Source organism: Saccoglossus kowalevskii, chromosome 15, assembly GCF_978046115.1.
Source record: "Saccoglossus kowalevskii chromosome 15, keSacKowa6.1, whole genome shotgun sequence".
Lineage (NCBI taxonomy): Eukaryota > Metazoa > Hemichordata > Enteropneusta > Harrimaniidae > Saccoglossus > Saccoglossus kowalevskii.
The window spans coordinates 27702627-27774715 of NC_140655.1; the positions used below are offsets into that span (position 1 = coordinate 27702627).

General features: G+C 37.6%; 4 protein-coding genes and 1 non-coding gene across 7 annotated transcripts; 3 read left to right on the plus strand and 2 right to left on the minus strand.

Moving 5' to 3' along the window:
• Positions 1-1973: 1973 nt before the first annotated feature.
• LOC100366542 (cationic amino acid transporter 4-like) lies at positions 1974-9772 on the plus strand. The gene is made up of 4 exons (XM_002730705.4): positions 1974-2286; positions 4825-6500; positions 6870-6978; positions 7466-9772. Exons 2-4 carry the CDS (start codon positions 4872-4874, stop codon positions 7687-7689), a joined length of 1962 nt encoding a protein of 653 aa, XP_002730751.2. The 5' UTR covers positions 1974-2286; positions 4825-4871; the 3' UTR covers positions 7690-9772.
• An 8966-nt stretch (positions 9773-18738) lies between these two features.
• On the minus strand, positions 18739-42460 carry LOC102803551 (high affinity cationic amino acid transporter 1-like). Of its 2 annotated transcripts, none has more exons than XM_085490658.1 (4): positions 42114-42460; positions 24928-25373; positions 20536-21766; positions 18739-20403 (listed from the first exon to the last, which is right to left on the minus strand). In XM_085490658.1, exons 2-4 carry the CDS (start codon positions 25252-25254, stop codon positions 20159-20161), a joined length of 1803 nt encoding a protein of 600 aa, XP_085346784.1. In that variant the 5' UTR covers positions 25255-25373; positions 42114-42460; the 3' UTR covers positions 18739-20158. The 2 variants fall into 2 exon arrangements, with proteins under 2 accessions (XP_085346784.1, XP_006811558.2); XM_006811495.3 differs by lacking the exon at positions 42114-42460 and adding an exon at positions 33535-34051.
• TRNAR-UCU (transfer RNA arginine (anticodon UCU)) lies at positions 22889-22973 on the minus strand. Its single transcript is given in 2 exon segments — positions 22889-22924; positions 22937-22973. It is a non-coding gene; the product is annotated as a tRNA-Arg (tRNA).
• Positions 41297-47857, plus strand: LOC100366845 (matrix metalloproteinase-19-like). Its single transcript, XM_002730707.4, has 8 exons — positions 41297-41367; positions 42425-42531; positions 43216-43474; positions 43617-43838; positions 44312-44557; positions 45081-45173; positions 45727-45900; positions 46803-47857. Exons 2-8 carry the CDS (start codon positions 42448-42450, stop codon positions 47171-47173), a joined length of 1449 nt encoding a protein of 482 aa, XP_002730753.2. The 5' UTR covers positions 41297-41367; positions 42425-42447; the 3' UTR covers positions 47174-47857.
• A 1835-nt stretch (positions 47858-49692) lies between these two features.
• Positions 49693-68293, plus strand: LOC100367154 (N-acetylated-alpha-linked acidic dipeptidase 2-like). 2 transcript variants are annotated; one of them, XM_002730709.4, is made up of 19 exons: positions 49693-49995; positions 53306-53409; positions 56019-56181; positions 56989-57126; positions 57280-57405; positions 58169-58349; positions 58629-58719; positions 59846-59941; positions 60909-61000; positions 61918-62037; positions 62818-62900; positions 63135-63198; positions 63309-63376; positions 63859-63947; positions 64689-64779; positions 65306-65564; positions 66874-66955; positions 67109-67201; positions 67500-68293. In XM_002730709.4, exons 1-19 carry the CDS (start codon positions 49858-49860, stop codon positions 67711-67713), a joined length of 2292 nt encoding a protein of 763 aa, XP_002730755.2. In that variant the 5' UTR covers positions 49693-49857; the 3' UTR covers positions 67714-68293. The 2 variants fall into 2 exon arrangements, with proteins under 2 accessions (XP_002730755.2, XP_085346783.1); XM_085490657.1 differs by having other exon boundaries at positions 67109-67208; positions 67500-67596.
• The last annotated feature ends 3796 nt before the right edge of the window (positions 68294-72089 follow it).

Consider the following 72089-nt stretch of genomic DNA (forward strand, 5'->3'; position numbering starts at 1 on the left):
TATCTTACGTTAGTTCTGATCAATAGGATTTAGTGAATGTAGACTTATTTTAACTTATTTTATTATTTTCATTAATCAAAATTATAATTCAACTCGTCAATTTACTTTGTCAGAAAAAGAAATACATAACAAAACAATCTGATCATATGTGTTTCTGTCATGTAACCTGGAACACACCCTTTTTAGGCCCAATTGATTTGAAGTTTGAAAAATAGTTTCAATATAGCAATAAAATAGTGGTACTCTTTGATATATCTGATATGTGATTATAAGTCATAAATCAATTATAATAAATTTTGAAATTGCTCATTTTAGCATTAGTGATCATGATCACACTCGATAAGTCACTTAATAAATATATATATTGCGTATACATTAATGGTACGAATTTGATTAAATTCTTATTCATGTAGTATAAATCTACAATCTTAAAATTCAAAGACAGATTTGATTGGTGTGAACCCGGGATAATGTTTGGTTTTCACACTGTTTTTATAAATATAACAAATTTGGATATATTTGACCGATTTCAGAAACTTTCTGGCTAATTTTTGGCTTGCAAAAGGTCGTTATAAAAGTGACATCACATCTACCTTGAATCAAATAAAAATATATTTGGAGCTATTTTTATCTAGTAACAAATGTGCTGAATTTTTATCAATTTCGTAATTTTTACACCAATTTTTTAGGCTTACCATGCAAAATCAAAGAAGGCATCAACCCCTAGCCCTAAATAACTTCTTACTGCGATATGATTCCGTCATACACAATATATTGAATTATCTATTTATTTATTATAATAAATCACATGTTGTTCACAAGGGATGAAATTATGTATTTAATGAATATCAGAGTATGATTTATAGCCCTGATTTGGGTGAAATTGACACTAAACGAACAAATATCTGACAGTGGTTCGTGATACGTGCCCCAGATGTCACTCCTGGACTTCGCCGGTTGATTATCCAGCTAATGAATGAACAGGCATTGTGGGCCAGTTAATGATTGACACAAAAAACTGCGTGACATCGAGGTATTTAGAACAATTAAAGGCAGTGTGGTTCTAGGGGTTGCTGCTGCTCGGGATTTTATCAACAAACGTGTCTACCACATTTGTGGTGACTCGAGCAGATCCAAATACTACCATGTCAAACTAGGAAGGAAGCCTGGTTCTACGGTTGTGAAAGTAGAGTTTGATGCTTCAATTCGTGAACTTCAGACGCTGACTACGTAACATACATTGGGAAAGACCAAGACTGCTTCGATTTGGCGCACATCTGGAAGGCGTGCGAAAGCTATGCTTAGCACTAAGCCGTTACAGGGGCGAGTGATACTGCCGGAGACGGGAACCATACCAACTATAAATCTTGTTGTACCTAATAAACTATGGCTGCATTTAATTCATATGTGGCCTCGTATGTGTAAGATTCACCAATGTACATTCTTGTTTCTAATTATATATGCATGGAATGGTATTGCACTATACTGAGGACCATTGGTCTAAATTATCTCTGTGTTACACGAATTGTGTAACTTTAAATCGGTTAAACTCACACATGTGCTGCTAAAATATTTAATATTATTGGGTATTCGAGGTTAATGTTTTACCTGACCCTGTGCTCGATTCGTCCAGATCGGTATACATTACCAGTTACAATTTATACTCGGGTTCTGTCGTGGATACTGGCACGATAGGTAATTATATGTGATACTATTTTGAGCAATCTACTATGCTAATAAAATAACTAACTTGAATTTAAATGTGATCGTCAATTTGTTGGCGAATAGAAAGAGGTCATTCATTATTTGTTTAAAATATGCCCTTTAAATGCACTGATAATACAATCCGACACTTGAATGCTAAAAATAGAATAATCTCGTCATGCTTGGAGCTACATATATATATCTATGCAACTGATATCTCGTCTGAATTGGCCAGCACTCGGTCGTTACACTACCATATATAAGTATTCACGACTGGGTTGCTCGTACAGATTTATGTGTGTTCGGCACAATTAATTGTGTGTGAAAACAACCGATTTAGATAGGACTCACAAACAACGACTCTGATTGGATAATATATTCAATACGTCATACTTTGACGTACCAAAACTGTGATCTCAGTAGTGTTGCCTGTCGTCACGGGTATGGGGAAATGTTTGTGATTGACGGACTCAGGCTATTTTTTTTGTCAGGAATCACAGGAATGGTGTGTTGTTAGATTCACGTGTTCTATTTATCAGAGTCCCGGGAAATTCAAGAAAATTTCCATATTGAATAGCACATGTAAGTAGCTATATATCATGAATTCAAATAGATTGTAGGTGTTGTACATTTAGTTCAGTTAATCATTTAAGTCTATAATGGAACGATGGCATTTTAATTGTACATTCGATAAAATTAATTCTGAGTTGTTTTCAGTTAGATAATGGGATGCCAACATTTCAACATGTCTTGATGTATCACTAGTGCATCTGAATAGAAGTATACGTATTTTTACAGCTCTCTTAGATAGCAATTTCTGTGTATAATTTAGTCCATATGGATGTTATTTTATGGCGTATTTTATGCGGTTCCCAGAGATACGGGGGCGAAATATAGAGGGATTATGGTAATCCCCCTTTCGTACGTCCATTTATTGTGAAACGCAATACCTTGCTATTTTGAGAGAAGTCACCACTCGCCACTCGCCACTCTCACTATGTTTTGGTAGAAGGGTGTTACTTATAAATGCGTGTGTGGACAAATTTATTCTAACTATTTGATAGAATATTGAACGTTCACTAATGTTATACGTATTTATAACGTGACCTCGTCAAGGTATTTTTGCAGTGACCCGTAGCATCCCAATCCGACCATAAGCCGAAAAATACATATTTCCTTTCTCTCAAAACAAGGCGTTGTGCGCATGCTCTATCTCTGGGGAATTGAATATATAATTCGACTCACCGTTCAGGTAAATCTGAGAAGAATGCATGTGTCTGCTCGTGCGATGCGAACCGATTGTATATACCACCTAATGTTGTCACAATGCTCGTATTGTAAATCAGTTATTTCAGTTTAGAGGTTGAACCAATTGATAACTTGGAGCGTGATAAATGATTCTGAAAGGGATATGTTTTGGTTGATGTTGTGGCTGATAGAGATAGGTAATCCTCTCAAATGTCGAAATACCGATTTTTTACAGGGAAACATATTACAGTTATCGTCGAATGTGTTTAGCACATTCTTAAACGAAAAAATACTCAAAAAAATACATTCGTGTTTGTCGAATTCCATGCCATGTTTTGACGTCACTATCATGCTATGTTTTTTGTAGTTCTGTTTCTACGTTTGATTTCACGCATAAAACAGGATCTCATGAATTGATATTGGCAGACACGAAATTACCGATGGGTCAATCAAATCTGTTTTAAATAGAACGTTGGACATGTATGTGATGGAAAACGTACTGCGCTAAAGAGCGTGTTTTATTGATGTTTACGCTAAAATTGAATATAGAAGAATGGCATAATAAAACGTGGAATATTGTTATGGAATCGAGGGAGGAACAGAATTAAGTTTAGCAAGGTTGTGGTCAAGGCATTTCAAAAAACAGAATTGTTTATTCCATACTATAAGCCACTGGACCAAACGTACAATAGTAGTATCATTGATTATACAATAGTTGAGGGGGCACACTATATACAGGATAAAATAATTAATATACCCTAGGAATCGTGTCTCGTTTCTTAGACGCGAGATAAACACATTCAGCTGTATTCCGTACAATGGTAACTTTGATACAACCAATGAGCTCGATAAATTCACCGCAAATACAGCCTAGTATATACTGGACATGTAATTCATGGATAGTGAGGCCAATGTTTTCGTCCTCCATGGTTTTATCTGCACAAAATGGTCTACTTCGAGTTGAGACTGTATTTTCTGTTTCATTTTTTAAATCATGAGACGGTAATGGACGTCTGGTCGGGACTGGTCAATTCCATGTAAAAATTATCTTTACGTCTCAAATAATTCTCTCGCTAACAATTAGTTTAACTCTTTTATATTGGTCAAGTTTCGGATACATGTTAATTTATCCATGCCAACATTGGAATTCCATGTAACACGATCTTTGAATGTCGATTCGCAACCAATCTATCCACATCAAAAGAAAAGAAAATAATATTAATTTTAAATTACGTGCCCATCATGGTCTATTATTGTTTGCTTCGCGAGGTTGAAATTTGTAGCACTCAAAAACGTAGAGATTCCTAAATAATATTTGGTAATTTCTCAAAGCTATGTGACTTTAAACTCGGCTGACCTTCTCTTTAACAACAAGGTGTATAACGTTTCATCTTTGTTACATTATTACATTAGCTTTCTATAGTTGGAATATCAAAATCATTTAAGAGAAACAGACCGACCAGCACCCGGGACCAGCACGACTCATGGATGACTCAACTATATGCATAGCGGTCATCTTGGATACGTGTGCTAATCCGGATACGCATCTGATCGTTATTTCTGCCATGTTTACTCACATGACGCAATTTTAGCGGATGGTTTACGAAACTTTGTTCCACTTACCTCAAAATACCCGTCAAGATATGATTATTTTCGTCGACCAGATTGTTAAAGATACGAAACTTTATTCAGATTTATTTATTTTGTGAAATTAGTATCAATCTGACCTCAGTACTGTGGTATACATCGCTTTCAGACAACACATTACAGACAACTTATTATTTATTTATTTATTTATTTATTTATTTATTTATTTATTTATTTATTTATTTATTTATTTATTTATTTATTTATTTATTTATTTATTTATAGACGTTGTGTACTTTATCTAAGCTAGGGAAAAGCATACTTCATTCATCATGACAATCATATCAGATTTCTTCAGTAAATTAAATCGTGTCAAGCAGTTCGATCCAGATACGTATCAGTCGAAGATGAAGAAATGTCTGTCTACGTTAGATCTTACACTGCTTGGTGTAGGAGCGATGGTTGGGGCGGGGCTGTATATTCTTACTGGAATAGTGGCGAAGGATATGGCGGGTCCGTCAGTCCTCATCTCTTTCGTGATTGCCGGCCTCATTTCGTTCATCACGGCACTTTGCTATGCTGAGTTCGGCGCCAGGGTGCACAGGACAGGTTCAGCATATGTCTACACTTACGTCACTATGGGAGAATTCTGGGCTTTCCTGGTTGGCTGGAGTATAATTTTATCATTTGTTGTGGTTGGTGCAACGGCTGCGCGCGCGTGGAGCGGCTACTTTGATGAACTGATTGGATTTAAGATTCGTAACTACACACTGGAACACATCACCCATGGACCCTGGGAAAACCCACCGCTAGCCCAATACCCGGACTTCTTCTCTTTGGTAATCATTTTCATACTGGCTATATTCGTCACTCTGGGAGCAAGCGTTTCATCTAAACTCAATGCTGTTTTAGCTGTACTAAACATAATCATAGTATTTTTCTTTATATGCGTGGGCCTCAACTATGCAGACATCGACAACTGGCAGGGTGATGGCGGATTTGCTCCGTACGGGTTTTCGGGAGTACTGACTGGGGCCGCTGCAAGTTTTATGGCGTTTACAGGGTTTGATATCATTGCAACATCATCAGAAGAAGCCAAGACTCCCGCTATAAGTATCCCAATTGCAATAAGTGTTTCTATACTCGTGGCTTTTGTGGAATACTTTGCCGTGTCTGTAACACTAACTCTAATGATCCCACACGAGCTCATCGAAACTGAGGCGCCGCTAACCGACGCGTTGTCGCACAACGGAGTCAAATGGGCACAACTAGTTGTTGGTATTGGCGCTCTCTTCGGTGTTACAACGCCGCTATTGGCTCAACTCGTCGCACTTCCACGTGTCATCTACGCAATGGCAGACGACGGTCTTCTCTTTTCGCCGTTGGCGAAAATCCACCCCCGCACACAAGTACCAGTAATGGCAACTGGGGTGTTTGTAGTCCTGGTCTCGCTGCTGGCCGTTTTCTTCGACTTAGAGGACCTAATCGAGTTCTTAGTCATCAGTGCTTTAGCTGCCTACATCATAGTCGCTGGCAGCGTGTTGGTTTTACGCTATCGACCATGCCACCATACAAACCCCGACGAGATTCCGAGAGATCATGACAGAGAAGGGTCGATTTCCGGTCATGGAGATAAAATGGTCAGAGAGATGAACAGGCAGAAACTCGATGAACTCAAATCCAAGAAAGCTCCCTTGGAAGATGTTGGCAAATTGAAAAAAGGATTTAAGATGTTCTCATTTCTGTCAAATTATCCTCCTGGTGTTGTTCCTGAGTACACAATTTTGGCAATGGTTATCTTCATGATGATGCTATCTGCATTCATCTGTTACGGCTCAGATGCCCTGAGTAAAGGTATGCCGTGGGTCATTTTCAGTATCATCATCACTGGTGTTGCAGTTATTGTGCTGTTCTTCATATTGTGCATACACGAGCAAAACGAATATATTCACACATTTACGGTAAGTAGAAACTGTCCTCGATTGGAGTTTTTTTTTCATAGTTGTGCCGCCAAATTGGATGACCCTTTATTGGTCAGAATGTATGTGAATGAGGCTAATATTTCAGTTGCTGGAAGACTGTGAAGAAAATTATTAATTTAGGTTTAGTATAGAATGGGGTCAACATTTGAAAATAACCATTTGAATTCAGCAATAGCGTCAAGCACCAACAATCACTATTTCAGATGAGAAAATGTGCCATGCCATTCAAAATCATATGACAAAATAGAAAGGAGGAATAGGACTCGAGTTTATTGCGTTGTATCACTTTAAAGCTAATTCATTGTATGGCTTATATAAACCTAACCAATATGCACTGGATGTTTCCAGGTTCCATTTGTTCCGTTCTTGCCGAGTTTTAGTATATTCTGCAATGCTTTCCTTATGATGAAACTGTCCCCGATTACGTGGATACAGTTCGCTGTCTGGTTGATCCTGGGTATGTACAACACGCCTGTTTATATTCAATCTGCGGTAAAATCTGTTCTTTTGTCATGTATAATATTCTATTTCAATATAATTTCGCCTAATATCAAATCAAAAGACTGCGTTTCAATTAGACAAGCTAGGCTGTTCTAATAATTGTATACATCAGACATACGCAATACCATACACCATTACTGTAAATCACGCCCCCTAGTGGTGAAACGCTTCTGTGGCGTCATAATGACGTATGTGGGTGTATGCAATGTCGTTCAAATCAACCACTCTGTTTGGTTGGGTAGTCGTTCGTCAATTAGTAAGAAGCAAAATTTCTCCAAAACATCATCTTCACTGATGGACGACTGCAGATGAAAACAATATCAACGATTTGAACGTCATTCCTGTCACCTATTTACGTCATAGAAGTATTTCGTCGCCAGGGGGCGCGATTTATAGGCAAGGTATATTGTTGATTTTATAATTAAACTTATTTTCCATATCAGGCATGATAGTATACTTTGCTTATGGTATACGGCACAGCAAGGAGAACATACGAGTCGAGGAGAAACCCCCAGTGACAGACTTTATTCTACCACCCGACACTCCTGTAATCAACGACGCATTGCTAGAACAGCAACCTCAGCCGCCGTACGATGACCCGCCTGAATACGATGATGCAGTTGGTGAACCGAGTGATCAACAACCACTGCTCGAAAAAGAACAGTAGTTGCGGGTATCAATATCGATGCACAATCCTGATATAAAAAACAGGTTAGCTTACCATGGGTAGTATATAGCTTCGTTAGAATGATTGACCTTGGCATAAGTTTCCAAGACCACGATTAATTACATTGTTCCCAATGTTAGTTTGTTGAAGTCTTATATAAAAAGCGTTTTTGTTTCTAATATTTGGGAGAATATTGTGAGAGTAATTGGCGTAGTAATTCTGAGAAAATGTTGTTCGACTAGAAAAGTTTCGATGCAGTGTGAATCGGCCTTATTAAATAAAAAATAAATTACTGGAATGCACACACTCCAAACGGGTATAATTTTAAAAAATAAGCCTTTAATTTCATATAGTTGTTATTTTCTTACATATATGCAAATTAGCTGTCTGACTTACAGGCAATGTCATTCACTACTGAAGTCATTCACTATTGAACCTTTAAAATGCTCATCAACTGATTTTCGACCAGAGAAAAGAACATTTTACATATGTATTAGCAAGGTGATATGTTCGTGGACATGTGACAACATAGAAAGTCGCATTAAACAGTGAGTTAATCCAAACACAGAGAAACTGTGAAATACGTTGTTAAGCTCGAACACAATTATGATAGTCACGAAAAGCTAAAAAAACACTCAAACTTCATCATTTAGCATTGAGATACTATAGCATTGAATTGTGTGTATTATATGTATTATAAATTATGTTGAAGAATGGTGGATGAAAGGCGATGTCGAAGTGGCTTGGTCACTCGTCATGTTTCGGAGTTTATACGCAGTTACTGTAAATGTATTTACTATTCACTGTGTTCTATCTATTGTGAACACTATATTGTAAATGTGTGTAACATATCTGTGAACATATAGCCTCACTACTGCATGTGTACAGAACGGTGTTGGTTGGTGCCGTGAGTAATTGTTATGGGTTGTGTACAGTATGGCACTCCATGGGTACATAGGTTGTTTGTTCAGGGGTATTACCACGCTGGACATTGTCTGTAACCCAACCTATCGTATAGTACGTAATTAGACCGTGAATGGAGTATTCAGTTGCATCCGCGGCCGGTTATTTCAGCGAGCAACCGTAGACACGTTTGATCTGCGTAATCGTGGATTTAGAAGCAGTGAACTCGGTGACATAAGAGAGTGGAACTCTGTTTGAAGATCAAAAGTCTCGTGTTCCACGAGATCTCGGTTGCCATTTGCGTGTAGATGTAGTAGTCCAATGGGTATTTGACCAGAACAGTGTAGATATAATCTAATTGTATAGTATCATTTTTAAGTTGATGTAATGTATTTTTTCCACTCTGGTGCGCATGCGTGCGTTTTTCACATATTAGATTAGCTAATGAAGTTTCAGTAAGGTAAACACACGTGGCTTTCTTGTGTCGATATATACTGAACTAAATAGACTTTCGATTGTATAATATGTATATAAAAACACATACTTCTGAAAACTAGTCAGGAGTCTTATTTATTTATTCATTTACTACATAATGTATTACTATAACATGGAATGTAACGGTACTGTTTTTAATAGTCTCCAACTCGCCTGGCACAATTTTCTGATTCGCTGCATGTGAACGTTCAATAAAATTTATCGGTTCTTCTGTTTCTAAATGGTGTAAAAACTTAATTTCAGTTATGTAGATGAGATTTCATGTGGAAGTTAAACACTCACCACAGGAATTACAAAAAAAATACTATCGATAAAGATATAAAGTAAATTCTAAGTTATGGTACAGGTACGGCCATTTTGGTTTTTTGAATTTTCGGACGCACGGTATAAGTTCTACAACGTATTTGCACTTTAAAGAAATGTTTTTGTGTGTGCGTGTTTGTGTGTGTGTGACGTAATCAATGCTACATATGTGCTCCACGTTGGTGTTCAGTTTGGTTTGCGTAATTATATACACCCAGTTTAGTTCATTTTATGTGATTGTAATCCATTGGCTGATTGCATGTTTACTCTGCCACGCCTTAGTTTTATTAGGGATTATGTATGAATTTGTAAGAGAACGGGACAGCGAGGTGTTATCTCAGCTGAGCGTTTGGGTGAATAAAACTGGACTTTGTGTAATGAACTTATGTGTATTCTTTTGGGTTGAACCTGGTAACTCTACAGTGTAATAGTTATCAGCCAAGCGAGGCGAAGTTCCATGCACAATACGCGAGTACGTAGCACATGGTTTTTAATGCTTGAACATTTTGTGGTGTTGATTTCAGAACGGGTATATTAGTGCAAAAACATTGTGTTTTTTCAATTATATATAATCGCGCAATTCCGTTTCTAAATAAAATTTTCAAAGAAGAATTAAAGACATATTAAAATTTAATTAGTCTTTCAAAATTGAAGCTTACTTACAGAAAAAACATTAGATTTTACACCAGTAGTTTTAAGTCTAACTTATCACATCTACCACAAGTTAAATTCAAATCTGTTTTTTTTTTGAGATATGCAGTATAATGTGCATGTAATTCATTTTTAAACAAATCACGTCAGTGGATGACTCGAGAGCAACCATGAACACAATTTAAATGAAATGTGATGATTATGCATATTTTGTAAATTCAGCAATTAGTGCAATGCTTTAAGTTTCATTATAATGTGATGATTAATTCTTAAAAATTCATGGAAAGCCGTTGAAGTAAATTATCTTGCAAATTAGTTAATTATTATGGATGTATATAAACCAAAAACCAAAAACTAACGTACGAAGATTTATTTTAATAAGATGATAAGAACTTGTCATGAGATATTGGTGGAAAAGCTGAAAACTGACTAATGCAAATCAGATAAATAATATGCACAAATTTCAATGAAAACCTTCTGCGCAATGTCACATGTCAATGTCACCATCCTTGTACCAAGTGTCATTGAAATGTGATTAAAACTTGAGAAATTATGAATTATTCTGCAACCTAGGATAATTAATATTCAAAGATTCAAATCAAAGCTTAACAGGTCTGTGCATTCAAAAGGCTTATAATTGTCTGATTATTCTGCAAACTATATCATTATTATACACAGATGCCAATCAAAAACTAATCAGGTATGCACACTATTGCAGAGCAATCATGTGTTAAGTTTTATTGAAATGTGAGGGTTAGTAACTTGATGAATCATTATGCAAATTAGGTGATTCACACAGGTTTGTATTCAAAACTAATTAGGTCTTATGGCATATATGGGCCACGTTTTATTGAAATGTAATGATTAGTACTTGAAATATCGGTGGAAAAGCAAAATGCATATATGCACGGATATTAACCCAAAACTTATGTCCTATGACATATATGTACCAAGTTTCATTGAAGTGTCAGTGAAAAAGCTGAAAATGTACTAATCTTTTTGCAAATTATGTAATTAATATGCCTGGATTTTTACCCAAAACTAATCATATATTCGCATTGAGCCAGAGTACCTATGTATCAAGATTCATCACAATCTCATTAGTGGTTCTTTAGCTATTTGTGTCATTGAACATTTAAACTTAATTAGGTAGCTAATTATCATGCAGATAAGGTGATTTATACCACTTTTGGTCACGTGCATCATTGTTCTCGCCAACGATTTATTCTTGCAAACAGGGTGAATTTATATGCAAATTGTAAAAAGCAACGCATTCGCAAATATGCAAAGTGTAAACGGTCACACTTTCATTCATATGCAAAGTGTAAATGCTACACTTTGTTACAAAAGTGTGGCGTTTACAATTAACATATCAATGGAAGTGTAATCGTTTACAATTTCTCATGCAAATTTGAAGTGGCACAATCTCACGCACAACCGAAACAGTCACTAAAAATCTCTTGCAATTTAATCGTTTTATGCATGGGGATGCGTGGTATAAGCCGTTAATCACAACTCGTTGTCGTGCGTTTACAACTATAAAGGCCACAGTTTTACAAGATGCTGACAAAAAATGTGGCCTTTATAGTTATAAACGCACTCCAACTCGTGCGATTAACTATACTAATATGTATGCTAATATGTGTGTAAACCAAAACTTAGTCAAGTCTGTGCATTAGCCCAGAGCATCTATGCATCAAATTTCATCAAAAAACAACATAAGGTTCATATGAAAATACACATACTGACGCACTGACTGCAAAGACTCCCGCTGTGTGCTTTGCACGGGTGCGAGTTAAATTTAATTTAATTTTAAGATAATTAAAATCGATGGCATTTCCAAAGCCAATATCTTTTTACCCATGAAATCTCCAATAACGCGGGGTAAGCTTGCGACTAGAGACCTCAAACTTGTATATTCAACTTCAGTATCAGTCGTTATAACCGGTCCTATATACCGATATTTGTCGATCGACGGCGTGTACATCTTCAGTATTAGTCTATATGACTGAGAATTTATACTGTGTTTATTTCGGCATTAGTCACGGTCTATATATCTAGCCTGATGGCCCCATATACTGGCATTTGTCGAACGACGTTTAACTAATGAAGTCGATGTATATTCTTTCAGTTTTTCATTTTTAGTGTGTTGATCATTATTCGACCTTTTTTCGATATTTCATCTTTATAAACACATTTGGATGCGATTTTTCTAAAAACAGAACCTTGTTTTATGGTGTGCCGTAAGGGTCAAAATTGGAAAACACATAAATAAATAAAAGAATGAATAAAAAATAGATAAATAAATAAAAGAATAAAAGAATAAATAAAAAAATAGATAAATAAATAAATAAATAGAATAAAAAATAAATAAATAAATAAATAAATAAATAAATAAATAAATAAATAAATAAATAAATAAATAAATAAATAAATAAAAATATATAAAAGAATAGGAAAATAGAATCATCTTATTTAAATAAGTATTTAGAAAAAGCTGTTTAAAAGTTAATCGCCGTTGCCGCGCAACGGAGTTAAAAAGTAAATCGCTTTTGCGTGGCAACGGAGCTAAAACTTTGACCCCAACACAGGGCTTGTTACAGTAACTGACGGCGAATCCCCAAGTGCGAGCATGACACTCCTCAACACCTATGTCGTCACAGCTAACGATTATCCGAATTTACAGAGTTTAACAAGCTGGATAAAGTATATTGTTCACACATTAAAACCACAACCACGATTAAATCATGCAATTATTTTCTGGGTTGGGAAAATGCACGTCATCAACCATTCTTCGTGCTCTTATAGGGGCTTCGCTGTCAGTTAACAATCCACTATATGTCAACCAGAATTGTCGGCGCCTTCGGGCTCTCATGACGCGGGCAGGTCTTTGACAAAATCGACACACGACTTAGTCGGTGGGCCCTCGGATATTTTTTTTATCGCTGAATTAATTTTACAGCAGTAACTTGAAAACTAAAGTGAAGTCTCAATGAGATTTAAGTTGCTGACTACCAGTATAATGCTTCACAAACCTTGCCCCCAAAACAGTGAAGCTTTATGAATTTCCAGTAATCGTATATTAAATGCCAGACTATGATTCGACAACATAGTTTTTTAATGGTTAAATATGTTTATAAACTAAGGTGAATTTTCTGCCTATCGCTGTATATTACTACAAGAGATAAATAAACTTTGCAATAGCATACTGTACTTTATTTTAACAGTACACCATTCAGCAAAAGGTGAGTTGATAATATAATACCGCTATGAATAAGTGATATCCGGTGAAAACTTTTTTATGACCAAATAACCAACTAAGCGTCAAAACGATAAAACAAAATTTGCTTACAAATAATATGCTAATTTTTGCTAATCAGACACCATATACATATAATGTGAGATTTGGCGTAATATCTAGCAACGAATAGTAAAAGCGTTATAATACTACCAAAATGGCGGCCATTCACTAAAACATAGTTGACCAGGAGTACAATGTATTGCAAAATGAATGTATTCTGGGTATTTTTAGTAGACTTTTACTTTAATTTAAAAAGAGCCAAAAATATGCACCGTAAATTTTGTCTCACTTTTTGCATGTTGAAATAAATAAATAAAAATAAATAAATAAATAAATAAATAACAGATAATAACATTTACATGAGAGCTTGATTTTGTCGTCAATTCTGGTTCCTATGGTAGATTTTGTTCGTAATGGCTTCACATAGCAACAGCAGATCCTAGCCTCGGAATAGAATCCTTTCTAAGAAATTTCAGCGAATATCCATATATAGGTGGTCTGAGTTCAACAATCGTGTTGGTATTTAGGCCACACGTACGCAAAACTGTGAATCACATACTAGTAGCATGTCTTAGCTTCGGTAATTCAGAATATAATGTATTAATGAGATACTCTTGATCACCGCTTTTGTTTTCTACTCTAAACCAGCAAGTTTCAATCAGTTCTTATCCTCAGTACTTGGCGTCTTTCACAAAACTTATGTGTCCGTGTGTTTGGGACTTGTTTTTAGGTTTTGGGCGACTTTTTTCCAGAACGCTGACCCCTTAAATTAGGGAATGATTCACCGAGGGCTTCCTTATCAACTGAAAAACAATTGTGTGTCAATTTTTTCAAAGACCTGCCCGCGTCGTGAGAGCCCGAAGGCGATGACAAAATTGGCGGGGATATTTGTAACTGGGAATGACTTGTTGTCACACGCAACGTAATATTACCGTAATTGGTATAGTACAGGTGTGATGGTTCAAATATCAAAATGGCAACAGTAACAGAAAGACTTCCCTGGCGGCGATGATACAATACCGGAGCCAACAGATGAGGTTTCAACTGGTACTGGTATCATTATACTCTGCAAACATCAAGTACAATAACGCGATAAAACTCCACTACTCCAATAACTAGATACTTAAACTCCAATACAATTCAACGAGATCTCCGATCTGAACTCAGTGCTGAACAACTCCCCTATATATACCCGCACTGTCTATAAATAGACCATTACATCAGCATACATAATGAGTCTGGAACTTACTACCAATTTCTAGAATGTTCCATTACTTTCTATTGCCTCCTACAGTGTTCTATTACCTATTCAACCAGTTTCTAAACAAAATCTAGAATACTCCACCCAGACACAGCACGGCTCCAGAACACTCTCAGTGACACGGAAGTGGCACACAAGTCGTATGCGACACTTGTCTTTGGCCAATAATTTCGCCATGTCATCAGAGGCTCGGTGAAGTGTTTCAGTCACAGTTACCAAACAAGATCAACGATGATCCGACTTTTCCCGATACCTTGTTTTCCATACGCGGGGTTGAAGGTCGGGTGAAAGTTTTAGCTCCGTTGCAACTCAACGGCGGTTTACTTTTTAGTTCCGTTGCGCGGAAACGGTGGTGTACTTTTTAACAGCTTTTAAAATACCTATTTAAAAAAGCTGATTTTATTTTTCTATTCTTTTATTTTTCTATTCTTTCTTTTATTTTTTTAATTATTGTTCTATGTTTTTATTTATCCTACGTTTTTATTTATTGTTTATTTATTTATTTATCTATATATTTCAATTGTTGCCCTAATGGCACACCATACTTGTTTGACCAGCAAACATAACGACATTCGTTCGGTGAAATACTGAAAAACCATATTGAGCACTCGCCTCGGATTTACACGTACGAATGAATAATGACGTTTGAATCCAAGGCTGTATTTGTATTTTACAATAAACCATGCTCTAACGCTCGTAGCGATAGTCATTGCGCCCTCGACGATGAATTCCAGGGACCAAACTGCAAATGAAAAAAAAAATTATGTATTTTATACATGCCATATCATAGCTATATCGACAAACCCACGTTGTTGTTGTTTTAAGATTTGATAAAAATGGAAAATCATATTTGTTAAGCTCCGTGATCAGAGTTCAGATTTTGATCAGATCTTGTCCATTGCCTTCCAAATTATTAACTCGTTTTATTAAAGGCTATGTCCGATTTTATAACACCATGAACAAACAAGTCAATCACTACTGAACCTTCGAACAGTACACAAGCCCCATAATTCCCCTCAACTGACTTTCCACCAAATTACTTGTCCACATGTCTCTTTGATAGTATTAGTATATTCCAATTCGTGTATGCTGCCCTCAACGATATTAATGGTTTCAAATTTAAATCACAGCAGCGTGATGGCGCTGTCTAGATTTTCGTGTCTGTGATTTTAACGTGCATGATTGTGATGGTGATTTAAACATTTTAAATTTATGATAAATCATGCGAATTGGTCTACATGTGTTCGTTCATATGGCACACTTTAAGGTAGTTTGCTACCATTAATAAAATACCCAGAAATCCTTGAAATCCAGCAAGAGTTGGGTTACTGTAATGTTCAAAATAGAACATATGATACCGAAAAAACTGAACCAAAATGCGTTCTTTGAATACTTTTAAAATATTTACTGTGATATTTTTTTAATGTTGTAATGTTAGCGAACTACCTTACGCCCACGTGTGTCGATCATTAACATTGTTCATTGTAAATTTTGGCATGCGTGACTGCAATTTTAGCATGCTCAGTTGTGATTTTAACGTGCTCGGTTGTATTTTTTTTAGTAGAAAGTTGAGGAAAGCTGCTGGCACTGATGAATGTATAAATTGGTCACCGAAGCCTGGTAATTAATTGATATAACTAGACGTGTGATGAAGGGCCGTTGTCCGAAACATCTGGTTATATTGAATTACCAATGAATACTTTGTTGTCATTTTACCTTACTGAATTGCAATTTTAACCATCGTTCAATCGCACGGTTCCGTCACGGTAGCCGTCCGTCCGATTACCCCCAGCCACAAACCCGCAGGCGGTAAGTCTATTCATAAGCGGATATGTTGAAGATGCAATATGGACGAGAACATGTAATTGACTCTCATGTGCGAAGCACATAATGGGAGTCTTTGCAGTTAGTGTGTCTGTGTGTGGGTGTGTGCGTGTGTGTATGTGTGTATGTGTGTCCGACTGTTCCACTGCTATCTCAAGAACCACTCATTGAATTTTGATGAAACTTGGTACATAGATGCTCTGAACATATGCGCAGATTTGATTAGTTTTTGGTAAAAATCCGTGCATATTAATTACCTAATTTGCATGATAATTAGCTGATTTTTAGCTGTTCCATGATTGTTCCACTGATATCTAAACAACCACTCATTGGATTTTGATGAAACTTTGTACATACATGCTCTGAACTAATGCTAGGTTTTGATTAGTTTTTGGTAATAATCCGTGGATACTAATTACCTAATTTGCATAATGATTAGTCAATTTTCGGTTTTTCCACTGATATCTCAAGTACTAATCATCACATTTCAATGAAACTTGGTACATAGATGACATATGACACTGCACAGACCTGATAGTTTTTATGGTAATATCAGTACATATTAATTACCTAATTTGCATAATTAATTAATTTTCAGCATTTGATATAAGTATTAATCATCACATTTCAATGAAAATTGGTACATAGATGTCATATGACACTGCACAGACCTGATAGTTTTTATGGTAATATCAGTACATATTAATTACCTAATTTGCATAATTAATTAATTTTCAGCATTTGATATAAGTAGTGAGCATTACATTTCAATGAAACTTGGTACTTACATACTCAAGGACTATGCAGAGATTGATTGTTTCCGATAAATATTTGTGCATATTAATCACCTAATTTGCATAATGATTAGTCAATTTTCGGTTTTTCCACTGACATCTCAAGTACTAATCATCACATTTCAATGAAACTTGGTACATAGATGTCATATGACACTGCACAGACCTGATAGTTTTTATGGTAATATCAGTACATATTAATTACCTAATTTGCATAATTAATTAATTTTCAGCATTTGATATAAGTTGTGAGCATTACATTTCAATGAAACTTGGTACTTACATACTCAAGGACTATGCAGAGATTGATCGTTTCCGATAAATATCAGTACATATTAATCACCTAATTTGCATAATTAGTTAATTTTCAGCTTTTCCACGGGTATCTCAAGTACTAATCATCGCATTTCAATGAAACTTGGTACATAGATCCTTTAGGACTATGCAAAGACCTGATTAGTTTTAGGGCAAATAATTGTGCATATTAATAAATAATTTGCATAATTAATTTTCAGCTTTTCTACTGATATTAAAGTACTAATCATCACATTTCAATGAATCTAGAATTATGCAGACCCAATGAATTTCTGGTAAATATTTGTGCATATTAATCACCTAAATTGCATAATTAACCAACTTTCACACTGATATCTCAGGTACTAAACATCACATATCAATGAATGTACATGGATGCTGTAGGACAATAGACAGACCTGGATAATTGTGGGTTAAAATCTGTACATATTAATTACCTAATTTGCATAATTAACCAATTTTAAGCTTTCACACTGATATCTAAAGTACTAATTATTCCATTTCAATGAAACTTAGTACAAAGATGCTCTAGGACAATGTACAAACCTAATTAGTTTGGGGTAAAAATCTGTTCATATTAATTCCCTAATAAGCATAATAATTCATAATTTTTTGGTTCTAATCACATTTCAATTAAACTTGGAAACATAGATTTTCTGTTACATTGCGCAGACCTCATTAGTTTTACACTCAAATCTGTTCATATTAATTTTCTGATTTGCATAATTAGTTTTCAGCTAAGTAATTTCGAATTATATTTAATGTGTCTCCAATACTCTCAGCACATGGGAGTTCTTTCTAAGCTTTCTTTCATTTTCAGTGTTGTTTTTAGATATTGTATTTTCAAGAATACATTGGACTTCCGTGAAACCGCTGTTCGTGTAGCACACATCCGAGTTTTCGTTCGAAGAAACTATGAAAAATTCGAATGCGCATGCGCACCAGGTACGTACAACAGCAATCATCGCACATGTGTATTATTGGTTTTGATTTTTCAGATTTCAGGGGGCTTGGTTGTTCAGTCGGATGGAATATTACCAGCACAGTTGCGATTTTAAGGAGAAGTTTAATTTTAACCCTCGGAATGCTGTTTATCCGAGTCCGTTATTGAAAAACTTGCAGATAAACGGCTTTACCCCAAGCGGTTAGTGCTTATCCGCCTTGCGAGCTTAAATTTAAAGAAAGACAAATCACACAATATACACAGTTTTCGATCCGAACGTAATATATTTCAATAATCCTGGCACAAAAAAATAATCAAATAGAACATCATGCTTTACTGAGATACACAGTAATAAATAATGTAAAACATGACAGTAGAAAAAAGGAATGAAAAATGCTGCTGCGTGCACTGGAGTTCATAAATTTTACACAATATTTAACCAGTATCAAAATAAATTAAGTTAATACCATGACTTACAATATTGTTTGGCATATTCTCTGTTACACTGAAAATGAAAGGATTCATGATTCATGAATGGCACTACTTTACAAATTGCAGCGCGAAAAAAATAATGATAATATCTTACACATTATTGCACAAACTGAAGGCGGCCAGCTATTCTGTTATTGCGACACCAGGCCTTGACAAACTGTTACTGTTACCGTGTTTATTTAGTAGTTTATTTTTGCATTTATTATAAGTAAGTCCCAAATGTCACATCATTCTGCATTGTACAGAAATGCCATCAGCAGTATTACCGCTCCTTCAATGTAAACACACCATTTGATTAATTTATTAGTACCAGACTTCGGGTTAATTTAGCTGTCGCGATCTACATATTCATATTTCGACTACCTATCGCTCTGTGCAAGTATGCGCACAATAAATAGTATATTATTATTGTAATAATACAAAAAAATAAGAACGATATTTGAGTTGTCGCCAGAATGTACACGTCATATTGCAATTTGATTATCACAAAATCAAAACACTTCATTAAAATAAAAAAACATGCTAGCTACTGTGAGATTAAGAAATTGCCAGTGAACTTGAACGAAACTTTAGTGCGAGTGCGCGACACAAACCTAAGCTGACAATGTCAATTGCGGATTAGTCAAACAAAATCTAACGCTTATTAAGGCAAGTAGGAGTTATGATAGACCATTTGCGAATTTCGGTGTCACGTGATATACTTGTCCGAGTACATCACAACCTCTGCCATTTTGTTCACCCTAGAGTATAGCTCGTCGTGTTGACAGCTACAATATTCCTCTAAATGTGTATCTACCTCGCAACTTGGCGATGGTTGTTATATTTGAAGTCGCTCGCTACAAATGTTGTATTTAGGTGGTATACACAAGACCGTGACCGTGCACGTCGTGAATCAATTGCGAACGAGTTTCTGTTGTAATCGGCCTGAATATCGCGCGCACCAGAAACCCGCAAATTGGGTATTGGGCATGCGCAGTCTGTTCACTGCATGTTTCGTTTATTGTAATTAAGGCATGCAAGTATACGGTGGAGCAAGGTTATAAAAACACTCCAAAAAAAGGCTCGAATTCATTGTACATGGTGGAAAGGATGAGAAATGTAATACGTGCCAGCCAGTCACCTGTATTAGGAACACGTCCGTGTGTATGCCATTCAGAATGTACATTTACGGCAATAATCCGGGTCGGTTATGGAGTTGTGACAAAATGTTCCGGCTCTTCGTCGAATCTATCGTCGTATGAGACATCAGATGATTTTCGTTTCCCGCTTTTCTTTTTATTACCATACTGCGTTGGCATCAACACGGCCATGATGTCCAATTTAGGTATAGGTTTCAGTAGAATCCGCTCCTCTTCTTCATCCGGGACATGGTACATATATTTCCGGGCTTCTTTGCTGTGACGTAGGCCATAAAGAAAATAAATACTCAGACCTGTGGAAGAGATAACATGATGTAAATTCGTCGCCCTTTAACATATACAATTTAGACACATTAAACTGTTGAAAAAGTTTAGACTCATAATCCGTCAAGTGAATGTTGATCTCGATCAATACTACGTCTTACCTGCCATCAGCCATATTACAAACTGCAGCCATGCCTTACGGGGAACTGACACCAGGAGATATATATTTGTGAAGAGCGCCACTGCCGGTAACCAGGGCATCAGGGGTACCTCGAATGCGAAATCTTTCTTGTTCTTGCGCTGTGGCTGCCTAGCGATCATTACTATAGCAACGAGAGATAATAACCCAAATACACATACGTTGGTAATCACCCATGGGTTGCTATCAAGTAAATATTCGAAGAAAAAACTTATAATAAATGAGAGGGCAAGAAGCCAAACGTAAAGCAGAGAAACAGACCAGTAGACAACTTTTCCGGTTAGTTTCGTTGGCTTTTTGAAACGTTTCCTGGAACTGAAAGGCCCTTCTATGTTCGTCAACGCGGCAACACGAAGTTTTTCTTTGTATTCCTCAACAATAGAATCAATATCACTTTCATCCCCTGTGTCAGAAGATAATGAAGTGACGTCAGAGTCTTTGCTTCTGTCCTCGTTCGAGGACTTATTTTCAATTTCGTGCAAATGTTCATGATGTCCATTGGATTTAATCGTGTTGTCAAACTCTGTGCCGCTCCAACTTTTAGCTGACGTCATCATTTTGTCGTACTTTTTTACGCTTGGCGTAAATTTTCTATTTTCTTTCATCGAGATATCTTCCTCTTCCAGCGTCGCATCCGACAAATGTTTAGAGTCAGGTTGGTAACGCAGTGTAATTACGCATGCGCAGACAATACTGTAAATGGACAAGGTACAGAGAGCAAGGAGCTGCACGAGGTCTTTCAACTTAAAACAAAGAGCAAGAGTTCCAGATAATATTCCAACAGCGAGCATAGAGTAAACTGGCACATCTGTCTGGCTGTAGGCGGAGCCAAGGAATCTGAATAACAGTCCATCCCTTGCCATGGCGGTCACAACGCCAATAAAAGGAAGAAGAAACCCGAACAAAGCGATGGAAACGCCCACAATTGTCCCAATTCCTGTAATAAATTTGGCAAAGTTCACAGCACGAAACCCGAATGCACCAGGCAGCGGCGCAATCGGATCAATCAAATTGTAGGGCGCCACTAGCGTCATAATCAAGACAACTCCTATGATGGTTGTTAGACACATCAGTGTAACTATGGAAATGGATCCTATTATACTTCGTCGAGGGTTTTGAGATTTCTTGCCAGCTGTTCCGATAATATCGAACCCAAGAAATGCAAAGAAACAGCAGGCTGCTGCTGTAAAGACCTGAGAAAACAAAAATATACAGTTAATCAGATTGAACGCCACTCTGGCACACACTGGCACGGGGCTGAAACATCCTCTACTTAAAATAACACAATAGCTATGGAATATAATTAGCATTAATCACATAATTAATAAATTATATATTTCCGTGTGTATCCCAATTTATTATTATTTTGGTTTATATTTGACTTTTTTTTTTATAATTATCGACCGAGTCATGATGATCAGAAAATTGACAAAACTGCAAATAAAACCAAAATAGCATGTACGTAAGAAAAAATAAGAATAAATAAACAAGGCAATTACATAAAACATGAAACGAAATAATATGAAGTATTATTCTATTAGTAGTAGGACAGCCTATCAACACGAGGGGTTTACAGCGATATACTGTTTGTTTGCTCTGTTGAAAGTTACCCCCCCCCTTTTTTTCACACACACACGCAAATATATACAGACAGACTTGCGTTGATGGGCACAGCGATTGATTTATCGCTATATGATGTAACTTGTATGTTGTTTACTTTGCATCAGCTTGCAGATCCGCAAAACTTCGAGAGCGTACGTGCTTAATCAACGTGTCACCTAGTTTCGAATTCAAATTCAACTATATGTATAAATCGCACTAGTAACCAAAAGCAACCAGAGCCTCAACTGTTCAAACTAATTTGAATTTGATTCAAGTTGTTTGATTGAAGTTTTGTTTTCAAAAATGCTAACTAACACTCATATCAAAATGGATAAGGGAAATATTAATTGGAATTGGAAAACAATCTGAATATATTGGTAAATTAAAATGCAAATCTAGAACAAAATACTAGTTAGCGACGTCAAAAAAAAATCTGCTGGTCAGCTGTGAGTAAATATAGTTTAATGCTTAATGTTGCAACGCTAAAATATTTGAAACTATTAAGTCAACATCACTATGTAACCGTCGTGTTTATTATCCATTGAGTGAAGCCTACAGCTGCTGCGCATGCGCTTACCTAAGTTACTAATTACGAGACGGCGAAGCGACATATGTGAAAAAGGAAATTATAATAAAAAATAACTTGAACTAAATGTTGAAAATAATGTAACACAATAAAAAAATTAAGATTTCAAGTAGGGGAAAAAATTAAGCGTCTCCGGTGGGACTCGAACCCACAGCCTCCGAATATCATTAACAACTAGAAGTCCGACGCGCTATCCATTGCGCCACGGAGACACACTAAATGATCTATCGCTTTTATTGTATATACACCATGAATGTGTACAGTGTTCAACGTACTATGCACATTTTATATGCATTAGCATATTGTATTTGCGTGTAGACTATTTTGTTTTGTCTCAATTCTTTCTTAATTTCAATAGCCTGCTGGACGTACAGTACAGTACAGTACAGTCCAGCCTCTACTTACCTACCTACCGACCGACTGACCGAGAATAACGGTGATCACACGCCGGCGGCACAACGGTTCAACCTCCTTTCTTGCCAGTTTAGTCCCGGTGGGACCCGGCACGAGAAACAACAAGAAACCTCGGACTGGAGACGTGTACTGTCTACTGAAAGCGGTAGACAGCGGACCCAACGCGGCGCACTCTTTTGCCAGCGGCCGCGCCATTGATTACGACGGAGTCGGACCTTTCACATTGGATCATTGGTTTTGTCATTGGAAAAGTACATTCTACGAGCGTGACGCTTGCTCCAACTCTCCCGGGGGGGGGGAGCACTCCGCTTTAATTTTACCCCCAAGAAAGTTGTGTTAGTGACTAGTAATTCAGGTTCCTTTCTAGCAAAAAATAGTAAATTGTCATTGTTTTTAGCGTGATCGCGAAACCCCTGTAACCGTGAAAGGAGGCGTTCGCGATAATGCGAATTGACAATTCTTTTTTTTTCACAAAACAAATGTCCCGACTTTCCTAGTCTAGTTCCATTCGCGGACATGCCATGAACAGTTTGGTTACAAGTTGATATAACGACAAGTCATAATAGTTACCAGGTGCACGTCAAGTGATTTGGAGATAATTACATTATTTTTGACCGAGTGATGGCAATTTCAGTCGACAAAAATGGTGAACGTGTCATCAATCATTTTTTCAGAGATGCCTGGGCTAATTTCTTTCAAACATAGTATGAAGGTTGTATATATTAGCTTATAGTTCCCATAATTTTTTCGTATTGCGATTCAAAATGGCCGACTGGTGGCAATTTTTTTTTTCAGTTTTGTACGTATGCAGTCATTGCTGTGATATGTTATGGCAGATTTGGTTCTTAGTTGATACAAGACCTAGTATCCTCAGTTTGTAAAGTAATTTGTGGATTTGATCATTTTGCTATGCAAATTTAACGCAGAATAATGTTTGCAAAGTAGCAAGGTGTAATATTAGATGAACGACCTTACTAAAATAGGTAATTATATGTTCTTGATGAGAACAAAGAATAGTATTGAGAGTTAAATAACATGCTGGAACGTAACATTTTCGGTGGTGCTGTAAAATAGTGTACAGCAACATTTTTTAACTCTAGTATCAAGTTTGGACAAACAGATTATTAGCTTAGACAATGATAATCAAATCCTTCTTAAAATAGTTTCCTGAGAAATTGTGATTCACTCTACATGTATAATATGTCCTGTACTGTTCTCTCCTCAATTTGACATCATAAAAAGCAGGGTTGAAAGAAACGGACGGGGACTATTTCATTTGATGTCATGTCATGATTTGTTAAATATAAAAAATGCCCCTCCCACAATGTCAACACATTAACGTTAATTAAGCAGAATATGGCGCTAGCTCAGCACATTAAAATGATGACATAATTTGGGAAAGCCCTGAGAAAACGTGCCACGGTCGTTAAAGTTCTGCTACTGAGAAGCCTGAAAAAAGAGGTATTTTATAAGTATATCGGCAATTTATTATACCCCTAAACATGTCCTGTCATAATATTTTCCCTTTAATTATATTTTTTCGGCGAACCTCGTTCGAGTCCCTTTATGGTTTTGTTGGTGCCAGTTCATCTCTGGCCACGACCATCCTAGAGCAGACAACGTGTTTTCTGGCTTCATTGTATGCATAATATTTGTTGTTTCGGTCAAAACCGGTGTGATTGGACGGGTTTTCATAATTCTTTGATATAAATACATATATTGAATTATTTTGACATGTTATACTCGACTTACCCCTCCTTGACCTTCTGGGAAATAACCATCATTCTGAAACCAGTTTTCGGAGTTGGCGTAGAAACATCCCACGCCAACTGTGAACAGAACTACTGCAATGTTCGTCACAGTAATCACGTCCAGACAACGAACTGTCTGTTTTAATCCAACAACTGTTAAGAGTATTGCTATGGCGACGATGATAAGAGCGAGAAAGTCGGGCGTTGAGTCGAAATAAGTAAGCTCCCCAATGGTGGTGAGAACGTTGTTTCGAATCGGGTTTCCGAGGAGGTAATCGAACGTACCACTGACTACTTGTGCGTTCATTGCCGTCACACTGCTGTACATCAGGATTAGCCACCATCCGACGATGAAGGCGAAAAACTCGCCAACAAGTATGTAAGTGTACACGTATACGCTGGATAAGCTTTCAGGAATCTGTGCTGAAAACTCTGCATAGCAAAGACCTGCAAAAATAACGTACAATACACCTTTCCTGTAAGTCGCGCCCCCAAGCGACGAAGTGATTCTGTGACGTAGATAGGTGAAAACAATGTCGTACAAAGCGACAACAGGGGCGGCGGCACGAAATTTTGCATGGGGGCTTTGAGATCTGCTCGCCATCCATTTTGAGATCTAGACCCTCTGAAACGCTATTTTCTGCATTTTGAGGGACAAATTTTGCTGATACAACGGGTTTCAGCTTGATGAGGGGGGTGCCGCCGCCACTAGACAACTGTGATTCGTTCTGTAGTCGTTCGTCAGTTAGAAATTATCTCTCTCAAAAACATTAAATTGACGTCCGACTACAGATCAAACATTAACGGCGCTGTGAAAAGTCTACCGATCTACGTCACAAAGCAATTCGTCACTTGGGGCGCGATTTATAAGAAAATATATAGGAAAGACTCGTATCATATCAGGCTGGTCGGTCTGTTCAGGTCGCTATGAGGCTGCAACACATTTGTTTGTGTGATATTGAGCAGCCACCTGTCACGTGGCTATTTGCATATATGTGTTTATATAACTCATTATTGTATTGGCAAGAATAAACTACCACCGAAAAAAAAACAATAACGCAAGAATGTAAAGCATCTGCTCACCGTAGTGTTAAAGCGCGGTGGTCGTCGCGCAGCGCGTGTTCGAATTTCGTGTAAACAAACAATGCATTTTACACACGTTGTATACGTCGCTATGAGTCCCATATCGAACTACCCCAGACCATTCGTCCCGGTGTTATCGCTATCGCCACACGAGACTCCAGCTTGTCTCCTATACAATTTTCCTTCCGCCCACTTAATTTTAATATTCATATGACCTTTGCACTGACATCGATAGCCAATCGCATTCGACCGCGGACGTCACTCTAAATAAACAACTGAATAAATTAATATACCATATTTGGAAGATAGCGGGTAAATTCAACGTTGTTGGTGTGTTCCTTCGGGTTCCGAAGTCGCACGAAACGAGTTCATGTTCCGTTATCTTTCGCAAGTAAAACAGGTCGATATGTATTAAACATGGCATTTGTTTTCTTGTTTTAACCTCCTTATTACGCAAGCTTCCGTCGAAGTGGTGTTTTTTTCGACGATTTGTGGCATGTTGCAAAACGAACGAAACATTGCGGCATTCTTAGCGGTGGATAAGGGATCGACTATGTCGTCACATTTATGTCTCGTTTGAAAGAGAATAAACAACCGCTCAGAAAAATATGTTGCTAATATTTAAGTGCGGTGCCTTGAAATCGCCTGCCCGACGTCCAAATTTCAAAAGGATGTTCGATTTGCAATGACGACCGTTCATATGTACTAGGCGACGTTACTAATTACTACTAGGGTCGGTGTTTGCATTAAGAATTATAGAACAAAAGATCAGCAAAGCGGTGCTTTTGTCGGCGATTTTGTCAAAGGGAATATTGATAAAATGTTGCAAAACAGAATCGCGAGTTGGGTGAAAAATTGCGCCGGTATTCTCAGCGATGGCGACACCCGAGAAACACCGTGTCACGGTGCATTCGTGCATCAGTACACCGAAGAAATACATACATATTGTTGCGGACGACTATTGTAGACTGTGTTCGTGTAGTCTTCGAGTTTGTGGACAGTTAAAGTCGTGTGTGAATTTATTCAAGCCAGGAAAAGCAGGAGGGATAACTTATGGAAATCGTCTTTCCAATTTGATCCAGTGCGACGTTGTGAAAGGAGCGACTCTGTCGTCTCATCTAAGTCTAGTTTGTAAGAGAAAGATTGATAGCGCAGAAAAATCCGCCAATAATGTAAAACAGTGGCGTGAAATTGTCAGTCATTCTAATATCTCCCAACCTGTGAACGAAAGTGTTAAGCGTGCTGCCTTGAAATCGCCTGCCAAAACTAAAATGGCGCGTGTCACGTGACTTTGTTTACTAAAGATAGCGTGGGCGTTTGATTGACACTCAACTCATTAGTATTCCACCAATCACAGCTACAACTACTTTCTGGATGTGCGCAGTCAAATTGTATAGGAGACAAGCTGGAGTCTCGTGTGGCGATAGCGATAACACCGGGACGAATGGTCTGGGGTAATATCGAACAGGACGCGGCACGACGACTGCCGCCGGGCCCTTTAATAACATCAAAGTAATTTTCACGCTTGTATCGAGTTCTAATCGACCAAAATAATATAAATTATCTTAATTATAAACTCGGTTAATAAATTTCAGAATATTACGATTTATATTTACAAGATCACCAAAGCTATGCATCACATATGATATGGGGTATCGGTGACATAAACCCCCGTAAATGTTTTGATTTCTTATCACATACGCAGACTCAATATGACGCATTTCCTAAATTCCATATCACGTGTATGTGTGACATAACGCATAGTAGATTTTACACGGTCAAATTTGCCGCTGCTGCAAACAAGTTAGAAATGTTTATCCTTCTGCGCATGCCGGAAATGTTCCCATCGTCTACCAAGCGTATACCGCCAACAGGTCGCTGACCGGTTCCTTGGCATGATTTGAACGACCGTTCTTACATCTCTCTTGTTGGATGCCACTAACAGAGGTAATATCAACTTTAAATCACACACAAACAGGAGTATGTGGGAGTATTACAATATTAAACGTTGACAAATCTGAGTTACTAAACTTTGGCCTTTGGAACATTTTGGCCTAAAGTTAGTCACTCGTGTGGCGTCCCCGTCTAGTCATGAGCCACTCTTGGGAACACGGCCGCTATACGTGGAGTTGTTCGTCCGCTGTGACATTATGGGATGGCTGGAGCCTTCATCCCTTGTCTATTTATTACACTAGATAATAGCCGATACCCCTACCCACCGCTCTCATAGAGACTGCGTACATTTGATTATAGTTCCTTGGCTCCCTGTGGCGAAATACTTCACACTAAACGTGGCGATAAACTCTGTGTGTTCAAACGTACGTTATGCGGAGAAGAACTTGGTAGATATTCTATAAAATTCAATGTTAAAATTCACTGATGGTAATTTGTTGGAAACAACATATTCTTCCTGTATGCAATATTCCATATGGTCCGTTATTTACTATTAATATCAGTATTCAAAATAACTCAGAGAAAGTTCTCCTGAAAATAATTTATTATAACCTTTTTTAAGTATAGCACTTTCTGAATTACATAATTCCATGATAAATAGAAATAGACGTGGATAAAAAATATAGGAAATTTAAAACTGATTTTAAGTTGGAAAAATTATTAGAAATGTGAACTGAATAAGACCAATTACATCACAATACAAAAATGTTATGTAAATCAAGTAACAGCTGAGGCTGAATTACATTATGTAACTGAATTTGCAAAATGCAAATTTGGAAAACCTAAATGCATTGACAGAGTTGTATTTATTTTCAAATTAGAAAATTGGATAAAAAAAATGAAATTTAATTACCTAAAAACAAACCACCTGGCTGTATATCATCTCAAGTTGCAGCCGTCTGCAATGCCCATTATAATACACTCATGGAAATTAGAAAGATTTCCATAGCGACCAACCCCAGGGAAAGTGAACAGACTACAATAATATTATTTTAAAAGTTTTTGTTTGAGGGTCGAACAGAAAAAAGGGGGTAGAGTTTGATAATAAATAACCCTTTTTTTAACAGAATTGAGTCGTTGTATATGAATGTACCACTGTAATTTATCTCGCTATCATGTGTATGATGTCGTTGTCTTGAATATCTGAATACACGTTATTTATGAAGCTGTAATAAACAATGTTATTATTCTTACATTGTATTAATATGAGGTTATTACGAGGATACCTCAAAGTATGCACGAGGACAGTACAGCTGGAGTATCGACCGACGCGCAGCGAAGGTCGATGTGCGGCGTACTGTCTGAGTGCATACTTTGAGGTATCTTCGTAATAACATTAATATTATACATCTTTTCCATCCTATGGGAATGCCGAATCCAAAATGTGTAGCACAGAATCAGCGAACTTCTTTGCGTGGAGTCCGGTCAAACTCTGGTGGCAGCCATGTTTGTTTTTATTAATAGAGGACGTTTACGCACGTAATAATTTCATATTTGGAATTCGCATTTCCTAATATGGTAGGATAAAAATATCCCGTAAAATACCGCAAAATTACGGCACGCTGTAACCTATGGTGTTACGGTCACAGATGTATAATAATAACTCTTATTGTCTGCGTGTCCTACCCGAAGATCGTCAGTCCTTCATCTAGCCCACAATATCACATGACGTTTCCTGCTGTGTACCCGATTTTAGTGGAATATCCCGATTCACATATTTCACCGACAAATGGCACATTGTCAAACACGTTATATTGAAGACTTATTACCAATGACTATACGATTACCTATTATCATTTTCTACATATTATATTTATCGCTCATAACAGCTTTCCCCTATTTTTCATTATTATTATCTTCAATCAGTTTTTTATTAAAAGTTATTAATTAGTGGAGTAAAATAAATCAACCCGTGCAATGCTCTGCGAATATCCACGCACAATTTCGATAAAAAGTACTGAGCATGCTCATCCTCTCCTTGAGATCGACTTGAGCTTAAAGTCAATGCAATTAAAACGATCAAAATAAAGTGATGATAGCGACGAGAACAAGATACTGCTACTTCCTATATTTGTTGTATTATATTATGGTATTTTTCAAGTGATTCAGAAGTGCAAGAAGCGACAATTTCAAAAGCCACTATTTTGCTTTGAATCTTTTAGCAATTCAGACGTATATACTAGTTAAATAACGTCCATGAAATACTGTAAAACATGTCTTTTTAGCTAGCATGTTATTTTAGCCATTTTAGCTAATCTGTAATTTTGCCAATTCAATTTTGCAGCTTATTTAACAGAAAATGTATTCTCACATGGAGATATTTTAGCTAAATTAGGATTCTGTTAATTCAAGACATGCTAAGAGTCAAATCCGCTAAAATTGCATGTAGCTATTTCAACGTGTTTTACAGTATATAATGCGAAGTCACTGTGTTTATTGTACTGAATCAGCACAGTCCACCAGTAAGAGTCAGTAAAATTAATGAATAATCAATGGTAACCAGAATAGTATACATGACAAATCGTCACCAGACACGCGATAGTGCGTGCAACGCCAATGGGGACGAAGAGAATATAAACGTAAACTAATGTTTTATTTATTTCAAGACACATTTAGCTGACAAAAAAGTCCAATTCAGTGGCCATTATTTAAAATATTACAGTTCCATAAATCCATAATTGAAAGACACGTACCACTTAAAAACTAATTTCTGTGGCTAAACCTCCGATGGAACAAATAATATAATGTAATGAAACTGATTTTCAGTGATCGAGTGGCAGCTAATTAATAAGTTGAAAATGTTTGTTTTTGGAATTGTTGAATGAATCAGTGTAGTCCGCACTGTATTGTTAAATTCAATTCTTTGAATTATAATAAATATCATCAACACCATATGGTTGCAAAAAAAACCTTAAATTTAAGCCTTCTGTTCAGACTCGCCAATTGTGTCCCTCCAAATGAATGTTAGTTGCCGGAAAATTAATTGGTATCCCCGAAAAATCGAAATAATAATAAATGAATTAGTTTGGAGGGGGGTCTCAAGGTAGAAGCTGAGGGGGGAACGGGGTGACGTTGATCCGTGATTCAGACATTCTCTAAAAGTTATTAGTAAGCATGCTATTGTTACAACCTATATATCTTCTGAAAGCTTATACATAAGCGAATGTGGTAGTGTATAAAACATACCAAGGTTTGTCTAAGGGATTAGCGGGTAAAGAAATGTTTACCTCTCCTTCCCGGATCATTTCCAAACTAATGTGCTTAGTATGTTTGCGTATACGATCCAGCTACTCAGTGCTTCGACGACATGTACAACGCCTGACCGTAAAGATGACAGAACGATTTTCTCAAATTTACCAAAATATTACCCGTGGCTATATTATTACTATCACTATTTGTGTGTTGAATGTTTGGTGGGGCATGCAATAAAACAATGAAATATACCCCCATTTATATGGTGGTAATTTGAATGACAATACGAGTTGTCCCGAGCCCAGCGATCGCGCGATGTATAAAACAACATATGGAGAGTGTGCTCATTTACGTCGCCATGGCAACATACTGGCACGACCGTTTAGGTGGAATATATACTGGATAAATTATAATGGCGCCTCTCGCTAACCCGTATTCACAAATTAATCAAACGAAGTTTCCAATTATTTATTTAGTTAACCTGTAGCAGTGAGGGAAATAATTGCATTCCGTCACATACAAGTGTTTAAGAAATGGGAAACATGTTACTGTTATTAGTGTTGTATTATAATCGCTAAACGATTTATTAACTGTATGCTTGACTACCCCGCTGACATTTCTGTCTCCTTCGATTGATGTACTAATGTAGATCAAAGCGGATATGCGAGTTGTACGGCGTGCAGATATTTTGCCACAACCGTCGTGTGATTATTTTGTTGGTTAAGCTGCTGATACACTAATGGCTGCACATAACCTCGGCAGACGTAGCAATCCTGGGTAGCAAGTCGTTTATAGCATGTTACGATGGCTCCAATACAGCAAGGGGTTCAGAGTTCAAATTGTACCTGGGTTGTTTATTTGTAATCAAACAGGAAAATCCGCTTATGAACTCAGTGACACATATAACTATTTTTATGCTGTTTGTTTTCATGTTGTTCTTCGGTTCGTTGCTCTCTTTGTCATGTTTCAGGATCAAAGAGCCCGTTGAACGGTTGCCATGGATACTCGTTCTCCAAGCCGAGTGCCCGGGCGAGAGCGCTAATAAATGGATATAGATCACAGGTCAAAGTTTATGTTAACATATTCGGTCTAGTGCGCATGTCTCGCCAGGGCCCCACGGAACCAGTTGCGATATGTTAAACGCCACTGAGTAGCCAGCTGTCAATTCGTCAAGCATAAACACGACACAAAGGCGTAACATATGCTTGACATGACACAAAGAGAGAATTCTGAGTTCTCTCGATATTACATCACTGCGCACCAGTCCTGCTGACGCGATTCCGTTTGATTCATCGAAGGGCCAGGTCACTTCTATAAAACTATAAAGTACACATGCAGAGATAAGAGGAGGCGTTCACCTTTTAATGTTTACAATAACATTCGGATCAAAATTAAAGCTGAAATACTAGTTATAGTAACTATAATCAACATAAACGACACATTCGTGTTGTCACAAACTGTATAGAACAGGTATATTCCTCTTAGTCGCGTAACAAATCAACCTTAATATTGCGTGCACGGTTGTCTAGCAACCGCAGGTAAATGGGAACTCATATACAGCACACAGCACAGTGATATTTTAATAATAGCGCAATCGCACAACATCACGGCAAACAGCGTCGCATGGATTAAACACCGAATACGCTGGACAGATGACCGACCATTGCCGTTTTGTAAACACCGTGCTAAATAATAAACGGCGCATAAATAGATCAGCATTAATTGGAAAATTCCATATTGCATACATTTTGCTCGCAAGTGTAACGGCTGGGTGTTATTTTAATAAATAATTATGAAGTATGATGCCTGGTAGTTTTTACTGACAACGTCTGCTACCATGCAGCAGTAAACCTCCCCGTTCTTATTGTAAAATAATATACTTATAACAACTAGGCGCCATATTAAATAATATACATATTTTCACGATTTGGATTTGGTGTTGCCATGGTACTTATTAGATAAAAAATGAATGATTCATTCAAACTAAAGTAAATTATGTTTAATTTTGCACATTCATCTCTAGTCGAACTTAGCACATCATCATTATAATATATCCCAAACGCGGCGATGAATGTAATGCGGAAGTGAACATTACCGGATCACTTACCACCCTGTACCAATAACAAACCCGCGCTGGTTATTGCCCTTTACATCGTACATTATATGAGGGATACGACAAGATACAGGTAAACAAAAACAATACAAGTATACACCAGAGTTCGGCATTGCAAACCTGAAGCGCGAGACTGGCGCAACATCAATACGCATGGATTATAAACGCAACAGGTGTTCGAAAAGAAAGATGGTACGATTATGGGAATCCAAACATACAACTTTAATAACATCGTGGTGCATTTACCGTGCGATTATAATGTCTCACCTGTTAGTGTGCTTGCAAATGCGGCGATCACAGCAGACACCGTCGCCGACGGACCGGCTATACTTGTCGCAATCTGTCCGGCGATGACGAACACTCCGACGGCGAGAACATTGCCAATACTAATTTTCGTCACTTCGAGCATGGTTAGGCTGCCGGGATACGGAGATGCCGTTCCAGAATCTGGTCGTAATCGCTCCAAACTGCCCTTGGTGCGGAATATTGCCGATGACAGTCGATTGCAGGAGGATAGGAAATCTATTACGACGGCCATATTGACGTCTGTGATTTCAATGACAGTCGATGACACTCGTACTCACTGGTGGTATAAGTTGAATAACCGCTGTCCTCTCGTGTTTTTGAAACGCTGCCACTTCCGGTAGCAGACGTCTGAAAAAACCTAAACCAGAAAAACCGGCATCTGAATGAAAATGAGCATGTTTCAAGCACGACGACTAGCCCATCCGTTTACTGTACTCGATGGTATCCACTCTAACGCTTCCCAGCGCTGGTAGACACGACAAGTGGTGGTAATCTGAACAGCGGGTGGTATTCTCGTTATACATATGCAAATGAGGCTGGACTACCATATCGTGTACAGGGTGGTGCCAACACTTCAACGCAGAAGTCATCGCGTACAACCAATATCAACAGAAAATATGGCTCTAACAGAAACATTAACATGCTGTCATCGTCACACCCTATATACTAGTAGCACGATATAGCTTGTAGCGACATAGAAAGTAGCGCTGAGTCCATTTGTATGATTCTACTATTCTGCCATCATTTGTTTTGTTTGGTTAATGTTTCGTTTATTATTGCCTTAGGCATTCGGTATAAATGCCTGTTTTTTTGTTGTTGACACTCCTGGGTCATATTTCCTTTAATATCAGCTAATAACGGTATTAGTAAATGGCTCAGACCGTATGCCTCATTGAACAGTACGATACCAGTGCCTATAAGGAATATGAGGTCAATACTGGGTCGATTTCAATATCGTGGTGAGAATAAGTTTATTTCCGAACCGCGTTTTGCAGAGAAAAAAATCAGCCACAGTAGGCCAGCAGAAATAAGCGTGCAATTAATATACCGTTGCAATATTCAATCATCTAAGCCACGGGGAATCTAGTTGGCACACCCCTGATTAGTGTATACCACGTCATACGATAAATATCGCTCGACACATTATGACTATAACATTGGATTGCCATAACACCCTGTTATATACACGATGTGATATGTCACTATATTCTCACACATTTTACCTAAATAACAATTATCTGCTCGCTGCAGGAACTACAATGCTTCCAAATATAATTTGCAAATTACTAATTGAAATCACTGTGATGGGTGATAGCACATTTTGGTTTAAGATTTTGATATACCTCACAGCCAGTTGTACGGTAAATACAATTCATATTTTTATAATAATTTATTGGTTCATGGTGTGCTTAGTACTGAGAATATTAATATATTTTGTTAAAATGAAAAAATGGATCATATAATGCGTTCAGAATTTATTTTCAGGCTAGGTTTCGTAGTTTTCTTGTATGTTAATGTTTAAATAATGGAACACAGTTTGAATTTACACTCCATTCCCAAGTATTCTTCAACGACCAAATTAAAAAAACAAAAAACATATTTTTGTCGTTATAATATAAAAATAATAACTATTGTTTACTCTTTGATTCAATGAATTTTCTGATTTAACGTTTAACTAGAAAAATTACCGACACAGGTTATCAAGCGGAAAGTAATCAAATCAAAAACATATTCTGTAACAGCACAACGCAATGTAACCCACATAGACAAAACAAAACATCATTCCACTCCTGAAACCTTAACCAAGTAGAAAGTTAATCTACAGTAATTTTTATTTTTATTTTATAATAATTCAAATTAACACAAATATAACAATACACAGTTCATTGTCTATACAATATAATAAACCATAATTACGACCAAGTAACCTTGTGAACAAATACTATAATTACTTCTAATATCGTTTTGAATATCACAATTTGAAATATTAAATCGTTTATTAAACCAATACGTGGTTTGGTTGTCATGCCCCGACGTGTCTGCCGCCGGCATGTTATTTCTGTTTAGTACAATGTCCTAACTCGTGTCTAACTCGTTCAATGAATCTGCAATATGGTGATACATTACTCAATACTGTCACGTGACCAGCTAAATGCGTAAAAAACACGCTTCAATAGTTTATCAACAACTCCGTCTGCCAATCTGTGATGACGTCTCTGTTGTCTGACATTTTTCAACAAAACTTTATTAAATATCCATTTCTACCATGTACATCATATTGTGTGTATAGTTTGTGTTTTTAAGCTATAATGACGTTGGTTTCATTTGGGCCTATACATTTGTTCCTATTGATGAGTTATTGAAATATTATTATTCTTTATATTACTCTTCAGCTTTGTTTGTTTTAATAAATATTACTTTCTACACCTTCCTTTAGTACATTGTCATGTTTGTAAACACATGATACAGTGTCGTGTTGGTAAACACATAATACACTGTCACGTTGGTAAACACGTGCACAATACGGTGTCATGTTTGTAAACACATAATACACTGTCGTGTTTGTAAACACATAGTACATTGTCATGTTTGTAAACACATAATACAGTGTCGTGTTGGTAAACACATAATACACTGTCATGTTTGTAAACACACAGTACACTGTCATGTTTGTAAACACATAATACACTGTCTTTTTTAAACACATAATACACTGTCATGTTTGCAAACACATAGTACACTGTCATGTTTGTGAACACATAATACAGTGTCATGTTTGCAAACACATAGTACACTGTCATGTTTGTAAATTCATAATACACTGTCTGTTTAAACACATAATACACTGTCATGTTTGTAGAGACATAATGCACTGTCATGTTTGCAAACACATAGTACACTGTCATGTTTGTAAACACATAATGCCCTGTCATATATGTAAACACATAATACACTGTCGTGTTGGTAAACACAATACACTGTCATGTTTGTAAAAACATAGTGCATTGTCATGTTTGTGAACACCTAATACAGTTTCGTGTTAGTAAACACATATTACACTGTCATGTTGGTAAACACGTGCACAATACGGTGTTATGTTTGTGAACACATAATACAGTGTCATATTTGCAAACACATAGTACACTGTCATGTATGTAAATTCATAATACACTGTCTGTTTAAACACATAGTACACTGTCATGTTTGTAAACACATAATGCCCTGTCATATATGTAAACACATAATACACTGTCGTGTTGGTAAACACAATACACTGTCATGTTTGTAAACACATAGTGCATTGTCATGTTTGTGAACACATAATACAGTTTCGTGTTAGTAAACACATATTACACTGCCATGTTGGTAAACACGAGCACAATACGGTGTTGTGTTTGTAAACACACAATACAGTGTCATGTTTGTAGAGACATAATACACGGTCTTTTTTAAACACATAGTACACTGTCATGTTTGCAAACACATAGTACACTGTCATGTTTGTAAACACATAATACACTGTCTGTTTAAACACATAATACACTGTCATGTTTGTAAACACATAATATACTGTCATGTTTGTAAACACATGATACACTGTCATGTTTGTAAACACACAATACACTGTCATGTTTGTAATCACATAACACACTGTCATGTTTGTTGTTATGCACATGGTAAAGAGGTATGTTGGTAACAAAATTCATAAATTTATGTAAAGATGTTCACATAAACGAATAACTCTTTCAGCTGCAGTTCGACGTGTGCCTTCTTTGGTTGCTGATTCAACTATTCCGACTCAACAATATGGGAGCATTTTTAAAGTTATTATTTTAAATTAGAGCTTGGCAGCGAAACCCAGTTCATATCTTAATTAGTGTCACTATTTTGTAAGAGAATAATTAGCCCATTTATTTGATCATGTGACCAAATGATGCCAACATAAGATAAATCTAACTACATCCAACGCCGGACTCGGGTGTAGGTATTTTATATCAGCGTCTATAAAGGTGAACAAGTTTTTTTGTCTCAAAGTTTGGTTAGGACGATAAAGATCAGCCGTGGTCGTCGTGCATGTATAAGTTTACACTGTGACTCGTAGTATACGTCGCATATGACACGAACAAGACGTGGAACGGCGAATATTATCATATCCTCGGGGGCGGAGCTACGTCACATACGTTCTACGTTACTACGACGCGCACCACTGTACATGCATTTCTATGGGCTCTGTGCGCACTGCTGTGGAACGCCGGTCGAGCCGGTGAAAATTCGAGAAAACAACACCAACTCAACTTTGAAGTAATCCCGAACAACCAAATTTATATATGTTACACACCTAGGGCTAATCTTGTTATACTGTTCAGAGGAGTCTCAACGGGTTGCCAGGCCGGTTGCCAGGCGGTGAAAATGCCCGGATGTCCGCGCCCGAGGGTATTTGTTCATTAATCATACGCTGGAGTTGGTGGTTGTAGGGTTAAGAGCCAATACAATTGAACATATATTCACTTTGGCACTGGTGACATCACTTGACAGTGCCACCGTTGAGGGCGACACTCATAAGTCGGGAGTTTTACAAAGAATAGCTCCAGGCTTGTCACTTTTTTCTTAAATTTCTGATTTAATCTGATTTCATGCAGCTCCGATAGTCAGCTTTCTCGGAGTTCACGTAAGGCGAAAACATTTGAGTAGAATATCGACGAAATTCTTTGAGCTTTTCAATATCTGTAACTTACCTGCACTATTGCATGTGTACAGAACGGTGTTGGTTGGTCAAGTAAGTTATTGTTAGGGTTGTTTTAGTATTGAACTCCATGTGTCTTGCTAGCTTCCTTGACAGTAAATGACTTGGATTGTTTGTTCTGGTGGACATTGTCTTAAAAACGTGTTCATAACAAACTATTAGAAAAAAAAAGTTTTCCACTTGTCGCTACTTTAAGGTAATTTTTATCTATTGCAATGTGTGGGCTGGTTTAGACTTTGGTTATTGTTTGTTGTTTGTCGTCACGTGGCTGTATGTTCTTCCGTGTATGATGTAGCCACTTTCCTTACAACATTGTTATTTGCACATGTAGGCCTATTTGTGTGAGAAAAACATACCATCTTGGCATTGCGTGTCTCCAGTGACCTACCTAGAGCCTGACTGCTCTGTGATATGTCTCCCGCACCCGCTTTCTTTTGTTAGGTGTATTTGTTTTTAAGTCTCACATTGTTACGTGGGTTTAGTGACTCGATTGCAATTCCATGCCAGAAAATATATTCGACAGATATTTAGCTGTCTAAAATTTACCTGTTTAAAGTGGCAGCTACATTCTGAAATTTACAAAACACAATCTTGAACCGCAATGGTTATTGTAAGCTTGCATCATGGCTGGTGCTGTGTAATGTTTAATAAACCAGTTTTCCTCAATTACTCCCAAAACTTAGACTACTACTGGTTTGTATTGCTATGATATTTTGTAAAATAGTGACTCAAAGGTGAACTAAAATATGTTGCGGATATGTAGTGTAATCTGAATCCAGTGTTGTTTACATTCAAAGAATCCGATACATTGCTCTAATTAGAATTCTTTTGTGTAGATATTGGAAATGAATTCGAGGGAAATGAGTGGAAACCGTTTTTCTGTGAAGCATGATCAAAATACGTGAGAAGGCAATGTGCATCCTGTAGCTCTCACGATGTATGTATTAGTTTCATATAATCTGGACTTGTTTTTCTATAACGCGCGCATGTATTATTTCTTTAAATCTCCTCGTATTTCTTTCTTTTCCCTAGAATATAATGCACAGATGTTTCATGCACATGTCTGTACATTGAATAAAATTCAAGTTAACACCTGGTGATTGATATGCATGTATGTAACATCATCGTGAATTCTCTCGTAAATCATCTGACCACACACTTTGAACCGTTCAATACGTATTAAACGTTAACATTGATGCCCGAGATTTCAAATTTGTATTACAAAGTATATTGTAGTATCTTTTCAAAAGATTACAATAAAAGTTTCAATTAAATAAAAAAGAGTTCATAACACGAAACATTGAGATAATTATGAAATGTCGTCGCTGGGGGGTCTGTTTTCCGAGTCTACTCGAGCCGATTGGGTCGATTTATAGGTTTCGTATCTGACTAACCACGATAATACGTTTGGCAAATAAGGGATTAAAGCTTTTGTGTCTCGATGGAACCGAATTCGAAGTAATAAGTGGAAACCATTTTTTCCGTGAAGCACGGACAGAATTCGTGAGCGGGCAGTAGACATCCTGTAGCCACCCAAATGTTTGTATTGGTTTCATGCTCTGGACGATTAGTTCTGTAACGCATTCACCCCACACCCTCCGATTGTAACTGAGAGATTTCAGTGTGATGCTGAGTGCTCCGTATAACCATGCGTAGACTCGGCTCCAGTCTCGTACCGCCACGCAACTGCGACTCAGCCTCGGGCGCCCACAACAAATATCGTTGTGAACAGTATAACAAACTGGAACGGTACAACACACGCGAAGGGGGAGGGGCTGGAAATCGAGTCTGAACTTTACGTATATTTAAAGAACGTAACAGTATTTCACATTTTATTAAATGAGGGCATCATATTCAATCAACATACAGACTCCTGTATCAGAACAATTAGTTATTAAGTAGAACAGCCTGCCATAATATTGAGTCCACATCAGACAGAATTGCGTATAAAGTTGGCAATATAAGTATACAAGTGAATATGAAGCAACTGCTTTTCTTGCACTCAGCTTGTTTGAAATACAAATTGTTAAATTCATTTATATAATACAAATCAGCTTTGGGTAAAAACTTTCCGTCGATGTCGAGATAGTGATGAACAGGCGTGATATAATCTATAACACACTGTATACTCGCTAACAAATGAAATTAATGCTCTACGCTGATATTAACCGGCTCTGTTTTTAACATTCGCAATTGAAACTTGTGCGAGTCGGTCGTTGGTGTACAATTTGAGATACGCCATTGTCTACTTGCGTTGTCATGGCATTGATAAGACGTTTTGTTTTCAAGTTCAGGGCCTGGCAGAGAACATGCAGACCTGTTGATATAGTTGTGTACACAATCATTGGAAAAATGGAGTTTTAAACCCACGCAGGATGAAGCGATGTTGTATTATTAAACCCACGCAGGATGAAGCGATGTTGTATTATTAAAAAGTTATTGATTAACTTGAATTGACTGCCCAGGGAGGAATTAACTATGCCTAGATCTCTCGTCCATTGATGCAGCGGACACATCATTTAACTTGGTCTCAGGTTTCTATAGCAGTCTGAGACTTGGTTGACACACACACACACACACACACACACACACACACATATATATATATATATATATATATATATATATATATATATATATATATATATATATATATATATATATATATTGACATATCACTTCTGATGTTTATGTACTGTATATTCGATATCACCCACGACTATCTAATGTCCACCTTGTATTACTGCGACTATCTAATGTGTACACATGGACATGACGTCTGACCGATTCTCTCGCCCTTATGAGGTCATAGTAAACGTAGCAGTGATAATCCCTTTTTTGGTGTGATACTGGTCCTCAGCTAACTTCCCCGTGAAACAAAATCTTTGGTTAGATTTGCTAATTTGATTGATTGATTCTTCCGTATGCTACTCCTTGACGTATCCGGTCTTTCGGTTTGACCAGGCTATATAAGACCGGGAATCAGCGGTGGCAGGAGAAGTAGAGATACCGGCACATGCACTGATTCAGAAGTAAGCTCATTTGCTAAGGTGAGTATCGCTGTAATGTATTTGATGCAACGGGGGTGTTCTTATGGTGCGTTTATTAGAACAAGCCTACATGTAACGGGGATCGCTTGATTCGCCAACCGTGTTGGTTGCTCAAACTAATTTTTTTAGTGATTACACGTGACAGAATGTGTCCAAGCTCACTTTAACTCTCCGCCGAATCGAGTGCAACTCCGTTGCCGGCTTTAATCGAAAGACTCTCGCTGTTATTTCTTTATTCATCACATTCTATACAACTTTAGGGACGACGTCAAAAGATCGATGTCGGATAAAAAACTTAATTCCTTTAGTTTTTTCCAAACCCCCTACCCTCACTGAAACTTAATTGATAAATATTGGTCATGGCGTCAGACTACATTCACCATTAAATACAAATTGATAATAGGACAGTAGTATGGCATAGCAGTTGGTTGTCGGGAGGGTGTAAAAAGAGTTTACAAATGCACCTCACTTGACGCACAGATTTACACTCGAACCAAACCATTTTTCTGTTTTTTTTTCCCTTTTCGGTTATTTCTGTCCATGATTGGATAGAAAAAAAAACGAACTACAAATACTCCAAGATTTTTTTGACTTCATTAAAAAATAAAATCGTTTTTGTCGGATGGAAACTTTTTGAGGTCAAAACCCCCCACCCCCAAACTAAAGGAAATAAGTTTTTTATCCGACATCGATCTTTTGACGTCGTCCCTTATATATATTGAAAGTTAGCGATATGAAACTCTTACCCTAAATTCAGGTACAGGTAATCCAATTTCACGGTGTAATAAATCATATCTTTTCAATTGTTTCAATGGTCACGTTTCCCGATGCACCGCAAAAAAATACATGCCATGTTGTTCCATTCATGATGGTTGAACTCACTTCAGCCGATCGGCTTGCGATAAGCGATTTCAGCTTACGGTTCCTATCATTTTAACTGAATTAGCTACGATCCGTTTCCGCGAGGGTGTCTGTTAGCTATATAATGCTGAACAGAGCACAAACAGTCTCGCCTTGCATTATTTCTGACTTCGAACCTTCTCTGTTCATCGCGTAGATATATTGTAATTGTTCGTCGACATGAAAATGGCTCACAAGTTTGTGGTAATACTGCTTATGATTGGTTGCTTGAATCACGTGACCAAAGCAATGAGTCGACCAATGGTAAGTACATATTACGATTCGTCAATTTGCACTCTATTTCATGGCGACTGTTTAGATTCAACAGAAATGTAGTCGGGTCACAAACGCCTCAACCCATTAAAGAGTGAGTGGGTTTATTGGCAGACACAGTGTTATTTAATACTTTGTTGTGTTATTTCCCCCCAGCCTATTGTATGTGTTCCTACCACGGTAATGTGTCACATCAATAGTATCAGCGGACTATAGTAGATTCACCACTAGGATGTAAAGTTCAATATCGTCCCAAATAGACTAGAATAAATTACGATGTTTGATTCTGTCTAAAAATGTACATATATATATTTCCATATATCTATTCGAACGCCGACGAAAATACAAAATTATATTAAAATTTCATTAGAAAAACAAATTGCCTATTTTTATTTAAATTTCTATGGAGTTTTGGTACAGATGAACTTAATTTCAAGTTCACTGCAGGTCTTGGTCAAAATATTTCGGAAAATATGAAAAATAGCTTTATTGCTCAAAGATTAAAACAAAATACTCCGCTGAATGGAACGGCAACTCTGTACTATGATTACTCTTTAATTTGTGATTTGATTCTGATACAAATGTAAGTGTTCTTAAGTGTCTGTACATACACTGAAAGGAAGTGACGACACAGGATGTGTGGTCAGGCGAACATTGCACCCATTATGGTTACAGGAGTATCTCAAGACATACGGATATCTCTCTCATAATCGAAACACGTTCGATCCGGAGGAAGAACGAGGAGCAATAATGACTTTTCAAAGAATGGCAAATTTAGACATGACGGGGCGTCTAGACAAAGCTACCATGAACATGATGAACGTGCCTCGTTGTGGCGTGGAGGATATGATTGGCTCAGCTGTTATGGGCTCTGATAACGAGGCGACGATCTCTAAGTTCATGCCAGAAAGGTTAAGAAGATATGCCTTAGGGGGTAAGTCTCGACTCGCGTACACATTCAGCATTTACACAGGATTAAACCTTTACTTATACGTACGAACAATGAGTAAAACTTGATACTGGGTGATACGTGAGTGCGCGCCAAAGAAAATGTTTCTTTCATGTTTCGCACACAGGATACAAATGGGGAAAAACTGACCTGACGTTCCGATTTCTGAGTTATACCAGTGACATGACGGATAGTGAGCAGAGGGACGCCATCTACCGATCGTTCAAGCATTGGAGTGACGTCACTCCTTTGACGTTTACCGAGGTTTCCAATGGCGAAGCAGATATTCTTATAGAGTTTGCAACGGGTGTACATAGCGATGGTCCAGGGGCTGCATTTGATGGCCCTGGTAAGAAATTACATATGTAGTTATTAACCCCGTGAACGACATAACATTTCCGGCCAAAATGTTATTAATATGTGTGGAATTATTTGTTAAATTATGTGAGAATAATGGACATTGGCGCCCAAATGGTCATTTCGTTATACCCGTATGTATGAGCATGACACTGAATGATTCGGCCATTTATCCCGCACGAAATGTTGACGTCGTCGTTCATAGTTTATTTTAAAGCGAGGGAGTCGTCACCTGCTCATGCGTCAGATGGCCATAGAGTGTCAATGTTTACAAACAAGCGTCTACCCATGAGCCTTTGCGTTTTAGCGTGTGTTGTTATCATCGCTTGGGACTCAGTTTCCACGCGTGCGCAGGTGACGACCCTCCCGCTTTAACTAAACATTAACCACCTTCAATTATCCATAACTATGTAATAAATAATGTCCGTCACATAGAACATTACATTTGCATTAATTATTATTTAGGTGGAACGCTGGCGCATGCGTACTTCCCTGAAGATGGCGACATGCATTTTGACGACGATGAGTATTTTACAGTGAACTCCGACCATGGCATCAACTTAGATTTCACGGCGACACACGAATTAGGACACAGTCTGGGATTATCCCATTCAGGAGACCAGAACGCCATCATGTATCCATTCTATCTAGGATACGTGCCAGATTTACAACTCAAACAAGATGACATCATCGGCATTCAAACTTTATATGGTAATTTATTTAAATTTATAACCATTTTTTAAAGCACGATATTTTTTTAAGTATTTTCATTTTAGTAAAAGTTACTCTTGGAAACAGAGTTTTTCCATCATATCCCATACTATCTCATCTATGATCACAGTACATGCACCGCGAGTTGCGTCAATTGTCAATACAGAGGGCGTCCTTCCGCTACCTTTTACCCCGAAGAGTAGATATGATTTGTCTGTCCAGTGTATCACTGATCACAAATTAGTCTTTCATGTTTAAACAGCCTAAAACTAAGCTAGAGTTATGAATTTTTTAATGTTACAAACTTTAATAATTTTGTTCGCCCCTCTAATTTCGATATGTAAATAGGTCTGTGACATGATTTTGGTCTGTCTGACATCCATTGAAATATTCGACTATTTGCGCATGTGCTCGGAACACGGTCGTGATCGGTGCATTATCCGCTATTAAGTGTTAATCGGTTAAGTTTGATTATTGACTGTTATCTATATGTATATATATATATATATTTACCCAATTTCAGGATCGAATGAAGCCGATGTCATAACCGACGGGACTCCAGTAGACCCAGGTGCACCCGACGTATGTACGAGTGACTTCGATGCCGTTCTTACAGGTACATGATTTTCATATCGATCTCCGATACACGGATTTCCTCCTCGTCATTTACTTGCGCGATCGTACGTTGTTACATTTTAGAAAAGGAGATCTCCGAACTGTTCCTTAAAGCGCGGTGGTCGCCGCGCTGCGCATGTGCGACATTTGTGTTGATAAAAAAATGATTTTCCCACAATCCAATGCGCTCTTCAAATGGAAATCACAAGTACGAGGTTTGATTTGGGCGCGACTTGCACTGAATACCAACGGTGACTTCTTTGATACCTTCCAATCACCTAAAAATACCTAATTAAAGCTTGGGAGCGTCTCAGTACTCGATAATCTGCGCAACGGTCGAAGTTGCCATCTTTGTTTATATGAGACTCATATATCTCGCGCATGCGTGGCGCGACGACTACCGCCCTTTATAACATAGAACAAATACCAAATTGCGCATAATGTAATGCACGTGATAATCGTCATGTCACCTGACCAATGCAATTATGTTTAAATTCGTATGGGAATTTCTGCGATATTTTAACACTGTGACAAAATCTGTCTTATCGTTATAGACTACGACAAAAACACACTGGTTATTAAAGGGCTGTATCTTTGGAAGCTGCATGGCAACGACGGTGTGGTGTCTGGATACCCAAGGAGACTGAAGGAAGAATTCCCCGGTCTCCCCGGCAATATCAATACTGGGTTCACATCGTTTTGGTCCGGAAGAACGTTTTTCTTTAAAGGTAAACATAGATATACCATATATACCATATAATCTGCAAAATAAGTTGAAGTTGTTCAGTTGGTTTTTGGATCGGGCGGTGGTCCACGGATACACAACGCATGGTCTAATGCCATGCAAACCATCGGTATATACTTAAACGGGGGGGCAGTTGATACATAGCTGGGTAGGGAGGTGCCCCTGTATTCAAACGTGTGGCCATTTTTATACATTGATAGTTGCAAAATCGATACCCATATTTATACCAAAGTACCATTTCTGTCATCACTGTTTATTCCAAATAAAACAGTTACCGTATTTGCTCTATTAGAAGAGCATCTCCAATAGAAGCACATGTAAGCCAGCAGTTGCATTGTATATTGATTTATTAAAATATGTATTTTTACCATAGAAACACCTCTGTCACTCACACAAGAGCATACTATTAACACAATGTTCAGGTTATTTATACCAAATCGGAAAAATATTGCCGATATTTATACCTATCTTGACCAGAAATAAAACCGACTATACTTATACCTAAAATCCAAAAAACGCGACCCATTTCAGGGGCACGTCCCCATTAGGCAAGTTCTATGTATTGTCCCCGGAGGGGGGGGGGGGTACTAGCCCGCATCGCGTCCGGCGGAACTGACAGATACAGTATTATTCTGTATTCTTTCACGAAACTGAGAATGTGACCTTACTTCACGAACTTGGGACGCATGTTTATTTAGCCGGCCAATCGATATTAGCTGCGTTCAATGAACTTGAAATTAATTTTTCCATGATCCAATTCTGAGGTATTCAACTATTTTAGAGTGAGTTTAGTCTAGAACTTCCCATTTGATTTGTGAATATGAATTGTGAGTGAGTTCCGGTTCCCCCATGAATGTGACAATTTGAATACTTTGGTGTTTTCAGGTGATCGATTTTGGCGTTTTTATGGCAGCGAGCTGGAAGCTGGTTACCCGAAAAACATACAAGGTACTGGACTCCCACGGAACCCAGATGCAGCATTTGTCTGGTCTGGAGACGGCAAAATCTACATTTTCAAAAGATCGAAATATTACATCTGGAACGAGAACGATGAGAAAGTGATTCCCGGCGGTGTCCGGTCCATACGTAAACACTGGGCAGGAATTCCAAGTAAAATTGACGCAGCGTTTAGTTGGGTGGATGGTAACACTTACTTCTTCAAGGGTAATTCATATTGGCTGTTCAACGATATGGAAATGAGGGTGGAATATGGGTACCCGAAGGACAAGTCAGAGGACTGGCTCAACTGTAACTAAGTAGGTTTTGTCTGGAAGATTGCGCGATGTCAGCGTGACATTAATTCGGTTCAAGTTATGAAACAGGGCTAGCCGTTTTGGTGATGCTAAGTGGCCGAGTTGTGTAGATTTAGCGCAAACTGTGAATGTGTAAGCCGAGTCATGTACGTAGTTTGCATGTATTTCTTTTTGTATTACGGCATTTTTGATTTTATATGTTGTATTTCATGTAATAATATGCCTTAATATCACCCATGTATCGAAACGTGCAATTCTCTTCTGAAAGTTGTTTCATTGTAGATTATTAGAAAGCAATTGTATTTCAAGTAATTACTGTCGATCGTTGTCAAATGTATTTAGTATTAATCGTAATAGTCTTTTCCCATAAATCGCGCCCTCTATAGTTGAATAAGAGTACGTGTATTTAGATAAGATATCTTTGTTGTTTGATAGTCATATTCCTATTTCTGTGTGCAATATTAAAGAGTTTTCGAGATTGTGATTTTTTTTTCATTTTTTTGAATAAATAAATATGCTTTTATTTGGCAAAATACTTTTCTCCATAAAAACGAAAGAATTTTAGAATGTCGAAAACGGAAATCTTGTCTTACTCTCCCCGACTGTAACATTCTAAACATATCTTTTATTTTTTGTAATAAATGTCATTTATTGGGAAAACAAATAAATCAAAATGTTTAATTATTATTATTTAGGTGTTTTTTTTTTCAATAGAAATGTAACTTATTAGCTTGGTGCAATCCTGATTACTGATCGTGTTCGACACTGTGATTTTGGGTAAACTGTGTTGCAATAGCGCCCTCAGTAATGAGTCAAGCCAATCCTACGGCATATCAAGAACGATATATTCTCGGCTGGTGTGGTGTGGTGTGATGTCACGTGAGCTACATTAACTTATTAACAAAATTATACAGTGGTTCTATTCTATGTGCTATAATAATGTCTATGATGTCTATGCCGCTGGATATCATCACGTACTTCCATAGCGCGCCATCAGTGCTGACGCGGATATATTCTTTTATTTTTTATTTCAGTTATAGTGCATACATGTTGAAATGCGCAGCTTAAAGCGGGGAGTCGTGACCTGCGCATGCGTCAGATGGTCATAGCATGTCATTGTTTACAAGCAAGCGTCTACCCATGAGCCTTTGCGTTTTTAGCGTGTGTTGTTATCGCCGCTTGGGACTCAATTCCCGCGCGTGCGCAGGTGACGACCCTTCCGCTGCAAGGTAGCAGCTGGCGTAAACGAGTAAGATGATGATATATAGATTGTCATAGTAGCATGCTTAGGAACATTTAGAGAATATCCGAATCACAAATCAGTGTTTAATTCCCCGATCTCATGTTGATACTTTAAGTTCGGCAACGGATACCGCAAAGAAATAGTAGTTTTATGTATATTAGAGAGCAATTACGTGGTGTTTTCTTGTATGGCTACTAGGTGTGAAGAAAAGGAAATACTACAGGCAACTGATCTTCTTTGCCGAAAAACCAACACGAAATTATCCACGAAGGGAAATAATATTGAATCCCTTCCTAATACCTTGTTTCCCGAGCTTATTGTGACGATTATGTTTTCACTTTCACAACATGAAGAAACGTACCAATCAGAATGTCGGGTATAAATAAGTTTATGGCAACACTGGGGGTTGTTGACACATATAATGTAAGCGAATACAGTGTGCAGATTGTTCATGAGAATATACGCCTCGTAAGTAAATGCCAGTCAAGTGGTGAGAACATATATTAATACACGAGTCACTAATGTGGGGGGCATCTGACGTGACACATTCTCACAGCGTGCAGACCGCAGTTATTTTTGATATAATACATTGTTGTGTGCAAGCAGGGCGCTGTCTCTTTCATTACAGCTCCCCGGTGCAACCGACATCACTGACTTGCGAGCATTCTATTGTATTGAACCCCGAAAACAGTTTGGCTAAATGCTTGCCGTGACTTTTACTTCGCGGATAATTGTAAATGAAACCCGGTCACCCAGGCACAAATCTGATACCCGCCCGCCCTTTGTGGCTGCATGGTTGATTGTATCATGGAAGGTACTAACGTCCGTTAGTACCTTCCATGATTGTATACAACGATTCATGGTATGCAGTGGTGGTTGTGCAAGTCACCTGGAGAACGGCGAGGGCGGGGTCGATAAATTAAACCACAGTCCCTAGAGGGACTGTGATTAAACACTTAGTCTATAGAGTAAGTCAAATATTTAAATAAACGGAAACCATACACTCATGGACTTACTAACACGTAGCACGTCCATGATGCACTGTAATGTAATTCAAAGAATTGGACGTTTGTCCCAGTCGCTCATACCGTCCTGTCATTTCCGCTCAGAGCCCTGTAAAGTCAGTCTATGCACAGTCTAGAGGGACTGTGGTCTATGGTATGCGCTATCTGTTGTCGGATAATAGCTGTACTCTCGCGTGATTTTGTGTGTTCTCAGATACACAGAAGACTATATAAGGGCGAGGGTTGTAGTAATGCGAACAATACGAACAACGGAACTCCCAGCCTGAGTCAATGAACAGGCATTGTTATTGTAATACATCCAGCAGCAGGTCTGCGATTGGTGTGTTCAGTCATACGTAATAAAAGCGAACCTTGGGGCTTGGTAAACACCAAGCTTCGCAGTTTTGCCTGGATCCAAACTTTGTCTAAGAATCGCCGCTATGGAGAAGGCACAGAGTATGAAAAGAGCCAGTAAAGCTGCAGCTAACTGGCGACTGATTCTAGCCGTCGTGATTATTGTCGTCATAGTGTTGTTCGTGTTAGGTATCGTTATTGGTTATTTTATTGGCCTAGGTCAGGTAGGTTTCATTCTCAATAGAGCTCCATGCTTTCACGAACCGTATGTGTATGTAGCTGTTATTGTGTGTACTTGTGGACTTGCTATATTTAGTAAATAAGAGACCGTGATGTGATATATATATATATCTTGATTTCCACTAGACATTTATAATTGTGAACCCAGTGCATAACAACATAATTAGCACATGCAATTAGTAGCAGGAATCCACGCATATATTTGTTGATCAAGCACAATTCCAGATTCCAGGCCAAAGGAGTTGAGAGGCGTGGCGTACTCGGGCTGTTCAATTCATCAGCTGTCTCGAACTAAGTACATATTTGCATATCCCGTGACCTGTCAGCAGGTTACACACTGTCACTAACGCAATAAATCAAACATTGTGGCGGGAAAAGGCGTTCATATATCGCCAATACCCTCAACGGTTTTTGTTTTAGCGCTACGTCACAGTTATGATGTCCATGGCAATATTGTCTGTTTCGTCCTAACTAGTTGGATAAATGACGTGCATTGTTTGGTAAGCAGTGCATTGTGGGTACAACTTTTCTGGTCAGGAAACTTGTCGTACATGTTCCATTGAAACAGACTAAAGTTGATCATTTGAAAACCGAGGAGGGTCGCTTTTAATTTGCAATTTCATGTGTTCTTTTATTTTTATACGTTTCACAGAACTCACTAACTTTTAAACATAGAAACTTATCCTTCTGTCCATCCCATTTATTTCTCCAATATTTCAGGATTTGTTGCCACAGCAACTGATTTTATCACATTTTATTGTGATTACAATAATCTCGTGAAGATATTCGGCATATAATACAAAGTGGGAATACAACTTTATTTTGGGCTTCATCTACCACCCAGGGTCGTACCATGTATTGCAATATTTTGTAATAATCTAGACGCGTTTTGTGAGCAATTGGGAGGAGTACCTTAATGTTAAACACTTATATATAATTGTTGGTATGTATGTATATATCAACTGTAATATATTTACTCATTCAATATTATATACTGTATATAAGGTTACTCAATTCATCATCTCTATATACTTAGTATAGTATAGCTAGTAACTAGCTGTATGGTGTAAATAATATAACTATATAAATTAAAACACCTGGACACCAGTTTGCAGATAATTACATCACTAACTTACTAGTATAGTGTGTCACGTTGAAATGGAATGTGAATAAACCCTCGAAACTGTTTTCACCACTAGTTCCTCTTTTCAGCATAAATTCATAAAATAGTCACAGTCTGCATTTTCTTTCATAAGGTTGGAACAACAATAGCCAATTTTTTGGAGTAAAAACTGAAAATTTACTCAAATGTTGTCTGTTGACTCCAAAATTAGGGTTAATCACTAAAATATTGAAGAATATAAGAACAAAAGTGCAGAACAATTTGGGAGAGAAAGTTTGGCGGTGAAAAGGTTAACTAAAGATTCGGAACGTAGATGCAATTATTTTTTTAATTAATTATTGTTATTGACATATATCGTTCATGCTGTAAGAAACCAAACTGGGTTGTTATACGTCTAGATCGGTCAGTTCTCGGAGTACTAGATAGATTATGTTACATCGTAAATTAGAAATAAACCGGGTGTGACTAACTTTGAAGAAACAAAACACAATTTGAGATCACACGATTACATGATTGGGTTTGAGATCACGTGACCACATATGATTACCCCCCCCCCCCGTTATGTGGAGCGAACAGACTACAAAATTACAGGTATTACTCCTCACTGCCGAAGTCGCTGCACAACAATGGCGATTTAGAAAACAAAAAGTATAGCAGTGTGATCCTAAGTAAACGGAATTTCGTTCGTTGCATGCTGGAAGAAATGATAGAGGACGAGGAACAAATTAAATGAAAATCATATGTGGCGGACTTAGAGTTGGCGCAATGGGCGCGTCCTTCAAACTGCTGTTACCTCTGTATCCCAAAATGCAACGCGACTATGGCGCTATTATAAAGGGGAGCCTCTCCCCCACCGGACATGCTGCATGCGCGCCGGAATTTCATACTAGTGTGTTCAGTTTTAGCAGTGTGCGACACACTGTTGCGATATCTGAATCGTATAAAGACTGTCTCCATCTGAACGTACGTCGAAATGTGTAAAGCCGGGTAGTGTGCGTCGAGTTTTGTGCGTGAAGCCAATTCGTTAACAACTTAACCTTTCAGTCACGCTGATTTTTTAAAACGTTTTATAACGTTTTTTTATTGGTCTTATAAAGGTGTGACCGGTTGAACCCTGACTTGCTAAGATGCACGTTATAACGCTTTATAGCAAAGAATTTCTTCTATGTTGAGCACACAACAACTCGATACATTTCCCCAAAACAAGGTACTTTATCAGACTTTATGGTCCTTGACGCCACACGAATGGTGATTGGTCCGTATGACTTTCGGTTCATGCATAATAATAATAGTAGTAACGGACACGAAGCATTCATTCATAGGCTAAATCTGGTCGGAACATCGATACCTGAAACCGAACATCGACAATGTCTACAAAACCTAGGGCATCCCGCAACATATTTGTTGCGATTGTTTTACTTATTACCATAGCGTTGTTTTCTGTGGGTATAATTATTGGATATTTCATCGGCTTACAGGTAGGTAGGTGTACGTGTTAGCATACATAGCGTACGGCACCTCTGACGCATAAGGAATGCGCGCAGAAAATAATTATTGTCCAAATGACTATAACTTTTACCAGTTCAATGAGAAATGCGGCACTACAATTAACAGATATGTATTGCTTGTCCATCATACGAGTATCATTGGTTGTTAATTGACTAATTGCCCGCACCCCTCCATACAAGGACGTACGTATACGGGCCTAACGCGACGCTTTTCTGTTCATGTATAATCACACCGGTATGCGACTAGGCAATTACAACAACTGCAAACACTGTAAAATTCCTCTTGTCATAAATACATTTTACAAGAAGGTCACGGCATAGCATGTATTTTGCTCCAAGGAAACTATTGGAGTGCTTTGTTTGTTATTGCAGCTCGGCATGCTTGTCATATTTAGACATTTACCAGGCCGTACCATGAGTGACATTTTTCGGCATAAATCACTATCAACATGAAGATATATCTAATTTTTCAAAATTTTCCATGATCTTTTTCAATGTCACACATAAGTCTAAAGTTTTAGTTTATTTTTAGCGTTTGTCAGCAAAATCATGGTGTTCAAGGGAGGTTTATTGCAAAGAAATATGTCGATCTGCTTTTGTATACGAATAACCATAACAACTCTTTATACGCGTATATCATTTTACATTTCCGTCATCCAATAGAGTGAAAACGATGCAGTTAAGGCCGCTTTGAGTGATGCGGATCCCACCGTTGCCGACAGGATTATCGATGAAATGAGTTCAGAAGAAATCGGCAAAAACTTAAGGTAGGATAATTTTCAAGGATTTATTTCAGTTCATGGGTAAACAATGACACGCTATGGCCATCTGACGCATGTACAGGTGACGACTCCCCCGCTTCAAGTGTTTGGTTTAGCAGCAGTTTACGCATTGGCAAGTGATGGGCGGGGTTCGTTGGACACCCCAGGTAAAGCTGCGTGCATGAAAGGAATGGGCAGAATGAAAAAAACGCGCACCCGACCCTTGGTGCTGATTAAATAGGTCACACGATATATAAGAAGTATGCTTCAAGAATCCAGATATTTATTTTGTTTGATCTACAAGCTATGTACCTGTCCACGCGTTTTTATTCCGTACTACGTAAACATTAATAATAGTAGTTTATTGATTTTCAATACCTCTGACCCATATGTAAATAAGATAATAAACTGAGTACAGTAAACTTATAGTAAGAATGACATCAATCAATTAGATAAATTAGTAGATCAATCACGTAGAATAGATGCTGACAGCTTTATATACAAATAAACGTTAATCCTGTTTGTATTAAAAAAGTCAATCTGACACTTTATTACATGTGGTTACCGATGAAAACGTCAAATGAGCGGAAAGAAAAACAGAATTGTTCTAGCTCTTCATTTTGTAACCATGGTTATATCATTTTATCACTTGTTAGTATACTCTCAAATGCGAATAAGTTAGTTCCATGCTTAGGGCCACCTCATGAATAAATAATAGTTCAGTCCTACGACCAAGCACTTCGTCGTCGTAATTTTGAGGACCCCGTGATTCGAGTTGTCACTATATGGTGGCAATTTCGATACTTCTAGTATTGTAGAGTTTTTACGTTGGAAGTACCAGACTGTGAACTGAATATCGCCAATTTGTATATTGAGGTCACGCCATTATTTGAACGTGACGAACCATGGTGCACTCCATTGTTTGATTTTGATTGCTCTCCAAAATTAAGAAGTGGCATTGAAGTATTAAATTAAAATGTCTTCACCCAACCAAATATTTTTTTTTTTGATTCATCAGACTTTTCAAAAAATTATTCTAAAGAATCAGGATCTGTACACGCTTATTCAAATCACATGCAGTATGGCACGCGTAGCTCTCATACCATTCAATTCACATTTATTTGTTCACACATTGTTCCTGCCAGTGTTCATCTTCCTAAGTTGCTGGTAGAATATCAATATTCAGTAATTGTATATCTATTTATAAAATCCACTACTAGTATTCACATTCACTTCTGCTTTTACCATACCACTATATTACGTGTTTTTGTTCAGTTACCTCTTGAACCCATCCAATGCCCAGGATGTATGTAAATTGGCATAATTGCAAATTACTGCCTTATGACCCTTCACTACAATCGTTCAACTCAACTGCACATTGAAATGCATTTCGTATACAGTGTGTATCTAGTATGTTAACATAATAACATTTAAATGCAAATCATTCTAGGAGAAGTGGGAGATTTGTTTGTTTGCATGCTAATCTTAAAATTAGTCTATTTTCAATTAAAGTGCATTAACCTTTTAAAACACGCTATTTTTCATTAAACTAAGGGGTATCTATATGATAGATGCATTTCATTTGTTGAAATATGGACAAAGTTTTCTCAGGACGGGATACACACAACAGTATACCGCCAATAAATTTGACCTTACAATGTAATAGGTTTCCTCTGAAAACACATTTTCTTGCATTAATATTTTATGAATGAATTTCATGGAATATCACAATTTAACTTATTTATCTGGCATATGATGGTTAGGAAATCTGCTCATGGCAGAGATTCATTCATCTACAGGCAATTGACACAAGGGGTGCAGCTGTCACAGCTGTGAACATTCCAGTCATACCAGAACGCCTTGAATTTCTCAACAAATATTTCACATTTTGTTATCCAATATACATCTTTCATTATTTACAGTTTCAAGCAAATATCACTGCAATTTTCAAGTTCACGGCATATTGGGGAGGAGTCTCTCAAGTCGTATTTTAATACTGCCTATTGGACTAACAATTCACATGCACTCTGTAATATTTAACTCCCGTCTACAAAACCAATAGGATCATCCCTTTTATGATAATAAAAAGCAAATACTTTTTACTATTTTGGTATTGCTATAATGTACCACTAAAATGTAAACCCCAATCCATGAGCTAAGCGAGAGAATGGGGTGACCATGGCAACAGCATAAAATCGTGAGAGAATGGATTTTCACTTTAACACAGATCACGAATTATGCATTCACCCCCCCCCCCACCCCCACTTAGCAAAAGGTCATGTTACTGCGACAAGTACTATACAAACGTTTGCGTTGAGTACTGTAAAATGACTAATTTTCACTGGGTTTTAATTTTGCTTATTTTGCTGACTGGAGAATGCGCTAAAATAAAACCCAGTGAATATGTAAAATTTAGCATAGAACACATTATTTAAATAATAAAACCGTGAATGTAAAACCCACTGAATATGCCTGAAATGCTAAATCAGTGAAATTTAAACCCAGTGAAAATTAGTCATTGTACAGTACTCAACGCAAATTTCCAATCACCACAAAGCTATTAGCGTCATCGTTCCAAGTAAAAATGTTTTGTTCTCACTCATATGTATTCCTAGGTATCTTACGTCAATCCCTCATCTAGCTGGCACACCGGCGGACAAGGAGCAAGCGGATTACATTGTGCAGACATGGTTGGAGCAGGGCATAGAACACGCCGAAGCTGTCCCGTACAATGTATTACTCTCGTACCCATCCGATGAAGAAGGCAAGGAAAATAAGGTATATTATGGAGATTGCTGATCTGATGTTGTTCTTTTTATCTTGGCTAAGGTCGCATTATTTGAGTGATGGTATGATGGTCGCAACTTTCCATTGATCAGGTGTTTTTCCGTGCAGGTGTGTTTCAAATCTCACATATGGACCATACATTTTGTAATTATGTTGCTAGGCAACATTCAAGCGTCATTGTGGTGTGTAGTCGTCAGTTGACAACTAATGGTTTTTTGCCAAAATACCTTCAGTGAAAAAAAAAAAATCTTGCATTAGAAATTTAGAATTTAAAATTTTACAACGGGTAAAATTGAAGACATGCGCGCAAGGATCCTTTAACGTTGGTCGTATTTATTGTCATTTCAAATTACGTTCGAATTCGTTAACCATGTGATGGAAAAGACAACGAATGACTGCTTTAATTAATTGTGGTAAGGAAGCAGAGAAAGTTGACCTCGACACAGTTCTTGTTCTTTAGTAACTGTGTCAAGCACCTGTATTTACAACCAGTTGAACAAGTGGGGAACAAGTGACATTGTCGCCTTAACTACTAGATATGATGTATATTTTCGCGTCTCCCCAGCACTGTGAAAATTTATAAATTGTAGAAATGCCATATATCATAAATGCGTCATACAGTCATTGTAAATTATTTAAAGCAGTGTTGTTAAAATGCCAGCGCAGTTTGTCAACACGTATTTATTCATATTACACCACAAGAGGGCGCTACGATAACGCATATTATAAAATTATACTACTGCAATGAAAAACGAATTTATTCACCTGGATCTTCAAACTATACATTTTTGTTTAAAGGTCCAGATTTTGGAAGCCAATACTCCGGATAATATTATTCACGAATCGGCGCTGAAGGAAAAAGTTCTGGACCCCACTCAAGATCACCCGGATGTTGTGCCGCCATTCAATGCATACTCGGCCCAAGGCGAAGAGCAGGTATGCAATATGTGAATTAGTATTTATTATTAGTATTATTTTTGCTTTTGATCTTTTTATCTGCGATATTTTCCATGACAATGAGTTCGCTTTAATTGATTCGATGCTATTGTTGGAAATGCAGATTCTAGTTATGTAATTTCTCAATTCCAGGGTGACGTAGTGTACGCCAATTATGCCAGAGTAGAAGATTTCTTCTACTTAGAGAGAGATCGGAATATGGTGTTGAATGGGACTATTATAATAGCACGATATGGTAAAATATTTCGAGGAGATAAGGTAAGGGCGGTTGAGGGCGCTATTTCTGAAACGCGAAGCCCATTTACTTTCAAATTCGTGTTTTGCCCGTCAACAATCCGGGTTATATCTGTTGGGTCGGTCATCTGGTCATCAATCTGTGTTGTATATCTGCTGTAACCGGAATTTCGATACGTCAATTCTTATTCTTTTCAAAACAAAAGTTTGACACACTTATTAGGTGATGGCGCTCTCAAACAAAACATTACTCAAGATGAACCCTCTCATTGTGGAGTCTGATCTGTGTACTTTCTGTTCATCATGCTCTGAATCTCTTATCCATTTGTTTTACCAATGTCAATGCACCCAATATTTTTGGGAAACATTGTACATGCTTGGGGGGGCAAGCTTGGTCTGAGGGCATTCCCGAATGCACAACAAATCCTTCTTGGGGATGAAACCTTTACATGTTTAGTCAACTTCCTCTTTCTTTTAGCAAAAAAATATATTTACTTGTGTAGACATAAAACCAAAAGCCAGAATTCACGGCATACAAAAGATATGTAAAATATTTCATGGAGATAGAGTACTTCATTGCTGTCCGACGGAATAGGTTGACTCCTCATAATAAGAAATGGGGACATTTTTGAAAAAATGTTGCTCAATCCACTTCACAATAAGCAGATTCATTGCAATTTGTAATGTACAAACCGGGTATGTAAGATGTTAATTTCAGTGAAAACTCCAATAAAAGTTTATAAATACAAAAAAAAGTGATGGCGCTCTGCGTTTGTAAACGTTTCAGGTTTCCAATGCCATGGCCGTTGGAGCTAAGGGTATCATCCTCTATTCTGACCCAAAAGACGTGGCTCCTGCTGGCCAACCTCGCTACCCCGATGGAATATACTTGCCCGAGACAGGCGTTCAACGCGGCTCTACTTTCAAGGACGCAATGGACCCACTGACACCCGGTTACCCGGCAACAGGTAAAAACAGATGGTTTAGAGTAAGACATTGAAACGGAGAATTTCCTGCAGAAATGTTTGCAGTTGAGATAAATTTTTCCTCTCATTTAAACCATTTTGAAACCAACGTAATGATTATATGCGATTATTAGTTGATTAGGTCCACTGTGTTATCGATTTTTGGCTAAATCGTGTCAGTCTATTCCACTCATGACTGTAATTATATGCTAATGTCATGGTTTCCATGATAACTAAATGCCACTAAGCTGCCCGTGACTTTTTCTTTCTTTTCCATTTCAGCTTTTGCCTACAGAATTGATGACAACGAAGCTGCATTACCAAAAATCCCGGTGCACCCGATCAGCTACGCCGACGCTAAAGAGATATTGAGGTACGAAAGCATTATCGATAATTACAACATGAATCAATTTACACATGTAAGCACTACACGTTGTACTGTAGTCTTGTACAAGTGACATACTGCCAAGTATTACTCACATACCTCAACATCGCACACTCTTATACTTGGGATGCCTGTCCATTAAATCCAGATTTGATATCTTCAGTCAGTCCCACCTGTTATACAAAAAATGTTATTCTTCTAGAAAATAATATTTCATGTACATGGGTCACTAAACTGCATTCCTGCACCACTGTGGCTTCGTGTGTACTGAGTGTTTACTGTAGTTTTAATAGCCTTTCAGAGTATTGTATATTTCTATGAATTTATAATATATTGTGTGTGTGTATGTAAATACACGTGGAAGTTTGTCTTTTCATAAGTGCGTGTGACCTATGCGATGTTTTCCTGACCTTGATGTCGAGTTAATAAATAAATAAATACATTATCGAAATACTCTTATTTATCACAAACTCTAATTTAGGCATACTAGTATACTCATGCTTTGATTATATACTTTAGAACTATCCACTCTGTTGAATTCTCATAATCTATTATTACATTACTCCTACTCCCAGAAATGACCCTCGCACTCACAATGTGGCACGACTTGTACTCAAATGGGCGGTGGTCGTCACGCAGCGCGTGTTCAAATTTCGTGAAAATAAACTTTGTTTTTTACACGCGTTGTATACGTCGCTATGAGTCCCATATCGAACAGGACGCGGTGCGACAACCACCTTCTTTTAAACATCGACAAATCATAATACGCATTGAATACATTTACTTAAATTGTGATATACAACTTGAACAATTTGTAATCGTATTCCTTCCTTCCTTCCTTGTTCACTCCTTCGCCTACTCATAATTATTTTCTTTATGTACTCTTTTGAGTACATAATCGTTTTTCCCTCCCTGCCTCCCTGCCTGCCTGCCTATCTCCCTCCATCCTCCCTCCCTCCCTCCTTCCTTCCTTCCTTCCTTCCTTCCTTCCTTCCTTCCTTCCTTCCTTCCTTCCTTCCTTCCTTCCTTCCTTCCTTTCTTCCTTTCTTCCTTCCTCGTTCACTCCTTCGCCTACTCATAATTATTTTCTTCATGTACTCTTTTGAACTACTAGGCGTATGCAAGGGGTCGAAGTATTGCCGGAGTGGAAAGGAGCTCTTGATGGAGTAACATACAGATACGGGCCTACCATCCGAGATGATGACAACACGTAAGTTAACGATACCTTTTTAAATCCTGGCTTTGTTCTAGTTATGAACCACGGCGATTATCGAAGAAAAATGTCTATCCTCGGGGCGGAGCTACGTTACAAGACCTTCCACGTTGCTAAGACGCGCACCACTGTACCACGTATTTCTATCGGCTCTACGCACGCTGCTGGCGAACGCGGAACGCCAATCGAAGAGCCGGTGGAAATTCGAGAAAAAAACAGGAACTCAACTTTGAAGTAATCCTGAACAATCAAATTTATATGTGTTACACAGGCAGGGATAATCTTATTACACTGTTCAGGGGAGTCTCAACAACCATTCCAAAGTACTGTTTTCTGAGAGTGGTCGGCCTTTGTTTTCCCCGTGAGGGTTGCCTTGCGGTGAAAATGCCCGGATGTCCGCCCGAGAATATGCGAAGTCAAGTTAGTATTAGTATTGTATGCAGGCGAATGCCTAGTAATATCAACTTTAAAAAAGCGATTTTAAAATGTTTCACATTAACCGACACGAGTTATTTAATAAACTAGTTTTATGTCATGTAGTCAAGATTGTTTTGAACTTAAGCATTGAACAACCTTGGACATCGTAGTTATAAGTTGCAGTGGCCATATTTGTATGGCAATGTTGTATTATTAAATTTCCAGCAACTGAATTCTTTTATTCAGCTCGCTCTTAAAGTTAAACAACTGGACTGGCTCTGATCGCCCTTTGTTCTGCAGCTTCATCGATACCTCTCACAGTTATCATAGTAGAGTGGGCTGATAAAGATTGAAATTAGTTGATGAAAAATCAGTAAAATTATGTTGTTAAAATGCATGTTAGATGTGTTAAAAAACAATGTCTCACCACAAAATTCGGTATTATTGATAAATAAAATGATAAACGTGTGTCAAAATTGATTTTGATTGAGGGAGTAATTTGAATGGTTCCTGGCGATATTTTCTGAATTATCTCATTTATTTACAGAATCGCTAAGGTGAAAATCATTGTTCATTCACGCAACGAGCGGCGCACAACCTACAACACGATTGGGCTCATCCGGGGTAAAGTCGAACCAGGTAAGGTGAAGCATTACTTGTTTAGTTCAACTGTCGTCTTCGTCGAGCGGAGCTAATCATATTACTGACACTCGTAGATTTGATCATTTCGTGGTGATATCTTTAATTCTCTGATTTTGAGAAATACTTTTCTCATTTTTAGTAAAAATTGATATTTTCGACCACAAGTCAGATTGCTTTGGTATTGAGCGTATAGGTACCTCAGGTGGACCTCTCTCAGATTTGTTCATTTCGTGGTGATATGATATCTTTAATTCTCTAAATTTGATGAATATTTTTGTCGTTTTTAGTAAAAAGTGATATTTTCAACTCAATGTTGAAAACAACAAGTCCGATTGCTTTGATATTTCACATATAGGTACCTCAGGACCTCTTTTAGATTTGTTCTTTTCGTTGTGATATCTAATTTTGATGAATATTTTTGTTGTTTTTAAAAAAATAGTTTCGACTTCTTGTTGAAAACTGAAAGACTGATTGGTTTAATATTGAGCATATGGACCGATCTCAGATTTGTTCATTTTGTGAATGATTTCTTCATTGCTAACAGCGGAGCTATCTCAGCCGAGAGACTGATTGTTTTCCGAGTCGTTAGCAGTTGCGTTGAGCTAGGATTATCCGGGGAACAGTCCATCTAGTCCAGCGCAATGTTGAGTAAGACGTAAATCGTATTCGTAATCGTAATGATCACGCGTGGATGTGCCAGGAAGGGTCTAAAATTTTTGCGCCAATCCATGCATGATTCACGGTTTCCGTCGCTGAGGGCGAAGTAACTAATTGCCAGGCAGACTATAATGTTCTATTATTAACCCGCTTTACTTAAAGTTAATTTTACCCACTTTTTAACTTGTTTTGTTTTTTTATTTATTGATTTAAATGTTTACTAAATTACTCATATCAACGTTATTATTCGTTTGAAGATCGCTACGTTATTCTTGGCAACCACCGAGACGCTTGGGGTTTTGGAGCTATCGATCCAACCAGTGGCACGGCGACTCTCCTGGAAGTTACTCGTGTGTTTGGAAAACTGTTAAAAGATGGTAAGTCATCGCAAATTTAATCCAATTAAACGGTCCGTACAAAATTGCTTCAACGCTGTACTCTGCAATTGAAATGACCAGCCGAATGACGTAGTTGTAACTTAGTGACTTGTAGACGGCACGACCAAGCTTTGTTACGCTTTTTATTATGAATTAAAAGATGGATTAAAGCGGGAGGGTCGTCACCTGCGCATGCGGGGGAATTGAGTCCCAAGCGACGATAACAACACACGCTAAAAACGCAAAGGTTCTTGGGTAGACGCTTGTTTGTAAACAATGACGCGCTATGGCCATTTGACGCATGCGCAGGTGACGACTCCCCGGTTTAAACTGAAAAGATGATGGATTATATTGATGCATACACACATATTTACATAACGTGTTCAGTTTATAATGCGAGTGCAACAAAACCAATTGTGACCTCTATCGGAATTACACGAAACACCTAAGAAACCATGGATCCTTCACGATTGACTTAATCTGTATTCCGCCAATTTGTGCTACACCATGACCAACGACACTGTGTTTCACATACCAATACACTTGGGTGAGAAGGTGGCATATGACACAATTGCAAAAGTATGTATTTTGACGCATGAAATAAAGTAGTCCCAAAAGCATCACATCAACGTGCATGTCCCAAGCCCACTTAGAAGTGTATAGATTTTACGCATATATTCAACACAGCAAATAAAGCATTGTCAATCGAAATTACTTGACTTGTATGTGACGAGGAATAATAGTCGCATCAATATAATATCTCTTTTTGTTATTCTGTAGGCTGGCGACCGAGAAGAACCATTGTATTCTGCACATGGGGAGCGGAGGAGTACGGCCTGATTGGATCTAATGAATGGGTCGAAGTACGTAAATTTAGATCAACAAGAAATTTACGTGTTACCTTGTGTATATTGCAAGCCTTCGTAGCATTAAATATTTGATTGTTGAGTCAATGGTAATACCGATGACGTTGTGGACTTGAACAAATCCTTCATCGAAAGATGGTGTACATTAGAGTATCTCAAGAAACAATCAAACGTATTCGACCACAATTCACCCATGTGACACAATAATGTCCAACTTTCCTTCCGTTTCAGGAGAATATGAAGAACTTGGTGTCCCGTGGCGTTGCGTACGTAAATGTCGATTCACCTTTGATGGGTAAGATCTTCTCATACTTTTTTATCCCCATTCTGATTACATAAATTTACGGCATTTGCTTATTGTTTATTTGAATGTTCGGTAATATTGTGTTTTTATGTTTCATGTAGGAGTGCACAGACTATCTGCCGGGGCAACACCTAATCTTAAACAAATTATCTACGCTGCTGCTAAAACGGTAAACATCTTCTTTTTGATTGCATTGGCGCATGCGTGATACAATTATTTATGATATGGTCGTTTTATATATGTGCAGAAATATATTATATATGTTGTTAGTGACGTCAGAGTTTCGACTTATATTTCGCGCATATACATCATAGTCACTGTAACTGCCCGTTCACAACATACTACTTCAATCTGCTATTTTTGGAGCAGGGCGTTATAGGGTAACAGGGGGCGCGTCTGCCTACGGCGACAAGACACATTTGCCGCGGTCGTAAATGTGTAATCTCCGGGTGTAATCCAAGATGGCGTTTTCCCTTTCACTGACCAGTTTTCTTGGCCATTTGGTCAGCCATCCTTTTAACACATCCTTGGAAATGATCGTTCGTCGAACCACACGACGAAATTGGTGACTGTCTGTCTGGCATGTAAGTCACAATATTGTGTAGTTATATATTTTCGATTGGCCGTTTAATGTTGAACTATTCCCTGTAGATTCCTGATGCCTATCCAGAAGGTAGTCGCAAGACAATGTATGACACGTGGACGATGCGAGATAAATCAGCCGGTACTGATGAACCAAGGTGAGTTTTATTCATTTACACACACACACACACACACACATGCATTTTAACCTTAAAATGGTCTTTATTGGTCAAGTGATCTTTATTTAAAACGGGAGGGTCGTCACCTGCGTACGCGTGGGAATTGAGTTCCAAGCGACGATAACAACACACGCTAAAACGCAAAGGCTCATGGGTAGACGCTTGACACGCTATGGCCATCTGACGCATGCGCAGGTGACGACTCCTCCGCTTTAAAGGTTGAATAAATTTTTCAAGGTATGAGGCATCGATCAACGCACGGGGTAGCACAGTTGCCTTATGACACATATATCGTCTCGCTAGCTTGGACCCATAAATACTGTAGGATAGTCTGTAAGAATTATACAACAAAAAAGGATATGCACTGTACGTACTTCATTTGAAAATGAAATGCAAATGTTATTTTTGTAATTTTGAAAATAACCATATTGAACTATCAAAATATATTGTAGAAATAACCTACAAACTAATGAGGTTTAATTGTTTTGTTTTGTTTTGTTTTGTTTTGTTTTGTTATGTTATGTTGTGTTGTGTTGTGTTGTGTTGTGTTGTGTTGTGTTGGGTTGTGTTGTGTTGTGTTGTGTTGTGTTACGTTACGTTACGTTACGTTACGTTACGTTATGTTATGTTATGTTATGTTATGTTATGTTATGTTATGTTATGTTATGTTATACAGGTTTAACTGGAATTGTTTCCGTTCTGTTTTTATCGTTGTTTCAGTGTCAGTGATTTGGGTTCTGGAAGTGACTATGCGTCTTTTCTGCACCGCATGGGAATGTCCGCCATAGATATGCGCTATCATTGGGATGACGTAAGTGGTTCAGTTTAACATACGTATACACGTGCAATCAAGAACAAAATAGTGTGACAGTTCCAAGCACGTGCTGATTGCGTGCGTGTCCGGTGTGCTGCTTTGTTTGTTCTCGCTGCGTTCCCTGTGTTAGACACTCTGATCAGCAAATTGTATGAAGCACGTGCAATTGAGTAAATTGTATGAAGCACGTGCAATTGAGTAAATTGTATGAAGCACGTGCAATTGAGTAAATTGTATGAAGCACGTGCAATTGAGTAAATTGTATGAAGCACGTGCAATTGAGTAAATTGTATGAAGCACGTGCAATTGAGTAAATTGAGTTGTCATCGAAATTAGACATGGAAGTAATTTTCAAAACACGCAGACGATATTCATAGCTTGTATGTATTACATTCGTTCCCAGTGTCGCGGCGTACATCCAACGCACACGCTCTTTGTCCATGGTTGTATATGTCGATTTATTTCATTTTTATCTCATTGAATACAGCTATCTTGCAACGTGATTGTGTGATTTTTGTTTCAGACTCAATATGATTTCTCAATATACCCAATGTATCACTCGGTATACGAGACTTACCATCTGGTGGAAACGTACTATGACCCAGAATTCAAGTACCTGCAGGCTATGGCCCGTTTATGGGCTGAAATAGGCAGACGATTAGCAGATTTGTTAATTATACCCATGGACGCACGTGACTATGGAAGCAGAATTAAGACGATGTTTGAACACTTCAAGGATAGTGAAAGCGGACAGAAAATTCGTAACAGAGGATTGTCGATGGGTAAGTAATCTTTGATTGACGATAGGCGCAAGACTGTTGTTATTGGAGATCTTCGCCAGCCAAAGTCCATTTATTCGCTTTAGTCTCAGCCACAAGGGGACTGTGTCTCAACATTATACCTTGACAGAATTCCAACTCTGCGAAGATTAGAAAATTTAGCGCCCTCTGTACACGGTTTTGCAGCGCTTAACGCCCGTGACTTCAAAACCATATATAATAGGCGTTTCATTTTCTAACCGACTTCTAGTATGGTAAGAAGTAGCAACAAATTTTCAATTTAGTGTCTATTTTTTGCGCGTATATTTCATTTCACGACGAACGAAGTTTCCCGTCGTCCCTAAATGGCGTGTAGTCGAAGCGACAGGAATTCTATGAAAAACCAGCCTAGAAAGGATTTCATGTGTTTCATCTGCCGAGAAAAATGAAAATAAGCAAGATAAACTCTCCAAAATGGTGATATAAAACCAATGTTCGCTAGTTTCAGTTGTTAGTTGACGATACAGTGCTTAATGACACCAGTGATAGGGTGGACTCGACATTTTTAATCTTGCATATGATAATTATTTTTTGAAATGAATGTGAAAAAAATCTCTGATTCAGAGTCATAGATATAACACGCTAAATCTCGCAAGATCATAACGTCGTCGAATTTATATAACATTATTATTATATCAAAGATATATGAGATATGGAAATTAATAATATGTGAAATTATAGGTTATATGGTGGTGATTAGTTGCCAAGTATGCCACTTAATCTATCACGGGTGCGTCATTATGGGTTATTGTTATTTGTGGTTATTTTGATGGCAGTTTGAACTGAATCAAAAAATGTTGACGGGAGATTCGTGTGTCATTGTTTACAAACAAGCATCTACCCACCAGTCTTTCGTTTTTAGCATGTGTAGTTGTTTTTATCGTCGTCTGGGACTCAATTCCCGCTTTAAACTTGTCCCTTGGCAAACATGCTATGCATTTTTTCGGAGATAATTCTCCATGATTTTGTATAGTGGAAACAAATTATCACACACTGGACACTCGCTAGATTTTACCATTGTTTGAATTTCACCATTGTTCGGTGATCCATTGGCGTTAACCCATGTTATTCATGGAAGCATGAAGAATGTACCTCGCGATTTATCGCGATTTCTTATTTAGCTAGAAAACAAATACACACTAATCTAATGGAACATTTGTGTGTGGCTTTTACAGACTCATCATTTATAAACATGTAAATATCTATGTTTGCCATCCATCTTTATTTAATTAAAAGCAAAAATATGCATCTTTACACGTTTTAACCATAATAGACAGATTCGAAGATGCAGTGGATACATTCAATGAAGCCACACAGTCATTCCACAACGAAGTTACTGATGTGAACAAACAAGAGTGAGTTTATTTCAAATTTTATTAAATCAAAAATCTGTTTTGTTAAATTTTACATCGTTATCCGCGAAACAGATCACATGTATCTTGAATAGCAAGTATTCAAGTATTTAATGTATGTATTTATGCCGAATTGTGTATGTAATTATATGACAGTCCAATGGAGATTCGGAGGATAAATGACAAACTTATGATGCTGGAACGAGGATTTATTGACCCCCTAGGATTGCCTGGCAGAGTACTGACGAGGTAAGAGGTTCGTTATTTGTTTATAAACTTAGCATGGACATTCAGCAGTATGTTATTCACAAATCAACGTTGTCTCGTCTCAACGTTGTTATTGATTTCCCTGCATTGTTGTCATTACTGGTAAATGTATGACAAGGTGTTTTTTTCTCGAACGCTCCCCTAATTTTCTCAAAATAAATTGAATCATGGACGTTATTAGGTCACTTGGGCAGTCATAATCACTCCTTTTTCACTTTTTGAATCGCATATTTGCTAACTAAACTATCACGTTTTATCATTTCTCCACCAACCAACCAAGGCATGTGATATTTGCACCGAGTAGCAAGGACATGTACGCCAGCGCTGGTTTTCCCGGTCTGGTTGATGCTATGTTCGACATTGACAACTCCAGCGATCCGACGAAACAATGGAGGGAAGTTGAGCGAGAGATCGCCGTGATTACTCATCATTTATATTCAGCGGCAACCACGCTTACAGATGAGATAACCTCACTCACAAGAACAGAGCTCTAAACAGTATTTTTATAGTCTTATTTTCCGTAAGCTAATGCTACGTAGTTGTACTTTTATACCCGATAGCCTCGCTCTGGTGCCATAACATATAATATGGCATTCCCATTATGTGTTTCATGTGTCATTATTATAGTGTTCTATTGTTTGTTTGTTTTTAGTTGCTTTTTTTAAGTTATAGTTAAGATGATTTTGGTGTCTGACTAATAATTAGTTAATTTTAGTTTATTAGGAAATCATTTTTTAAATGAAGAGCAATTATGTGATCGTTGTCATGTAGATTATTTTAAAAATTGTAAAAAGTGTTTTGAGAGTGGAAATAACAGACACAAAATGCAATATTTGTGTTATAAGTGATTACTCTTTATGCGATGACGCTGTGTGCTAATTGATTTTTATTTTTCAGTTTCATGTCTGTCCATTAGTTTTTGTGTCGGTGCCTTTAAAGCGAGACATACGTTCACGTAAGACATGTCATGTGTAATGTGAAAAGTTACTAAGTCACGTGGTTTATTTTTTTGTTTTCATTTTTGCGAATCATGTTATTAAAAACTATGATCGAATTAAATAATATAAAATGCAATGCAATTTGTTTTATTTTTAATTACGCCACGTTGCTATAGGGACTCCAATGAAAGGCATATTCGCCCTGTGTAAACGTTCTATGCGTTGTTTATTACACGTTTACATACTACGTCAATCAATTTATATATGTTCCTGTCAACCTTTTTCTCATTCACTGAACGAAGGAGAGATTCTTTTTCACTTCACTAGAGACCTGGCAAATAAAGTATTACTCTGGCCGAAACAAATCCTTGGTCAACAGCCTAAATAATTCAAATTATATGTTTTTATTTGTAGCATTATTCATGGTGAATTCTCAGAATATTTAAAACCGAATGTTACCCTGCACGTGCAAATACGCTGTCTCAGGTCATCGGAAAGTGCTCCATTAAAACATAGATAGTTTGGTATTCGGCTTCTCCACTCTAGAGAATGATTAACACAATCTCTAAGGGTCCTGGGGTTGTTGTAACATATATTGATGATGTAGTAGTATACAGTATTTTTTGGGTGCATCACAAACCCAGGTACGGGCTCTCTTTGATTCTGTGATGGTTTGGAAGAAGAATGTCTGAGTGAGTTTGCACAAACTCAGGTTGTATATTTAGAAGTTAATTCATGGAGGCAAAGGTTTTATCCATGGTTCCTTTCCCCTCTCCTGAATCTAGGAGTAGTTTGATGCTTTCCTTGGGAGTGGTTGAATTCAACACAAACTTTTCAACTATTGATGATTTTCAAGCACCATTCCAGATTGGTTCTTCGGGCTCCTAAATGTAATAGGTCCTTTAAATTAGCTGATGATGCTAGTGATGTAGCAATAGGAATGGTCTTATTACAAGAAGACCATCTTGGTATGGATCACCCCGATTCTAAAAAAGTTAAATACTTTAAGCATCAGAAATAATATTCAACTATAGAAAAGGTAGAATCGGCTCATACTGATTGGTCATAATTGATTCTTAGATTAAGTTTAATTCTTCAGGAATACGACGTAGATATTAAATGTAATGATAATATGATTGCGGATATGTTATCCAGAGAAAATGTGTCAAGATTCTTCTATAGAAGTTTATTCTTCTTTAGAAGTTTATTTTTTTTCTATAGAGATTTATTACTATTTGTGTTTTATCTAATAATTTAAAAGTTGAGTGTAAATAAAGATTTAGACGACCACTGAATGCGTGTACTGTGCATGTCAATCCAGTATAAGCACTTGCATCAACTCAAAAACAAAATAGTAGCTTTAGGCACACACTCAAGCAAATTAGAAGGAGATATATCCGAGATTTTGACTCAAAGATTTGTACGAGGATACAAATTAATAAATCAAGTGATTATAAGGGCAATCCTAGCAGAACGAATCGCAAATATATGTAATGTCCTTAGCAACAATTACACATGTGGTTAGAAGTGAAAACGGAATGACCTATTTATAGTAAACAACGGTGCAATTGAAACTGTTTCCAGCGTCTTGCCAGTTATTTCATTTATTATCATTATCAATTCAATAACGTTGAACCCGAACCGTGTAAGGCATTAATATTGAAATTGGTGCCGATTCATTTAGTTGTTGATTTCATCATATAATGTCTTTTTAATTATATAATCTGAGGGTTAACCTTGGAGCCACCTGAAGGGGATAACAGATCCTGATTTATTTGTTTGTAAGTCTTGTCCTAGGTGTGCTCCGTGAATAACGTTATACACCGTACATTGGGTCTATGTCATAAATACTGTGTGTGTTTTTATTTTTGTGAATTTTCGACCAGTATAGTTATTTAAATTGTCATTTTGCATTCTTGGTCGAGTCAACAGTGACTACATGTATAATAACCTGCTGTCGTTGAATTAATTAGTTGTAGCATTGGTGACGATGGCGACGATTATTAAGATGGAAAGTTCAATGAAGACGCTGATTGTCACGAGATATTGTCCCCACATGATTCTAGTTTACAAGTATTTTAAAGTTTTATTGAGTTTTCAGGAAGTTTATGAGTACGAACTATAATGGGAAAGCTCCACGTGATCTTAAGGGGTTTTCAGATTTGTCAGTTATGCGTAGTTTTTAAAATATGTCATTTATAATATATACTGATTTTGGACAACTTGATTTAACAGTTTTAATATTTCACTGAAACACAAGTATATTAACATACGTCGCCTAGAACCATGAATAAACACGAAAACCTTTTTTAATACTGATTAACATAAAATTACCAAGTCATTAATTTCTATAACAATTATGAGATTATAATAGAACATCAGCTTCGAGTCAAAGACCACCTTCACATATTCCAAATTACATTCTGTCATGCATTACATGACAAGTGTTTATTCTAGAAAGGTAGTAGGGGAAATATGAATTCGGTAATTGTGTCCAATAAAATGAAGAATGAAGACAGAATATCGCTTGCTCGTGGGACATTCTCAGATCTACTATCAGATCATGTGACCTCTTACTTCCGCATTGTAGTAGTGGTAATGTAAAATATACCGATCAATATAGACATATATGTTTATAAAAAAATATTGTACAATTTTGTAAGACTTGCTACTATGATATTCAAGACCTAGAAACTACGTAATCTGTCTATCGCTGGCAGCGATTGGTGGATAACGTGTTCTTTTGCACACGCTATCAATTCTGGAGTCATGGCTTGATTTTACCATGTCAGTTTAATAAGAGGCAGTATATTACATCTGGTATGTACATTGGTACAATGTGGTACATGAATATTGCAGATAAATTCAAGTTTAGATATATATTCTGCCATATTCATTAAATCGTACAGGACCACTAAGTTTACATTTGCGTGAATAAGTTGCTACAGTGTGTTTGATTTTGCCAAAATATTTGCTAAGATCGATTGACCACAATTGTTTTAATCTTTATTTGAACAATTTATCAAAATGTAACCACCTGTTGCAACAAGTTATTTTCAGCGTATTTGCGTTCATGTGTCTTTGTCCATCAAAATTCGACCGAATTCGTCGTCTTTGTGTGGAAAAATCTCTTAAATACGAACACCTAATTATACGAAGAACATAGAACACTTTCCCGGGGTATTTTAAACCGAAATTGTCATCTAATTGTAAGGCCGTCGCTGATTGGCTGCAGAGCTGGAATGAAAATGTTTGGTTTCAAATATCCCAGGAAAGTGTTCTATGTTCTTCGTGTAATTAGGTGTTTGTATGTAAGGGATTTTTCCACACAAAAACGACGCATTCGGCCGAATTTTGTTATCGGTTGGCTTAATATTACCCCCAACGGATTGTATTTCTGTGAAAGGTTTGCATTTTTGTCCTGATTTGTAGGAATCTGAAAAACGCGTTTCATAACTTGTCTCTTAGTTTTATGCCGCATTCAAGATGGCGGTTTCCATATAGTAAATCTCGCATTTATTTTATTATCACGTGTGCGCCAGCTGATTGCGGTATGACTGTACCATTTGGTCTAGCGGCCTTAAGTCGATTAATATTGATGAAATGCCACAAGAAAGACTTTAAACCATTGCCAAGGCAAATCTATTGATCGATTTCTAACGCCATTGACCGGCTTGGAATTTCTTCATTGCGATGTGCGTTTTCAGCTGTGTTCTCAAAACAGGCATGATGTTACGGCTTTGAAGCTGAGACATTACCAATCATAGCAGCAATGTGACGTATCATACACCGAAATCTGACCCTGGCCTTGATCGACAGTTTCTAAAACGATATGAAGAACTAAAATATCAAGTTCTCCAATGGCAACACTGCTAAAATGAAAATCGAGTCTACTCAAATTGTATGATTCTTTTGTCTCTCTAAAAGTGCAT

What these genes read in the sequence shown, in the direction of transcription:
- LOC100366542 (XM_002730705.4), top strand. Translation starts at nt 4,872, where the DNA reads ATGACAATCATATCAGATTTCTTCAGTAAATTAAATCGTGTCAAGCAG. An exon ending in AATATATTCACACATTTACG is followed by an intron (nt 6,501 to 6,869) that starts GTAAGTAGAAAC and finishes GGATGTTTCCAG; the next exon opens with GTTCCATTTGTTCCGTTCTT. An exon ending in CGCTGTCTGGTTGATCCTGG is followed by an intron (nt 6,979 to 7,465) that starts GTATGTACAACA and finishes TTTCCATATCAG; the next exon opens with GCATGATAGTATACTTTGCT.
- LOC102803551 (XM_006811495.3), bottom strand. Translation starts at nt 33,805, where the DNA reads ATGGCCGTCGTAATAGATTTCCTATCCTCCTGCAATCGACTGTCATCG. An exon ending in ATTTGCAAGCACACTAACAG is followed by an intron (nt 25,374 to 33,534) that starts GTGAGACATTAT and finishes TTATTTTTGCAG; the next exon opens with GTCTTTGCTATGCAGAGTTT. An exon ending in TGTAATATGGCTGATGGCAG is followed by an intron (nt 20,404 to 20,535) that starts GTAAGACGTAGT and finishes TCTCTTCCACAG; the next exon opens with GTCTGAGTATTTATTTTCTT.
- LOC100366845 (XM_002730707.4), top strand. Translation starts at nt 42,448, where the DNA reads ATGAAAATGGCTCACAAGTTTGTGGTAATACTGCTTATGATTGGTTGC. An exon ending in AAGCAATGAGTCGACCAATG is followed by an intron (nt 42,532 to 43,215) that starts GTAAGTACATAT and finishes TTATGGTTACAG; the next exon opens with GAGTATCTCAAGACATACGG. An exon ending in AAGAACGTTTTTCTTTAAAG is followed by an intron (nt 45,901 to 46,802) that starts GTAAACATAGAT and finishes TGGTGTTTTCAG; the next exon opens with GTGATCGATTTTGGCGTTTT.
- LOC100367154 (XM_002730709.4), top strand. Translation starts at nt 49,858, where the DNA reads ATGGAGAAGGCACAGAGTATGAAAAGAGCCAGTAAAGCTGCAGCTAAC. An exon ending in TGGAAAACTGTTAAAAGATG is followed by an intron (nt 62,038 to 62,817) that starts GTAAGTCATCGC and finishes GTTATTCTGTAG; the next exon opens with GCTGGCGACCGAGAAGAACC. An exon ending in GATCTAATGAATGGGTCGAA is followed by an intron (nt 62,901 to 63,134) that starts GTACGTAAATTT and finishes CTTCCGTTTCAG; the next exon opens with GAGAATATGAAGAACTTGGT.